Below are 71,468 nucleotides of genomic sequence, written 5' to 3'. Positions count from 1 at the left end.
CCACCACGGGCGAGTTCCGGTTACTGATCCCAGGGGTCAAGTTAAGGGGATCCTGTAAAATTGCTTATCCCTCGGAGAGTGGTGGCAATAAAACAATATTGCCTACCTGGGGGACAGGAAGAAGCAATGGCTACCGTCAAGGAATTAGAGAAGGTGGGAGTTATAAGACTGGCCCAAAGCCCATTCAATAGCCCCACGGGGGGACTTCCCTGGTTGTCAAGTGGTTAAGATTCCGCACTCCCAATGCAGGGGGCCTGGGTTCGATCCCTGGTCAGGGAACTAGATCCCGCATGCCGCAACAAAGATCCTGCATGAGGCAATGAAGATACCGCGTGCCACAACTAAGACCTGGTGCAGCCAGATAAATAAATAAATATTTTAAAAACATAGCCCCATGTGGCCGGAGTAAAAACCAAATGGCACCTGACGCATGGCAGTAGACTATAGAGAATTAAACAAGGTAACACCCCGTATGTATGTGGCAGTTCCAAACACAGCCCAACTCCTCTTCTCTCAAGACATATCATTGTGTCTCAGATTTGTCTAATGCCTTTCTCAGCATACTCTTAGAAGGGGTTCCCAGGACCAGTGTGCCTTCACGTGGGAAGGGAGACAATGGACTTTTACTGTCTTACCCCAAAGTTATCTGCATAGTCCTACTATACGTCATGGGATGGTGGCCCAGGACTTGGAGAAATGGACTCTTTTTCCCTCTTTTGTTCTCTGTCATTACACTGATGATATCATGTTAACCTGTGATGACTTGCTCTCTCTTTCCCAAGATGCTGCGTCTCTTCAGGAACGTTTAAAAGCTCGGGGATGGGAGGTAAACACTGACAAGAAGCAAAGACCAGGACAGTCAGTAAAATTCTTGGGAACTCTCTGGTCTGGTGAGACCACAGTGATGCCCGAGACTGTCATTGATAAAATATAGGCGTATCCGCATCCTGCAATGTAAAAGAACTACAAGCCTTTCTTTGTAGGTGGGCGAGGGTACTGGCAGCCTTTTACTCCCCACGTTGCCCAGATATTAAGACCCCTATAAGCTTTAGTAAAAAAGGGAACAATCTGGGACTGGAATATCCCACAACAAGAAGCTTTTGAAAAGGTCAAGGTGATTGTCAAACAAGTCTAAGGACAGAGGGTGTTAATGCCAGACACAAGTCGTGAATTGGATATAAGTATACATCCAGAAGGGTTTGGATGGGAACTGTGGCAGCAACAAAATGGGAAAAGAATCCTGCTAGGATTCTGGTCTCAATTACAGAAAGAGGGGGAGAACCAGTCTAGTCCAATAGAAAAACAATTGTTAGCAGTTTCCCTAGCCTTACAGCAAACCGAGGATCTGACCACCGACTTACCCGTCAGCTTACGAACTCCCCTGCCTGTGGGTCGATGGATTAAGGACTTTCTTTTAAAGTCTAAGTGTGCCTGTGTGTAGCTGAGTACCTTACACAAGTGCATGCGTACCTTCAACAGAGAAGCACCTCTTACACTGGTCCCCTCTCTCAGGAGTTGCATGTTTTATTAGGGCTGGTGACCACCACAGATGCTCTGACCATCACCTGCTTGCACCCTCTGTAGAGCACAGGTATGAGAAGATACCGGGATGCCTCCTGCTGATACATGGTACACGGATGGCAGCTGTAGGGGCAACTCACCCCTGTACTCGACAGCTCTTTGGATTCTGATGTCATCTGGTTCGAGAAAGGGACTAGACAAAGTAGTCAGTGGGCAGAACTCAGAGTCGCGTGGCTGGCGACTACTCACGGGTCCACGCCCCTCAACCTTGCCACTGACAAGTTGGGCAGTATGGAAAGGCTTGACATGTGGATGTCTCAGTGGCATCAAGATAATTGGAAAATATAGGGAATTCCCTGGCGGTCCAGTGGTTAGGACTTGGTGCTTTCACTGCCAGGGCCCGGGTTCAATCCCTGGTTGGGGAACTAAGATCCCATAAGCCACAGAGTGCGGAAAAAAAAAAGAAAAAAGAACAATTGGAAAATTTTAAATAAACCTCTGCGGGGGTTGAATTATGGGCTGATATTTGGACTGCCTGCATGCTACCAGGTGCCAGTGTGCCCGTGTGGCACGTTTCAGCCCACTCACCCTCTCTCTGGCAATCATGAAGCTGATGCATTAGCCAGGGCAAGAGGTCTGCTGCTGGAGGAATTACATATCCCATCTGACGTGGTGGAATGGCTCCACCGAAGAGAAAAAGGCTCCATTTGCCCCTCAAATATGCGGATCCACGGGCTTCCCTGGTGGCGCAGTGGTTGAGAGTCAGCCTGCCGATGCAGGGGACACGGGTTCGTGCCCTGGTCCGGGAGGATCCCACATGCCGCGGAGCAGCTGGGCCCGTGAGCCATGGCCGCTGAGCCTGTGCGTCCAGAGCCTGTGCTCCGCAGCAGGAGAGGCCACAACAGTGAGAGGCCACGTTGAGAAAAAAAAAAAAATGCGGATCCCCAAGCTGTAGATCATTTGAAGTGCCCCCTGAGACACCCCCCAGGGCACATCAGACACTCTGACCATGCAGTTACTAGATGGCAAGTGGATACATAGGGCCTTTGTGGGTGTCAGAAGAGTATCAGTGTGCTCTAACCTGTGCCCACACAACCACTGGATCAGTGCAAGCCTTTGCCATTAAGAGCCAATCAGGGGCTTCCCTGGTGGCACAGTGGTTAAGAATCTGCCTGCTGCCAAGGCAGGGGACACAGGTTCGAGGCTTGCTCCGGGAAGATCCCACATGCCATGGAGCCCGTGCGCCACAACAACTGAGCCTGCACTCTAGAGTCCGCGAGCCACAACTACTGAGCCCATGTGCCACAACTACTGAAGCCTGCATGCCTAGAACACATGTTCCGCAACAAGAGAAGCCACCGCAATGAGAAGCCCGCGTACCCCAACAAAGAGTAGTCCCTGCTCGCTGCAACTAGAGAAAGCCTGTGCGCAGCAACAAAGACCAACGCAGCCAAAAATAAAATAAATAAATAAATAGATAAATTTATTTTTAAAAAAAAGAGTGAATCAGGCCATTACAATTAAAGGCCTGTCAAAATTGGAAGTTATGTGAGAAACACTGGCCCAAATTGACAGTGATTAAGGAATTCATTTCACTGGACATGAAATACAAGAGCAGGGGCTTCCCTGGTGGTACAGTGGTTGAGAGTCTGCCTGCCGGCGCAGGGGACACGGGTTCGTGCCCTGGTCCGGGAAGATCCCACATGGTGTGGAGCGGCTGGGCCTGTGAGCCGTGGCCGCTGAGCCCGCGCATCCGGAGCCTGTGCTCCGCAACGGGAGAGGCCACAACAGTGAGAGGCCCGTGTACCGTAAAAAAAAAAAAAAAAAAAAAAGAGCGGGCAGAAGCTCGAGAAAGTCTTTGGCCTTTCCATTTTCCATACAACCCCACTGCGGCTGGCCTGGTTAATTGGATGTTAAAAGCCACCTTAACAGCCCTATCCCCCGTCAGCACGTTACAAGGTTGGTCCCCTCGGCTGTCTGAAGCTATCAGACTGTAAAATGCGGGCTGACATTCTGCATATGAACGGCTGCCTGACCGAACACCAGCAAGGGCGTTGAGAAAGCAGGTACAAAAGGGAGGTCTCTGCCTATCCAGTGGGAGGAAGGTCTTGTTTTTGTCTGTTTGTTTTGCAGCTACCACTGGACTTCTCACCTGGTGTTACTGTAATTCATTGGCATTTAAATTGGTTTGCCCCTCCCAGGTGGTATCCTGGATGGGACTCGCCTTGGTATCACCTTCATTCAGGGATTTTATGTGGGAATGGGCCCCAGCAGACCCAGATCACCTCTCCAGAAGCATTAGCACAGGAGCTGAAGTGGATTTAGTCATGTGGGGTCCCACTGAGGTCCCTGTATATAATTTTACTTTACCTACCGAAGATATTAAGGATAAAATGTGTGATATCACCACTGGGAAAAATGCCAAAACCAGGGGTGGTTTTGGCCGGTGGAGATCACACGGCTACAGTGTTACTCATGAATGAGGATTTGCTTTATCTTTGACCCCTAAAACACTTGTCTTATTGCCCATAGTGTCTGCCTCATGAACTTCCTGACTCTGGTTACGGGAAGTGTCTTCCTATGCTGGGCCCCAACATATGCAGAGGTCCACAATCGTTCTGACTACAGGGTATGCAGCCCGTTGCCTGTCTCCAGTGCCCAGGGGATGCCGTGGACAGTTCACCCGTTCAACCACATGGAATGGGAACAATGGCTTGGATTGGTGACCAAAAATCCCCTTGGTGATCTGACTCCTACTGAGGAAAGTTCTATGTTTGATTACAGTGACTCTAAACAATATGTTTTTCCCCTGGTGCAAAACTAGTCAAATGATTCCCAGATTCCAGTGGCTTATCATATTTGGGATGGCTTGGGGGAGTTGGGAGCTGAACATGGAGTCTTGAGGTCAGTAGCCCCCATCTGCATAGAAAGGACCAACCATATGCAAGCAAATCACAGACATATCTGGTGTCTTCCCTATGAAGCCTGCCAAGTAACTCACAAGATATTAAATACTGAATGGACAGGAAAAGAAGCAGCTTCATACAACAGGCTCCTTTATGACTCCCAAACAAGGGAACTGGATATGTGGATCCTATTTGTGCCTCATCTGCCCTGTGGGTGAATGGGCCGATGCACCTTGGGGTTTCCTTCCCTCTCAGGCCATATCCATCTATCTATCTATCTATCTATATATACACACATATGTTCTTACTGGAAATTTCCCATAACCTTCCTGCTATTAAGTCCAGGTGGTGGGTCCATCATAGTTTGTCATGGTGGGAATGGCCAACATCTATGTTCCTTCCCCAGTACATAGGCGTAAGTGCCATATGGGAAATCCAGGCGTTAGCACAGTTCACCATGTCAGCTTTGAATGACCCCCTCAAAAGCATCTCTCTATTAAACCAGGAAACTGCTCAAAAGAGAAAAGTGGTGCTGCAAACCGTACGGCTTTAGACATGTTGACGTCTGTGCAGGGAGGAGCTTGTACCTTTATTGGGCAGGAATGCTGTGCATTTATACACCTTCATCTGAACCCAACATAACTGGTTTACTTTCCCACATGAAAACAGTCATTAATCATATAAAGTTTCCTTTGCTGATGCTTCTACTCGCTGACTTACTTCTCTCCTGGGTAAATGAGGAACCGTAGTTCTTAGTATTCTTCTATGTTTAGTAGTTTGTTCTTGCTGCTGCTGCCAATGAGGAACGCAAGCCACCTCCTGAGATCTGTCACTAGTGTCTCTGTGGAAGAATGATGGATAAGAGTGTATGGCTATCAAGACGTCATCAAGATGTCAGGGGTGGAGTGTACGGCTGTTGGCATAACTGATGCCATCTTGGGCCCATTTAGCTCCTCCTGTCCTTCCACTGACCCTAGCCAGGACTATACTGTGCAGTAAATGACTTCTCTGTCATCGAGGATTTTCTAGTTAATAGATACTGTTTAATAATCCTTAGGACCAGGTAACCTTTATGCTCTGTTAGTCTCCAAACAATGTCAAAGACCTTCGATGACATATTCCCAGTGCCCACCAGACTAGTTGCCCATTCATAAATCTTGATTTGGGAAGGCACTTCCTGTTTCCAAGCACGTACCTCCATACCCTAAGTTAACTAAAAAACTGTCCCAGTGGCCCCTCAGCCATGCAGAGTGCAGGTGCAAATGCTTCTGGATCATTGTCCACCGGATCCCACCCTGTGAGTAAGTTACCTTATAATAAACTGATCTGTTGAGTACATGGAGCTGCCCGCCTCGATTTTCAGTCTCCAGATAGCTTCTCAGTTTGGTGGGCACTTTTCATTATCTCCATCCTCCAACAGTCATCTCTTAATTACTTCTAAGGTTTTCTTCTCTGGAAGAGTAAATCAAAGCAGAAGATAATCTTTGGCAACTCCCTCTCTCCCCATGAAATAAGAACAGGATGAATTAAAAGTAGAATTTTAAAGAACTGTTACCAAACCAAACTTGAGTCCACTCGCCCATGCCCAGTAAAGCCAAGCTGCTGACACTGGGTTATGGTGAAGGAAAGTGCAGTGTTTATTGCAGGGCACCAAGCAAGGAGTCCAGGTGGCTAGGGCTCAAAAAGCCCAAACTCCCTGATGGCTTTCAGGGAAAGGTTTTTAAAGACAGGGTGAGGGACAGGGGTTATGGGGTACACGATTAGCTTGTGGATACTCTTCTGATTGGTCAGTGGTGAGAAAATCAGGAGTCAACGTCATCAACGTCATCAACCTTCCAACCTGTCTGGGGTCTATGTTCTTGTGGGCAGCATAGAGTTAACTTGTTCCGTCTGGTGGGGGCTACAGTATCAGCAAAACATCTCAAAGGACATGGCTCAGCAGATTATCTCTAGCCCTTGAAGAGGAACTAAAGGTCCTTGACTTTGTTTAATGGGTAAACTATTATTATTTCGTCTTTTGTTTTGTTTTAATATTTATTTATTTATTTGGCTGTGCAGGGTCTTAGTTGTGGCATGCAGGATCTTCATTGCAGCATGCGGGATCTTTTTAGTTGTGGCATGCGGGATCTAATTCCCTGACCAGGGATCGAACCCAGGCCCCCTGCATTGGGAGCATGGAGTCTTAACCACTGGACCACCAGGGAAGTCCTAGTATTTTGTCTTGTTTGACTGTTTTACTTTGTTTCTGCATTTTCTCACTTCTTGGATTAGATTTATCCTTTGGAACTAGGGGAAGGCCTAGGAGGCTAAAGTTTTTCCACAAATAAGAGGCAGGTGGAGGACTTGTGTGGGGGGGTGGTCTGTCCCAGGAAGGCACCATAGCATCTTGCTCGGTTACAGAAGGTTTTGGAAATTAAAAATGTAAAAGCAGAAAAAAATTTTAAGAGTTGTAGAACAGTTAGAAGATGAAGGCTATGAAATCTCCTGGAAAGTAGAACAGAAACTCAAGGAGATGAAGAATTGGTCCAGAAGATACAACATACAAGTAAAAGATGCTAACAAAAGAGAGAAAAACGAAAAACAAACAACAACAAAAAACCAAAACAAGAAAGTTTTTAGACCTGAAGATGTGAGTCTCCATATTAAAAAGATTCACAAGTGCCCAGAAGCAAGAATGAAAGACCTGAAGAGGGCTGAGCATGTGAAAAATCAGAGCACCAGGGACAGAGAGAAGACTCCCAACCTTCACACACAAGGAGTCTGGGGTAAAAATGACGCTGGACTCCCAACAGTAAACATGTTACTCCAAGACTATGGAGCCATGTTCCAAGTTTGGGGGAATACTGTTTACAACCTGGATTTCAATACCAGCCAGATCATTGTTGAAGAATAAACAATGCTGTACATTAGATTTAGGCTTAGACACAGTCTGAGAGAACTTGTTTTTTAAAGATCATGATAGGGACTTCTCTGGTGGTCCAGTGGGTAAGACTCTGAGCTCCCAATGCAGGGAGGAACTAGATCTCGCATGCTGCAACTAAGACCTGGTGCAGCCAAAATAAATAAATAAAAATAAATCTTAAAAAAAATAAAGATCACGATAAAACACACATAACATAAAAGTTCACTAGGTATATAGTTCAGGAGTGTTAAGTGTATTCACATTGTTGTACAACCCATCTCCAGAAATTTTTCATCTTACAAAACTGAAACTTGATCCCCATTTTCCCTCCCTCCAGGCCCTGGCAGCCACTCTTTTACTTTCCGTCTCTATGATTTTGACTACTCTAGATACCTTACTCCTTTTGTCAGTGGCTTATTTCACTAGCATAATGTCCTCAAGGTTCATCCATGTTGTAGCATGTGTCAGGATTTCCTTCCTTTTTAAGGCTGAATAATATTCCATTTTATGTAATATATACCACATTCTGTTTATCTATTCATCTGTTGATGAACACTTGGGTTCCTTCCACCTCCTGGGTATTGTCAATAACACTGTGATGAACATGTGGGTGTACGAATACCTGAGTCCCTGCATTCAATTCTTTTGGATATATACCTAGAAGTGGCATTGCTGGGTCACATGATAACTCTATTGTTAATATTTTGAGGAAGAGATAAATTCTTTTAAGCTCTGCTGAAAGGAGACAGCAGACCCCGCTATTCCCCGCAAGCCCAGAAACTACATAGAGGTTTTTGTAGTGTTTGGAACCCAAAGCCTGACACCTGCTCCCAGAACTGAGCCCACGTCCTTCCCTCTGCTCGCCAGCCATGCAGGTGCTGCAGTCCCTGCTGGGAGAGAAGCATCTGATGCAGGGAGCAGGGAGTTTTGGTTCTGTCCAGTCCCAGCTGGGACATGCCGGGGCAAAAAGCTCTTTGGGCTCACACTCACTTCCCCAGGCCCAAGCCCCATGGTTCCACTTTCTGTGTTCCCGCTCTGCTCTGCCCCCAGTTCCCTCCTCGGGACCTCGCTTGTTCCCAGGCCTGAGCAGCTCCTGCCCAGCCCCCCTCAGCTGTCACCCCTACTGACCTGCACCCCTGCAAGATGTCTTGGGACCCTTCACTACCCCCACCCCCAGAGCCAGCATGCCCTAGGCCTTCCCTGAGGTCCTGGGGCTTGAAGAGGACTTGCAGCTAACTTTCCACCACACAGGAGGGAGCAGAGTCAGTCCTTCGGAGATTCACAACCGCACATGGCTCCTCCTTGAGGAGATGCAAGTACTGAATATCTTTTTCCAGAAGGGATGTTCCCCTAGTGAACATCTACCAGGGAGGGGCATCCCTCCCGGATGGTCTCCACAGCTGTCTCAGGGAGGACTTGGCAGAGAGTCATTCATGTATATAAACCAAGCTACAGAAAATCTAGCAAACAGGCAAAGAAGACAGATCACCCCTCAAGTCCCCATGGTTCCCAGCTCCGGGAGCGTTACTGGTTTCCCGTGAGTTTTCTGCACATGATGGGCAACTCGATGTGTGTCTGCTGCTCAGGTGGGGCGCCCTCGACACCCAGAGGTATCATCACGTGGCAGACTGTCGTTCGATTTGTGAAAGGGCACACGTCTCATAGCCATCAGGGCCAGTGCCAGAGGAAGAAGTCCACAGGAGCCCAGGGAAGGCTCCAGGCTGCGGGACAGAAGCCTTGTAACCTAGCAACCAGCATGCAGAGGGCTTCCAGCCTCTGCCAGCTCACTCACCCCTGAGCAGAGGCAGCCTCCTCCTCTCTCCCATACCCTGCCCTTGACCTTCCTGACTGCTGGCCTGTTTTCCACCACCTTGGGCCAACATGCCTCACTGGTGGACATTGAAGTGGACAGCAGAACATTGTAACCACCATGTCCAGCACTGCACCATCATTAGTCCCCTTTTCTTCCTGGAAAGGATCATCCCACCCACTTGGATGTTGTCTGAAAACCCCAGGCCACATGACAACACCTGCAAGAGTGGACGGTGCCAATGCAGCAGCAAGGGCCCCAGTCCCCAAAAGTTCCCCTGACCATCGGCTGCCCACAGCAGGTCCCGAGCCAGTCACCTTCAGACTCCAAAAACGTGACAGAGACTGTGGAGGAAACTCCAGCCCTTGGTCCTGGCAGGCACCCTCCTCTCAGCTCCTTCCCATGGCAGCTCCCTAGCCTCTCTGTGAGCCTGGGATTCCCTCTCCACACCCCACTCGGCTCTTGAGGGACCTGGGGAGGCCCAGACCAGTGTTTTGGGGGTGGAAAGGGCTCGGGTGACGGCCAGCATAGGCCTGGCTTCCAATTCCATTTCCTCCATTTGCATATTGCATAAGAGCAAAGAAGAGTTTCCCACTCAGACTCTTATTTTCCTAAAATAGAAAGCAGGGTGCTGGGAGAAGGAAATAAGAGCTGAGATCTCTAAGAAATGACACAGGCACAGGAGGCCCTAGGGAAATAATAGTGATAACAGATATCGAGCGCTTGGCATGTGCCCAGATGCCTATGTTACACTATCATTTTCACCAACACCCCACTCTCACCAGTTCCCATTGTACAGAGGAGACTGAGATTCAGAGAGGTTAAGGAACTTGCCCAAGGTCACACAGCTAAGTGATGGAGCTAGGATTCAAGCTCAGCTCTATCTCCAAAGCCCACCTTTTTTTTTTTTTTTTTTTGTGGTACACGGGCCTCTCACTGTTGTGGCCTCTCCCGTTGAGGAGCACAGGCTCCGGACGTGCAGGCTCAGCGGCCATGGCTCATGGGCCCAGCCGCTCCGTGGCATGTGGGATCTTCCCGGACCAGGGCACGAACCTGCGTCCCCTGCATCGGCAGGCGGACTCCCAACCACTGCTCCACTGGGGAAGCCCCCCACACTGTATATTTCTTACTGATGACTCATTTATTTTGCAGGTGGAAGTTTGTACTACAGGAGCTTCTTCTTGAAGGTCAGGGCTGGACCTGATTTCAGCTGGGTCATGGGACAGGCAGTGGTGTCTGTAAACGTCTATGCAAGGAAAGAAAAAGACGGAAAGAAAAAGACAAAAAGTACAGGCAACACAGTGGCAAGGAGCGCTCTCAGCGACCAGAGCATGGTTTCTAAACACCATTCTCCAATAAAAGGCACCGAGGCTTCTGGGAGAAATGCCTGATTGTAGGGTGAGGGCAGGGAAAAGACAAGAGGACCCTGGAGCATCTGAGAGCACCAGGCAGTAAGGAGGTGCTCAGAGAAGGGAACAATGGGGGTATGGCAAAGGGTCCCAGGAGCCAGACTGGGGGAACTCCCAAAGCTGGAACAATCTGAGAAACAAAATAAATAATGTAGTATTAGATTATAGTCAAAAGTATAAATTAAATATACATGAGTCCATACTGACATAAATAATTGAATAAATAAATGGGGGAGAAGAGACAAATCTTTCTTACAGAAGAATTCCAAATAATTTATTTGGATGCTGCCCTTTCCAGGAAGCGGGGCGGAGTTCCCCCTGCGTTCCTTCCAAAGAGCAGCTTTACTGTGGTGAAACCTGGAAACACCACCTTAACCAAGTGGTCAAGTTTAACATCACAGAGAGAAGTCACGTGGATATGTCACGTGCCCCCGGGAGGGTGTGATGAGAAGGACACCTTACCTTGGTAGTATCCTCCCCCTAAAATTCATAACCCCAGTCTAGTCATGAGGAAGACATCAGAAAACAACAACAACAACAAATGGAGGGACATTCTGCAAAAATACCTGACCAGTACCCTTTAAGACGGTCAAGGTTATAAGAACAAGGTCAAGGAAAGGTTGAGAAAGTGTCACAGACAGGAGACATTATGACTAAATGCAACATGGAATCCTGGTTGGGATCCTGGGCCAGAAAAAGAACAGCAGTGAAAAAACAGATAAAATCCAAATAAAGTCTGTAGTTCAGTTAACAGCAACGCAGCAATGTTGGTTTCTTAGTTTTGGCAAATGCACCCTGGTAATGTGAGATGCTACCAACAGGGGAATTTGAAACTAGCTGAGGGATATATGGGAAATCTCTACTATTTTTGCAACTTCACTGTAAATCAAAAATTAAAAACAAACAAACAAACCACACACACACCCAGGCAGAATAAAGAGTAGAAAGAAACACAGCAAAATGTTCGTTATATTTGGGAAAAGAATGTCCTCTTTTTATTTCTCAAATGTCTTTAATTAGGGTTTATTCTTTTCATTTTAAACTTTTGTTATTATTTCTGATTAGAAGTCCTCTGTTATTTTATAGTGACAAAAAACGAAATAAAGCATTTTGTACAATATCTATATTATCTCATTTAATACTCACGATCAGTTTAGAAAAGATTCTTTCTTCCATTTTACAGATGAGGAAACTAGAACTCAACACCAAAGTGATTTGCCTAAAGTTATATAACAAGCCAGAGGAGGGGCTGGGACTTGAACCTCTGTCTGACTCCTGAGGCGCAGGGAGATGGAAAATCCTTGTCCTCTCTGGGGTCAGGGGAAGTGGCTGGTCTCTCTCCTAAGCTGATTTCTCTTTAGCCCAAGGAAGAATTTTTAAGTAGAATTGCGTCCTGGAAAGGTAATAAGCGGCAGAGGACCATGGAGTGTCCCGGAGAGGGATTCGGGAGACCTGATGCTCTATCTTCCTCCTCAGACCCAAAGGGCAGGCTGTGTCCCTCCTGTGAGACTCAGAACTACACCAGGAGGGCCGTGTTTCCTCGTTCGGAGAGGACAGGGGGGATAACGAGGGTGAGTGGGAGTCGGGGGGTTCTCCATCTTCATCCTCGTCTTCCCTCCACTATGGGGCACCTCACTGATGACTGGGCACGTAGGGACCAGCTCTTATTTACTCAGAGCCTCCCGGATGTCAGGTCCTGGTCTTGACCTTCTAAATCCTGCCCCCAATGTGAGAGGTGGGTACTGCAACCCCCTTGTAGAGACAAGGGAACTGAGGCCGGGAGAGGGAGGTGGCGCGTCCCAGAACGCGGCGTCGCATCCCCAACGCCCCTGGGCGGGGCGCTCCAGCCACCCCCGCCCCGCTGGGCCGGCCGGGCGGGGCTGCCGCGCTCGGCGGCGGGCGGGCCGTTCAGTGTGCGCCCAGCGAGCCTCGCGGACCATGGAGCCTGTGTCGCTGCAGGACTTCGTGTGCGCCCTGGACCCCGCCTCCCTCCCGCGTGTGCTGCGGGTCTGCTCGGGTGTCTACTTCCAGGGTGAGTGAAGGGCCGAGACCCCTCCGACCTCGGCCCCACGGCGGACCGGTTCTCCCTGCCAGGGCGTTAGAAACCCGGGACACTGCGCCCTGGGTTCGAATCCCGACGCTGCCGCTACCCAAGTTGTGTGATTTGGGGCCACACTCCAACTTCGCCGGGTCACGGCTTTTGCTTGCGTGGAATGCGGGATCACTGATTGCCCCGCAGGGTGGTGATGGGAAGTCCATGAGCTCAGATACTCAAGTGGGTGGAACCGAGCCAAGCTGGGGCGGAACGGCGTTGCGCATTGCATGAGGTCGGACCGTGCAGGGTTGCGGCATTCAGGCGCTCACGACGCCGGGCTATTGCTTGATTCTCAAGAGCCAGGTCAGCCTTCCCCTCCGTATGCCCTCCCACTCCTCCCCTTGGACGTTTATCCACGCGTCCTTCTTTCAGTGCCCCCATCCCGCCTTTGCCCTCTGCTTGGCACTGGGCCGTACTTGATCCGATCAACTCTTCAGTTCTCAGCTAAAATGACTCCTCCTCCGGGAAGCCTTCCTGGCTCCTTGCACACCCGCACATCTGCCCACATGGCCGCAGCCCACCTGGTTCACAGGGATGGTACACAGCTGGGGCTTAGTAGTCATTGCCTGAAAGGGTGAGAGGGGAGGGACTGACAGGCAGTGAGGGGAGAGGCGGTGTCTCTGAGGGTGAGGCAGGACCTGTGGGCGACTGAGTGGGAAAGGTGGAGGGCGAGGAGAGAGGGAAGTGAGAGTCTGGGTGGGGTGCAGGAGGCTACTTCCTTAGAGAGCAAACTACGTCTGAGTGCCCTGCTTCATCCTGTTCCCTCCATCCGCTCCCTTGCTCCGCCACAGCAGCTTCCAGAAAAGTGTTCTGAGGCCCCAAGTGGGGTTCCTAGATCAAGGGTGAGACGCATGGAGGGCCCCACAGGGGGCAGGACGGGCCACCACACCATGGGGTCTCGCCAGGCCCACTTGGGAATCTGAGGGATCTGGGTTCAAATCCCGCTCTCCCTGGGGGCTTCCTGCAGGCATCAGTGCTCTGTTTGCCGTCCCCCTGATACCCCGTCCCACGGTGTGTCACAATACTTGCATTTCCTCATTATGCTCCCTGCCGGGGGGTGGGGGTGGGGGCGGGAGTGGCGGAAGTGAGGGTAAGTGGAGAAGCTGACAGGATGAGAGTGTGGGGGTGGGGTGAAGTGGAGGGGCAGGTGGCTGTGGTCACCACGTGGTTAGGAGCCCCAATTCGGAGGCAGATGACCTCCTATTACCCGATAATCTCGGGCCGCCCATTCACCCTTGCCAAGGCTCGGTTTCCGTACTTAGAAAAGAGAAACTGTCCTTCCCTCCAGGGGCATTCATGAGTCTTAAGTGCTATGACACGTCTGCAGTGCCGAGCACAGCGCCGGGCATATAGTAAGTGCTCAGCACCAGGGCTGCTCTTGTTACCAGCCCCGAGCGTCTGTAGACAGAAGTGTGTGTTTTATGAGCCTGTGTGTATTTTCCTGGGGATAAGGGGTGGGATTTTCATCAGTTTCTCAGGGCTGTTGTAAAGGACCCTGCCGGGGCTGCCCTGGGGGTGCAGTAGAGTCAGGTGGCCTGGAGGCTTGCCCACCTGCACTGTCTGTCCCTCATCAGCAGGATGGGTCGCTGTGTGAGAGATCTTTACTGAGCACCTTCCATGCTCTGGATCCTGCTATAGCCCTTTAAACCTTGTAAGTCAGGGCCCAGACCCGCCTACTGGGCCCACCCTGTCAGCAGCCCGCCACCCGCTCCTGTGCTTCTCTTAACAGCAAGTCATCTGAAGAAGAAAGCGCCAGTGTGGGTGTTTGGCTTTGTGTGATCTCGGGGCAGTCACCGAACCTCCCTGGGCCTGATTTTGTAGCTAATAAGGGAACTGGGATTTACTGGGTTGTTTATTCATTCATGACTTAAACACACACACTTCGAGGCTGGGCCTGTGCCGGCTGAGATGGATCAGTCGTGCCCTGTGAGCTGAGTTCAGGAGGCAAGGGGATGTGACCACAGAGGGGTACAGTCAGTGCTAAAAGAAGGCAGAGCGGCATCAGGGAAGAGCATTCCAGGCACCGGAACAACGTGTGCAAAGGTGTGACCGAGCAGTGCCTGGGGGGAACAGGGCACGGGCGGTGCAGCGCTTGGCCTTTGCTGAATGGGTGAAACTGACTCTGTCTCCGCAGGCTCCATCTACGAGATCTCCGGGAATGAATGCTCCCTCTCCACAGGAGACCTGATCAAGGTCACCTGTGTTCGCCTCCAGAAGGTGGTCTGCGAGAACCTGGGGACGGGCCAGACCATGGAGCTCGCTCCCAACTTCCAGGGTAAGGCAGGCACCTCTATCTCCCTGAGTGCCCTGGAACCCTCCAGGCACACCCTCGGGCACATGTGACCCCAAAACAAACTCCCACCCCTCTGGGTTGGCACACACTGCTCTCACATCCACCACTACCCAGCCCCGAGACCCGAATGTCCTCTGAGTGCTCTGACGGTGTCCTGAGCTGGCGTGGCTGCGTCCTCTCCGTGTCCATCTCTGATTACATCTGCCTCTTGGCTGGGCCTTTTTTGTTTCATGTCTTTGTCCACGTGCCAGTTTTCATGTTCGCTCCCACATTCACTCACCAAACATTTATTGACACTTGCTGTGTGCCAGGCCTCGTGCTGGGGGCTGGGGTGTGGGGTTCAGGATGAAGCAGATGCAGCCCTCTCCGGCGGGGAGTTTCCAGGATGGCAGTGAGGAGGACAACAGCACAAGTAGGCACCAGTTTGGAGAGGGCTCCGGGCAAGAGTGGCCTGCCTCTCCAGAGGTCTGTGCAGGCTTCCTGGAGGAGGTGGCACCTCAGCTGGAGGAAGGATCCCAGCTAGAGGGAGTAGCATGAGCACACTGGTGCTCCAGAAACCCCCTGTAGCGCATTCATTGCAGGAGGTGTGTAGTGTGGTGGACCATGGGCCTGGACGCTGAAGCCAGCAGCCTGGATGGGAATCCCACCTCTGCCGGCTACTAGCTGTGGCCGTGGTTAGTTCCCGTGACCTCTCTGTGCCTCAGCTTCCTCTTCTGTAATGGGGCAGTCAGCCTTGATGTGACGATTAAATGAGTTGCCACGTATGATGCACTTAGAACAGGGCTGGGCTCAGAGCAGGCACCCTCTGTGGGCTTGTTCTCAGTATGGTTTCCTGTGATCGCTGAAGGGGACCAGTGAGGGCATGGGTTCCAGGTGAGGGGCAAGTGGTGGGGAGGTGAGCGGGAGCCAGACTGCAGGGGGGCGGGGGGAGCTTGTGTGGGGCATGGACACATTTCGTTCTTTTTTTTTTTTTTTTGACTTAATTAGGCACATAACCCATTTTTATTATAGAAAGAAATATACATATAAGTAAAAAGATCATGTCACTTAGTCCCACTGTTCAGTTAACCAGTTCACATCTAGTGCATATCTTTCCAGATATTTTTGGTGTACATACATGTGTATAAATATTTTTACAAAAATAGCATACTATGAATACCATCTACAATGGTACCTTGGCATCTTTATCTTACTTGATGTGCATATAAGTCTGTATCATTAAGACTGTGTAGCCTCCTGCTGGACAGATACACAACACCTAAAACAACATCTTTGTGTATCTCTGGTATAATTATTTCCTTAGGATAAAGTCCTAGAAATGGAATTGGAAGGTCTAAGAGATGATGAATATTTTGAGGCTTCACACCGTTGTCTTTAGGCGGTATCTGTTATATCTTGCTTCCAAACAAATTCCTCTGTGTAGCCAGTGCCCAGGCCACAGCTTCCAGCACAGGTGAAGACGGCCAGGACGCCCCAGTCGACACTCCTGCCCAGTCTGTCGGCCTTCAGGTAGTTGAGCAGACGAGGCATGACGTGGAATTCAAATATTCTCTTGGCACCACAGGGGCAATCTGGAATATCCTTTTCTTGAGGGATATTTTCACCAGAGATCCAGATGGGGGCAATCCCTCTGCCGTATCTGAGAATCTGTTCTGGTTCAAGGGATATTTTGGTTTTAAACTTCTGGAAAATTCTGTCTTCCCTAGATTCATGTTTTGCCATGGAATCCAATTCTTCCTCATGCTACCTATGCTACCCATGCTACCTATAATCTCTGATTCATCATCTTTTTTTCACAACTTCAGGCATAATCTCATCTTCTGTTTCTATTACAGTTTCAAATTCTGGAAAAAGGAAGCTGTGGTCTGGAACTGTACTGTCCAAATCACCTTCTTGTGTACAAGCCTGCTTATGTCCCTATCTCCAGTCCAGAGTCTGATGCTCCTTGCTGCAGTACTGTGCCTTGTGACATCGGGAGCATGTTTTGGGGCCTAAACAGCCACAAACTCTGCAGAGATGAGCACCGGACTCGAGCTGGAGGCACACGGATTCTCCTGTCTCCGGCGGAGGATCCTCAGAAGGTGGCTCATAGGCGTAGAAGTCATTTCTCCTAGGCAATTGATTTCTAAAAACGCGTAGGCCGGCGCAGCACGGTGGCGTTCGGCAGCAGAAAAGGAAGAGACCGCGGTGAAGGCGAAGGCGCGGCCCGGAAGCGGTGCGTACAGCTGCAGCAGGAAGGCCAGTGGGCGGCCGCACAGCGCGCAGGCCAGCCCCGCGGGCCCCGGCAGCCCGGCTACGCCGAGCCACGCCGGCCAGCCGCCCACCTTGCTGGGGAACTGCTCGCTGCGCAGCCGCCACGCCGGCGCCGCCTCCACCTTTTTTTTTTTTTTAAAGGCTTTATAAATTTAATTTTATTTTTTTATAAATTCATTTATTTATTTAATTTTTGGCTGTGTCGGGTCTTCGTTGCTGCGCATGGGCTTTTCTCTAGTTGTGGTGAGCAGGGGCTACTCTTGGTTGCAGTGCACGCGCTTCTCACTGCAGTGGCTTCTCTTGCTGTGGAGCACGGGCTCTAGGCGCATGGGTTTCAGTAGTTGCAGCACACAGGCTCAGTAGTTGTGGCTTGTGGGCTCTAGAGCGCAGGCTCAGTAGTTGTGGCGCACGGACTTAGGTGCTCCGTGGCATGTGGGATCTTCCCAGACCAGGAATCGAACCTGTGTCTCCTGCACTGACAGGCAGATTCTTAAGCACTGAACCACCAGGGAAGTCCCCACATTTCAGTCTTTATTTTGAAGGTATTAAGTAGCCAAAGCGCTTTTAAATAGGGAAGTGATGTGTTTTGTTTTGTATTTTGAGGGTTTTTAAAAATTTTGAAATAATTTCAAATTTACAGAAGACTTGCTAGAACTCCTGTATACTGTTTATCCAGATTCACCAGTTAAGCATGTTGTTACATTTGCTTTCCCTCTCTCTGTATATTATATATACATACACACACACATATATACATATGAACATATATTACTATATATGTGTGTGTATATATATCTTTTTTCTGAACCATCTGAGAGTTATAGACATGATGCCCCATTACATCTGAATATTACTCCCAGTATTTAGCATAACTCCTATAAAACAAGGACATTCACTCACAAAACTGTAGTTCAGTGATTAAATTCAGGAAATTTAATATTGATACAATACTACTGTCTAACCCACAGTCTGTATTCAGATTTCACCAGCCGCCCTACTAATGTCCTTGATAGCCCGGTGTTTGCCTTGATCCAGAATCTAGTCCCAGATTGCACATGACATTCAGTTGGCCTCCTTTAGTCTCCTTCAGGCTGGAATAGTTCCTCAGCCTTCCTTTGTCTTGCTATCAACATTTTTGAAGAGTCTAGATCAGTACGTTTGCAGAATGTCCCTCAGACCGACTTTGTGTGGTGCTTCCTTGAATAGATTTGTGTTGAGGGTTTTGGGCAGGAAGACCCTGGAAGTGATATTATGTCCAGACATGGGGTATTTTAGGCCAGTCTGGTGGCAGAAGAATGGACAGGGCAGGGGGAGGGGTAGAGGGGTGGTCAGAGGTCATTTGGCCGGTAGCTCCTGGGTTTCTAGTTTGGGAGGGACTGTGGCACTCACCCACCCAGAATGGGGTGGTAGGTGCTGGTGTGTGGGAATGGAGCAGTGGTGAGGTATCTGGAGACAAAGATGGCAAAGTGAGAGGCAGGTGGGGTCGGCAGGTAGGAAAATGTGGCAGTGTGTCTGTTCTGTTCTGTCTCTGGTGACAATCCCTCTGTGTCCGTGCCTGTGTCAGAAGGAACTGTCCCCACCCCTGCCCTCACTGTCCATTTGCAATGGTCACTTGCTGCCTGCCATCCCTCAGCCCTGCAGCCTGGATATCCAGATGCTGGCCCACCCTTGGCCCCTGTCCTCGGGGGATTCTGGCTGGTTCTTTGCAGCCAGACCTGGGCATGGGATATGAGGCCCTGGGCTCGGCAAAGGTCTGCCCCACCCTGACACCCCCTGCTGTGCCCCACAGGCAACTTCAGCCCCCTCACTGGCCCCCAGAGCTATGGAACCCTGGAGGACCTGGTCTCTGCTACGACCCAGAGCTCCAAGCAGCTGCCCATCTGCTTCATGTCGACCCACAGAATCACCACCAAGGCCAGGGTGGTGCCTCAGGAGCAGCCCCTCAAGCTTGAGGCTGTGGAAATGCACCTCGGGACCTGCTGTGCCCGCTGTGTGCTGGGCACCGGGGCCCAGCAGGTGATTCTGCACCTGCCCCTGTCCCAGAAGGGGCCCTTCTGGGAACTGGAGCCTGGGCCCCCTCGGACTCTGCTCCAGGTGCTGCAGGACCCGGCCCTGAGGGACACCATCCTCACCTGCCCCGTCCTCCCCTGGCACTCCCTGACCCTGATGCCCCAGTATGAGGTCGAAGCCATCATGCACTGTGAGTTCCCCGGGCAGGTGGGTGGGCCGGGGGCGGGAGGGTCAGAGGAGACCCTGGGGAGCTGCTCTGATGGGAAGATGCCCCCTATCCCCGTGGATAGTCCAGGGATTCCAGGTGGTTTACCTGGTATATACAACGTAACAGAATAAAGAATCCCCAATAGTGGAAGTTAGGTGCAAAAGGAGATAGGAAAGCGGGTAACTTGAGTGAGGTCCCACGTACTTTATAAAGTTTGGCAAAAGTTGGGCTGTGAGGTTGCCCGCAGCTAGGACAAAGAAACACAGTGTTAGAAAGTGCAGCTCAGGAGAAATATATTTTCCTGTTGCTGGGGAAAGCAAGATTGTTCGTGAAGGGCCTCCTGTCTGGGAGGGTACTGTCTGGCTGAATCCCCCAGCTGTTTCATAGGTTACTTCTTAGGACAGGCTGGTGGCTGCACACAGAGGGTTGGTGAAACCGGAGGCAGAAGCTGGCCAGGTCTGGCCGGTCGGAGGCCAAGCTGGAGCAGAGGTAGAAGAATGGGTGTATGTGTAGAGGTCTCCAGGGCACCCCCATTCTTCACCCTCCACTCACCCTTGGCCTCTTGACTGGCCAGGTTCTGCCTCTGCCTCACCAACCCTGCTCTGGATGCTGCCAGCAGCCTGACTGAGTCCTGTCCTAAGAAACAACCTAGGCTTTATTTACTAGTTTTTGTAAAAATAACAAGTTGACTGCCTTGGAGAATGAGGCAGCTCAGGTAAGTTATAAAGCATTCTGAATTAAAAAACAACACTATAATGAACCCAGATGTGCCCATCTCCCAGCTTCAGCCGATTATCAGCTCATCTGGCACAGAGCAAAAATCCCAACCATGTGACCTGAGGGAAGTCACCACCACTCCTCGGAGCCTCAATGTTCTCATCCACAAAACAGGGAGAACATTCCGTGTGGTGCGGCTCAAACAACATAGTGGGTGGGCCAGTTTTCCTCAGACTCTTACAGAGCTTACGCACCAGGCGCTATCAATGCCAGGACAGGAGGAGGTTGTCCAAAGTCATGTAGTCAGTGTTTTTCTTGATTTGGTTCTATTTAAATCCAGAAAGGATTTGGAAAGACAGCTTATAAAATTACATTCAAAATTCAATTAAAATTTTAAAAGTGAACTGATTGGATATTCAGTGATATTAAGGAATTATCAAATTATTATTTCAACGTGATCATAGCCTAGTGGTTATTATTTTTGAAATTTTAATTACCCCTTCTTTTAGCAATACACGTTGAAATAGTCACAGATGGCAAGATGTGATTATTCTGATTCCAAATAATCCAGTGGAAGGGGAATGGATAGATAGGGGTATAAAGGAAAGAAAATGGGCCATGGGTTAAATGTTGAAGCTGGGTGACAGGTACATTGGGGTTCACTATACTATTCTACTTTTATAAATATTTTAAAAACTTTTTATAGTAACTTTTCAAAAAGAGGTTGAAGGAAAGAGTGGGCAAGGAATCTGGTACAACAGGAAAACGCTGGTAGGAAAGAAAAGATGAAGACAGGAAAGAGGTTAGCAGGCTCAGACCTCTGAGGGGTGGAGGGTGCGCACCTGAGCTGACCTCTCCCCTCCACAGTGCGCAGGACCATCGTCAAGATCCCCTCCACGCTGGAGGTTGACGTGGAGGATATCACCGCCTCCTCTCAGCACATCCACTTCATACAACCGCTGCTGCTGAGCGAGGCCCTGGCCCGGGGAGGCCCCTTCCCCCTGCCCACAGAGATCCTGGAAGTTCCGGAGGGGCCCCCCATCTTCCTCAGCCCGTGGCTGAGCTCCTTACGGAAGGGCCAGAGGCTCTGCATCTATGGCGTGGCCTCGCCACCCTGGCGGTTCCTGGCCTCAACCAAGGGCCGGAAAGTGCCCAGACACTTCATGATCTCTGGGGCCTACCAGGGCAAGCTGCGGCGGCGGCCGAGAGAGTTCCCCACGGCCTACGACCTCCTGGGTGCTCTCCAGCCAGGCCAGCCACTCCGGGTAGTGGCCACAAAGGACTGTGAAGGAGACGGGTTGGAGAACCCCGGGTTCATGTCCCTGGCCATGGGAGACAGGCTGGAGGTGTTGGGGTCTGGCCAGGCCCTTGGGGTTCAAGAGAGGGACATGAATGTCCTGGTGTGTCAGCGGCTGAGTGACCAGCCTGGGGAGGAAGAGTATGAAGAGGCAGAGGACCAAGAACAGATTCTGCTGCCCCTCCACTTCTCTGGCGGCTTCGTGGAAGAGCTGGGTGATGGCCGGCGCTACAGCCTGCAGGATCTGATTGCCCAGTTCCCACTGCCCTGTGAGGTCAAAGTGGTGGCCAAGGATGCCAGCCACCCTGATGACCCTCTGCCCTCCTTCCTGGGCCTGCGGCTGGAGGAGAAGATCATGGAACCCTTCTTGGTGGTCAGCCTGGACTCCAACCCTGAGATGTGCTTCGAGGTCCCTCCCCGGTGGCTGGACCTGACTGTCGTGGAAGCTGAGGGGCAGCCAAGCCAGCCGGCTGGGCCCCTCCCCGTAGTCCCAGTGGAGGAGCTGACAGAGGCCTTCTATTATCATCTTCGGAAGTCACCGGCCTTTGAGGGTCAAGCTCCCCCGCCCAGGCCTCCGAAAAGTAAGGGCCTCAGTGGGCAGAAGAAGCAGGTCAGCAAGGCGAAAGGCGTCAAGGTACCAACAGAACCCAAGTGGGCAGGGAGGGGCCACCTGTAGGGATCATTAGGGTCCTGCCGTTTCTTCTTTGTCTGTCTGGCATCACGCCTCTTACAGCTGTACAGGACATGCAGTTTGTTTATTTATTTTTGAATTTTATTTTTTTATACAGCAGGTTCTTATTAGTTACCTATTTTATACACATTAGTGTATATATGTCAACCCCGATCTCCCAGTTCATCCCACCGCCGCCACTACCCACCCACCCCCACTTTCCCTCATTGGGGTCCATATGCTTGTTCTCTACATCTGTCTCTATTTCCAGAATGTGCAGTTTATAAACGTGCACGCTTTGTACCTACTATTCGATCCTGACCATCCTGACATTGGTGTGATCGTTCATATTTTACAGTCGAGAAAATGAGGTCTCAGCGACTGTGAGACTCACTCAAAGTCACACAGTTTGTAAATGGGGGGGCCTGAACTGGAGCGGAAGCATTGTGACTCCAAGCTCACGGTGCTTTACCTCTCTCTGCTACCCCTGCTGTCACTCCCTAGCTCAAGCTACAGCATTTTTCACCTAAACTCTTCCAGCAGCCTCTTCAACCCCTCCCCACGGCTGTCAGAATGGCCTCCCACATCCTTCCCTGGTCACTATGGGGCCTCAGCCCCACCTTCTGAAACCTTCCATGGCTCCCCATTGCTGGGGGTAATGCGAACCCCTTAACATGGTATCCAGGGTCCTTCATAGCTGACTTCAGTCTCACCTTCCCAGGCCCACCTTCCACCACTGCTCAGCAGCTCCAACCACAGAGGAACTCCTGATGCTCTCGGTATGCCAGGATTCCTGCCTCAGCACTTCACACGCACCAGTCCTGCCAGGAACATTCTTCCTCCTTTCAGGCTCACGGGCAAGGCTCAGCTCACATTTCCTCCAAGGCGGTGACAGTTCTCCCTCTTCTGTAGTCACACTGCACGCTGTACATAGCTTGGAGGTGGGAGGCCATGTAGTTTTAATTAGTTGTACTTGGTCTCTGGCTAGAACAAGAGTCCTGTGGGGCAGGGACCTCCCACTCCAAGGCAGGCAGAGAAAGTGCCAGTGAGTCCGAACTGAACCAAACTGAATCATGACAAGCGGGCAAAGAACCTCAGAGTCAGAAACACGAAGTTCACGGCCCTGTTTCCTCACTCTGTGGGCTGTACTTCCTCTCTGGGCATGTTTCCTCACCAGTGAGCCTGGGATAACATCACTCTCAGTGCTGTTTTGTTAGCCTCTACTCGTGGGGCGCTTACCCTGGGGTGGCCCCTTATGCATACGTACTGCCCCACCCAGCTCTCACTGCGTCCCTCTGAGGTGGGCGCTGATAGCCATGCTCTGCTGAGAATGGGGGGCGTGGTGGGGTGGGGGGAGTGATCTACATAAAAAGCACTTTGTAAACTGTAACAAGCATACTGTTTTGGGATGTGCAGAGACTTGGATTTCGTACTGTGTGGGGAGGCAGTGGGATGGCAGTGGAAGTTAAAAAGATGAACCCTGAGCGATCTCAGCCCCAGAAGGGGCTCGTATCTGTGGGGCAGGGGGTAGGGTAGTCGTTTTCTGACAGAACCAAAAATAGACTGGGACATCTGAAACACAGGCCTTGTGACAGTGCTGGAAAGAATGTGGTACAAAGAGCTGAGACCTCCGTCCCAGCCTTGGTTCCTGACGGCTCCTCTGGGATGGCTCCTGCTTGTTGCCCTAGAACCAGCAATTTCCCTCCCTGGGAATCAGTATTCTCCGCTGCTCATCAGGGAGCCTTACTGTTTGCTTTTGAAAACATGACGTGGTGGGAAGAGGAGCGGCTTTACAGGTCACAGACATGGTTCTGCGTCTGAAGCCTGGCCCGGCCAGGGATCCCGTGTGAGGCTTGACATGGCACACTCTTTCTGAGCCTGGTTCCTCACGTGTAAACTGGGAACTCAAACAGCTCCTCAGAGAGTCACTTGAGGGTGAATGAACAGATATGCATACAGCTTCTGGCACATGGTAGGATTTCAATAAAAGTCCTCTTCCTTCTGGGACCCCTCTCAGCTCTGTACTCTGTTTGTCCTGAGGCTTTGTGACTACTTTTTTCTCCTTTAGCAAAAGATTTGGAGGACAATGACCAAATCCCTGTGTAAAAACGCAGAGACACCCTGTCTCTAGCCCCCAACCCTATCATGTCTCACCCTGGCCCCTTTCTCCCCTGCCAAAGAACAGTTCAAGTGCTTGTAGCAAAAACACCTGGCGTCCTGAGAAGCCATACACTGAAAAGTTCAGAGAGGAGCAAGGAAGTGAGATGTGAAGGAAATTGCATTTCAGGTACTCTCTTACCCCATTTCTTGGGACCCTGCTAACTTCTGCTTTTTTTCCCACTTAGTCTTCTGAAGCCTTCGAATTGCAGGAACCATCTCTGATGCCTAAACCCAAGAGGAAGACCTTGCGAAAGGTCATCAAGGACAGCTGCAATTTATACAGTGAGATTCCTGGTCGCAAGAAAGGTCTCAGGCCCACTAAGCCCATCACTCAGGATACAAGTGAGTCTGTCAGCCCCTGTTCACCCCTGTCTTTCCTTCTCCCCTCCCCCATGCCATTCTGCTGCTGCTTTTGCCTCTGATGGTGCTGGCCATACCCTCAGCAGGGCTCTGCTCATGAGCGACCCTTCCACAGTCCCAGTTGGATGGACAGGCCTATATGAGATGGGCGTAGGCTGAAGGGTCCCTACTGTCCTTCTCCCAGTGGCTCCAGGGCCCTGGCAAGGAAAATGAGTTCATCCCCCAACTACCCTCCCCAAGGCACACAGGAGAATGTTTGCAAAGTGTTCAGACACAACCAAGTGTGGTTTCTGGGCTAGCAAGGACCTTAGAGCATCCAGACCAAGCCCTCCCCTGTTCAAGGGACGAAAGTACCCTGAAGCGGGGAAGGAACCTAAGGCCAAAGGTCCTCACTACTTGGGTTCTTTTGCAGATGACGAACACGATTACGAAGAAATACTTGAGCAGTTTCCGAAAACCCTCTAGGTGCTGGAGAAACCTTACTTCCTAACTGCTGCTTCTCAGGGAACCCGAGATATCAGCCAACTATTACAAGCCTTTAGAGGACCCTGGACAAGGTCTCTCAGAAATCAGACTGTGGACAAGGAGTGGCCGGGTGGGGACTGACTGGAAATAGGATAGACCCTGCACCAGCTTCCCTCTGGCCCCTCTGGGCCCAGCACCTTGCATTTGGCTCCTTCAGGTTCAGAGCTTTGGTATCAAGTAGCCAGCTGGGTTCTACTCAATCCTGCACCCCAACACCAGTTGTCCCACTTGTTAGTGCAGAAAGGAATCCAAGACACCGCCCACCTCGGTGACAGCAGCACAGTGCCTCCTGCCTCTTGGTAAAGGGGACTCAATCCTGATGACACACTGCACTGAGAGCCTTCTGTAATGCTGGCCGCCCCTGCTCCACTCTCTCCTCTCTCTCGCCGTCCCCCACCCAGGCTCCGAGCCCCTGAGGGACCAGGACTGTCTTCCTCAACTCTGCAGCACCCAGCAAATGACCGTTGTAGGTGACTATCCAAGATTATTTCACTTTAAAAGCACAGAATAAAAATGACATCTGAGCTTCGGGAAAAATGATTAAGAGATTATCACTTATTAAGTTCTGTCTGTGTACCAGACCCTTTACAAACCCGATCTAAATCAACTCTCTGAGGTAGACAAGGCCTGGTTTTAAAAATCAGGAAACAAACTAGTCTAGTGTGCTTCAGCGGGCAGGCTAGTCATGGGCCTGGGTCAGGATCCTTGCTCACCACCTACAAGTGATTTTAACCTCTCTAAGCTTCAGTTTCTTCACATGCAAAATGAAACTAAGTTATCTACCTCAAAAGATTGTTTTAAGGATCGACTGAGATAATATCTGTAGAGCATTTATCACAGTGCCTGGCTCATAATAAATATTCAGTAAACATGTTAGTATCATTACTGTTGGCCAAGATCTGAAAGCTGTACCTGTCTCTAAAACCAACACCCCTTTCACATGCTTACACTGTCTCCTAGTCATGGAATTCATCCCAGTGTTTATACTGTGTTCCTGGGCTGTGGAGACAGAGCCAGTATAACGAGATAAGAGAAGAAATACAAGCCTGTGCCTATGCAGAGAATAACTCAGTTTCCAGGGTCAGTTAAGGCCTGTTCAGTAAGGTAAGACCACAGGCCTCACTTCCTAGAAGTAGTGGGACTTTGGTTTCTTGGGCTAATGCAGTCACGGAATTAAGCACCATGGTCAGCGGAGGACCGGAGAGAGACAAAAAGATGGAAGGAGTGTCCAGTGGAGGCGGGAGCCGAAAGAGGGTCAAATTCCCACTCCTGGATTCGAGGCACTACACCTGAGTGTGTCCTTCCTTTGCCTCCTAACATCCCTCTGGCTCTCTGGACCCATGTACTTCCCAGGCCGCCACACTCCAGCAGGGCATTCTCCAGGTGACCACTGAGCGGTGACTACGTGCTGCTGGGCCAGTCCCCAGTATCTAGCACCCATGCTCATCTCCACACCAGTTCCCACGCCCTCCTCCACAGATGCAATCACTACCACACAGGAGGACCCTGAGGAAGAGAGTACTCTGGGAAAAGCAATAAGCAAGAGACAGAAAGTTCCTCCTTGGCACCGAACCCCTAGGGATCAGGACCCCATGCAAATGTCCACAGTTTCACGTTCACGTTTGCAGTTAATCTTGGCGCCAAATTGAGCAAGATCACAAAAGGGGGGCAGAGGAGAGGGGCCACCAGTTCCCACAAAAGGGGGTTTCTGAGTGGCCAAATGCTGCCATGAGGAGAAAGCCACCAATTTCATAGCAGGGAAAGCTGGGCTTAAAAGGAAAACATGTTTGAAAACCACAACTGTGACTGTCTTACTAGAGCAGTAAGGGTAGGAAGGGAATGGACCAAAGGCAGATACCACCCTCAGGGTGCTTTTGTCTTCTTTACCTCTGGAATAAACCGCTGGGCGGTGGGGAGGGAATTATAATGGGGCTAGAGATTCCCCCAAGCAGTGGTCTCCAAAGTGAGGACACAACATGATTGACTGGGAAACAGAGAAGAATTACAGTTGACCCCCAACACGGTCAAAAAATCCACATACAACTTTACAGTTGACCCTCCGCACCTGCAGATTCAACCAACTGCAGATCGTGTAGTATGTGTTTATTGGAAAAAATCTGCGTATGAGTGGACCTGCACAGCTCAAACCGTGATGTTCAAGCGTCAACTGTATTGGTACATCCTTTCATATTTATTTTTAATATCCTTTTCCATTTCTAATTTTGAGTGTTTTGTAATATATATAACAAACTAATATAGTAACTGATATAGTAAATAACTGCTAAGTAAATGAATATAACCTGGGGATGCATGCTCAAAAATTTATCGAGTTTTGAATTTCCCTCAACAACATTTTAAAAAACAAATCTATTAATTCACATAGGACACTAATTCTTACTGGCTTTTCTCTAGTTAAATCCAATAAAGTACCACTATTTCCCAAGGAGCCTCATCTCCCACTGTACACCTAAAGAGATCTTCCTGAGACTAAGCTAGACTCATGGCTTGGCTGTGACACTGGGGATTTCTGAGAACTTGAGTCATAGTGCTGTTCCTGCTGTCTCAACAATGTACTAAGAGAACACTGTATACCTGACATCTCAGGTGACGACAAATATACAAAATGCAAGTTCCCCTGGCTTGAGCAGGTAGAAGCTCTACAGAGGCTGGCGTTTCACTCTGCTGAGCAGTGGCCTACCTCTGCTCAGCCCCACGGGCCTCCATAGTGCTCAGAATCCACAGAGCTCCTGTGATACCGTGTCAATGCCAAGGTGGCAGGGAATTCAGTATCCCTGAGTAGCTACTCTGTGTTATTGGGAATGCTGAATCAGCAAGTCCTGGGACACCAATCTCTTATTTTGCTTTATATTCCTAGTAGCTGACCAATAGGTTGACATAGTAGGTATTCAATAAACACTCGCTGAGGGCTTCCCTGGTGGCGCAGTGGTTGAGAGTCCGCCTGCCGATGCAGGGGACATGGGTTCGTGCCGCGGTCCGGGAAGATCCCACATGCCGCGGAGCGGCTGGGCCCGTGAGCCATGGCCGCTGAGCCTGCGCGTCCGGAGCCTGTGCTCCGCAACGGGAGAGGCCGCAACAGTGAGAGGCCTGCGTACCGCAAAAAAAAAAAACAAAAAAAAAAAACTCGCTGAATTAATGAGTAAGTAGTTTTTGATTGCTAAATCACAGAATTCAAAATCAAAAGAAAAAGTGACTTCCACCCAGAACCACTGCTATTGCCCCCTTGCCCATATGAGGGCATTAGCATGGTAACTAGAAAGAGAAGTCCACCACCCATAGAAGTATCCTATCATGCATTCCATATTCAAATGTATATGCTTTTTTAAACCTGTTTTTAGCCACTGTCCTTTCTTTTAGGCAACTATCAAGAATGGACATACTTGCAAATGAACATACTGGTTGACTGACTTTTAAGCGTCTGCACAGCTCCCCAGATGGGAACTATCCTGCATGTACAGAAAATAACAACCACATTGTTGTTCACTGTCAGAAACCAAGGGAGTGGAGCCTTCTCCACACAGCTGCTGGTAGATCTCATTTAGAAACACGGTTAAAGCAGTTACAGAACTTTTATTTGCATGTTACACCTCATTAACTTATCTCTGAATTAGCTGAGATGATAAAGTATTAATTATTACAGTGTAAGAAAATAAGAACATTTTTACAAGTTACTGCAATAATAGAACTATTTTATTAAACATATGAATGTACTTATTTTGTACAAAACACATATCTTTCTCTCTGCCCCATGAAGCCACCATTCTAGAACCCCATGCTTATAAAAACACACTTTGGGCAGCAATTATGACAAGGTGAAAGAAAGTGCAATTCTGAAAGTAACAACACATAACCACATAACCACATAACCAAAGTGGGCAACAAAAATAGGCAGAGGTTAGTGGGCTTCGTGGCTAGCTCTCTGCTGACAGGCCCTAGTCCTGCTCTCAACAGGAAACAATTTAGGCATAAAAACTCCTGAGTATTATTTAAGTAATACCGCCCAACCCTCTTGGTAGCATCCCTCTTCCAATTCCATTTATCCTGATATTGTAACTAATTTGTAAGTTCTTTAAGAAATTCCGTCCTGGTTTACATCCCTGTCAGTTGCCCATATCCCTCTGAGCTTCAAAAACACAAAAGAGTAGTAAGTTTCAAAAGGATGTCAATTGAAACCTTTTATAGATGAAACCTACTTCCTAGAAGTCAACCTGCCAAATATATGCACAGCTGGAGACGAGAGACTGCGTAAAAAGTCCAGCTGGAAAATATTTCGGGTACCCAATTAGATCCAGTTATTCTGCATCTGTGGATTTAAAATGATCATCATCCACAGTGGAATAGATGTGTCCCTCGTTGCTTAGAAAATCCACAGCTTCCCTAGAAAGAAAGAAAAAACCAAATGCAGAAGAAAGGAAACTGCCTTTTGGATATGGCCGAATATGTAAACTTTACTCATTTCCCTACTTTCTATCTTAGCTGACAAGAATTCATGGCATTTGCTCATGGAAGGCTCTTGCAGGGAGAAACACCAGTAAAATTACAAAACTGAGGTAATCCTTGGAGACAAAGGCTTTAGGGCTGCCTTGGATGCCTCTCCCAAGTTGTGTAAAGCAAAGAAAATAGGACCTCACTTAAATACCAGTGTAAGCAAACTGAAACCAGGATCTAAAGCTATAGTTCCGGTTGCATATAATGTCTCCCAATATAAACAGCTATATAAAAAAAATAGCTCCTCACTCATCCACCGACCCTCTCATTCCCCTCTGGGAAATCAAGTTGCAAGAAGGAAAGGAAAGGTCTTTCTAGAAATGGTATGACACCTTCAAATCCTTAAAGGCCCTCAGGGTCAGTGTCAGTAACATATTTAATAAGAGTAACAATTTATAGAGCACCTACTATTGTGACAGACATTCTGCACCTCATCATCACAGTAACTCTAAGATAGGAATTATTATCCTCATCTCATAGGACAGGAAATGGAATTAGACCTGAGTATTCTTTTCTATCGAGACCTAGAATATCAACTGATTTATAGTAACAACTATCACAAACACCATAATACTCAGTTTGTTTGATTAGTTCATTAGAATCAGGAAGCTGCTTGTCTAACAGGTTATCAGGACAAGGATGTTGGAAGGACTGTCTAATGGCTTCAGGTCCAGATAGCCTGAGGAACACTGCACAGTGGGGACAGCAATGCCAGTGCAAATGTACACCTGAGGACTAGGAGCTTAGGATCTCATTCCTCCAGACTAAATTCCACGAGAGGTATCTGGTCAATTTTTGCTCAAAATTACATCCCTTGCACATAATGGTACTTAGTATTTGCTGAATGAAAAATGAATGAGTGAAGTGACAGGCAGCACCATCTTTGTGAGTCCTTTTTCTACTTTTTCATGACTGAACAACTTCGCTTTTGTTAGTCAACAGTTTTTTTTTTTTTTTTAATTTTTTAAACTTACTTCTCATTACCGGGAAATCCTGGTGAGGGGAAACGGGTACAATTCTGGAGCCCTAGTTCACAGAAACCAAATACTCACTTGATGGAGGGTATGGTCATGTGTTGGAGCTGATTCTTGAGATCCTGAAAGTTCAATCCTTCAGGTCTTGGGCAAGCCTTAATCAAATTCAGTACCTGAAGATTCAAATCAGAAAGATTTTAGCAACTACTCTGAATCAGCTCCCCTGTGTAAGCCAGAATCCCTTTATAGGAAAGAAATGAGTAAGGTACTTAGCACCATTAAGGAAGTAACATAATTTAAAACTAACTGTCTGTGTCTTGCATGTCTGGAGCCACTCAGCTGTTTACCTGGTTCTGGGCCACAGTGAGGCCATTTGCTGGCATGAAGATATTCCCACCGAAGTTCCCAGCTTCACCCATTCCTGGATTGCTGACAGGTGCTCTCCCTGCTGAGGGCTGAATTAAGAAATAAGTTTACAACATTAGTAAATTCACCAATTTAAACACAGTCCTTGCTCTTTTAAACAGCTTAATAAGTAGTTTACAAAAAAACAATTTAAGCAGTTTTTTTTTTTTTTGGCTGCGCCACACGGCTTGTGGGATATTAGTTCCCTGACTGGGGGTTGAACCCAGGCCACGTGAAAGTGTGGTTAGAGTCCTAACCACTGGACTGCCAGGGAACCCTAAGCAGAGTTTTCCCAATAACAACTGCTTCCCTTGGAAAGGACAGCTATTATCTAATGAGTATTTCATAGGAAGATAAAGTCATTCTCTGAAGCATATCGTATCAAACAGAGAGAAAGGTACTTCCTGGATCCTCCTTTTCTTTTGTGATGTGACAGGAACCAGAGGAAAAATAGCACTGAGAAGAAAATTACTGAGATCTGCTATAGTGGTATCTACCTCTGGTGCTTCAATCATGCAAGCATTTACTGAGTGTCAACTAGGCATGAAGCATTACAAGGAGAGAAAAGGAGACATAGTTCTCATTACCCTCTCTTTTCTTCTTTTTTACCACCAAACTTTTAAAAAATAATAGATTATAGTCACTGTTTACATTTCCCAGCACTATTTGGATTCTCTCCAAATATACCTCTGAAACTGTTCTCACCAAACTTACCAATGCTTATCAACCAACACAGCCAGTAATCCCTTTCAGTTCTCATAACACTTGACCTCCCAGAAGCAGACACTGCTGACCACACCCCTCTTGAAATGTAGCCCTCCTTAGGCTTCCTGACACCATATTCTTCTGGTTCTCCACTTAATTTTCAAACTATACCTTCTCAGTATCCCTTCTCAGCCTCTTTGTCTACCTGTCTTCCAAAAAGCTGATAGTTCTCTCAGGATTTCATCCCAGACCTCCTCCGAGGCCACAAATCCTCGTTACCAACCATCTACTGAAGACCTCCACTTAGCTATCTCACGCACTTCAAAATAAAGTTTACTTTCCTCCCCAAACCTGCTTGCCCTGGTATATTCCATTTCTATTAGTAAGTCCAAGCCCAGTCCTGTAGATCTTGGCCATCTTTGAGTCTCCACTCGCTCACCTCCCACAGCCCGTCACCACAGCCCATCACCACAGCCCATTAATACAACGTTCAGTGGCTCGAATTGATCCTCATCACCCCTGATCTCCTGACTGGTGTCTCAGCTGCAAGTCTCTCCTATTCCAATCAACCCTCCTCACTGCTCCAAGTAATAACTTCTGATCATGTCTCTCCTCCACCTAAAAGCTTTCAGCTGGCTCCCCCTGCCTGTGGAAATAATATAAAACTCCTGGATATTAAGACCTACCACAACTAGACATCAAAGTCTGTATTTTATTCTTGACCACCCCCTTTCAACACAGGGAATTCTTGCCAGTCACACAAATGCCTCTGACACGTTATTCCATGTCTGGAATGCTCCTCCCCTCATCTGCTTGGGAAACACTCTTCTCATCCTTCAAAGCCCAACTTAATTGTCACTGCCTTTGTGAAGACTTCCCTGACATCCCCCCAGGCCAAAGTTAGTTGTGTTCTTCCTTCTTGGCTCTCACAGCATTTGGCCCATTCCCTCTCATAGTAGCCATCACACTGTTTACCTGTCACTTTCCCCCATAAGCCCCTTCAGCTTTGCACAGTGCCTGGTGGGCAGCAGGTGCTCAGTCAATGTTTAATTTATTGAACTGAATAAAGATGACAAAAGATTAAATATGTTAAGTACTCATTACAAGTAAAAGAGCATTGTGGAAGGTCATCAGTGAATCCCATGTAGTCAAGAGACTCATTCATTCAACAAACGTTCATTAGGGCTTCCCTGGTGGCGCAGTGGTTAAGAATCCACCTGCCAGTGCAGGGGACACGGGTTCGAGCCCCGGTCTGGGAAGATCCCACATGCCGTGGAGCAACTAAGCCCGCATGCCACAGCTACTGAGCCTGTGCTCTAGTGCCCCTGTGCCACAACTACTGAGCCCACATGCCACAACTACTGAAGCCCGCACGCGTAGAGCCCATGCTCTGCAACAAGAGAAGTCACCACTATGAGAAGCCTGTGCACTGCAATGAAGAGTAGCCCCCGCTCACCGCAACTAGAGAAAGCCTGCGCACACGTGCACAGCAAGGAAGACCCAACGCAAAAAAAAAAAAAAAAAAAAAAAAAAATTCATTAAATGCCAATGCTTCAAGGTCATTAAAAAAAAAACCCAAAATTCAGTCATGGTCTCCTGTTTTCAAGCTAGATGGCTTCACGTTGCTTGCTGGTGAGACAGAAGTCCTATTTTATGATCCAGTAATACTGAACTGAACGCTATTTCTTCCCTGGATACCTCTGCTGAAATGACCTCATGTTCTGCTTCAGGTGCGCCCCTGCTCCCATATGTGTATTTTAAGACTTGGTTTAGGCATCACCTCCTCCAGCAGGCCCTTTTTGATGTCCAGGTCAGGACAGGAAACTCTTCTCTGTGGTTCGACAGCACCCTGCACTTGCCACTCCTCACTGCTTAAGTGATCTGAATCCTCAATGCTTAAGGCAAACTCTTTGAGGGAAAGGATTATTTTATTTACTCCTCAATATAACTGTCTATACTCACAGCTTCCACCCATCCTCACTTTAAAACCATTTTTATCACAGAACATTTGATATATATGTATAGGTTATGAAGTATAGTCATAAAATAAACACCCTAAACTTTCTACCCAGTCCCATTCTTTTTAACCCACATTTCCCCTAACCATTGAAGCCTCTCTTCTGAAGATCCATGTTTCCAAATCCAACGGACCTCTCTCATCACCTTACTTGACTTCTAGGCAGCATTCTACTGTTGAACTCCACTCCCTCCTTAAAGTACTCTTTTCAGAATATTCTATAGAATCACATTTCCTGATTTTCCTCCTGCCCAACTGGCAACTTCTCTGACTTTCTCTGGCTCCTGCTGTGCCTCCAGACTCCTAGCTCTGTGTCTCAGAGCTTAGGTCTCTTACCTCTTAACTCACTAGTTATCTCGTCTCATCCGAGGCTTTAAATACCATCCACACAATGACTCCCAATGCTCTCTCTCTACCCCTGACCTCTCCTTTGAGCCCCAGCTTTATACAGTCAACCGTCCATTCTGGTCTCCATTTGGGTGTCTGACACGTTGCATTTGCTAAGTCCAGAACAGAACTCTGGAGTTTGCCCTTCAAACCTGCTAGCTTCATCTAGTTACTCAAGCCCCAAACCTAGGAGTTATTTTTGAACCCTCTCTTTTCTTTATATCCTGTATCTAAACCATTAAGTCCTGTCAGCTCTACCTTCGAAATGTATTAGAATCCAACCACTTCTTACCCAGCTGCTGCTACCATTCCCCAGAATTACTTCTATTGCTATTGTTGGTGCCTCATAGTCTACTCTCCACACAGCAGCTCAAGTGAGCTTTTAAAAAGGTAAATCACACCACATCACTTCCCTAGTCAAAACCTTCTAAAGGTTTAGTGTCAATTAGAAAAAAGTAATCCTTACTATGGCCTACAAAGCCCTACATGATCGGGGTCTCGCTCCCTTGCCTACATCCCTGTACCACCTCCCATGTCATTAGCTTCACTCCAGACAGTCTGGCCTTCTTGCTGGTCTCAAGTATGCCAAGCTTGTTCCAGTCTCATGGCTTCTGACACCGCTTGGAATGTTCTTCTCTCATTTAAAATTATACCATTCTTATTCCCTCCATCACTGTCTTCTCCTACTCTGCTTAATTTCAGAGTACCTATAACTACCTAAAATTATATATTTGTTTTCTTGTTGATGGTCCATTTCTCTCAAGAATATAAATTTGAGGGCAGACACTTTACCCATCTTGTTCACTGCTTTATTCCCAGGGCCTAGAATAATGATTGGCATATACTAGGCTCAATAAATTGAATGAATTTATCTTTGTATCCCCAGGGTTTAGCAAAGTGCTTGGCACAAAACAAGAGGCAACAGCTCCAGTCCCTCCTACTGTAACCAGTCTTCCACCTTGCCACCAGAATCATCTAAGGGCACTCTAATACTCAGATCAGCAAACCCATTATGTGGTCCTAGATGGACTTGCCAAACTGAATTTGTACCACAGAAAATGTTGAGAAATTTCGATATGAAGCAAGAAATATAATTGCAGGGACAAAATAATGGTGCATAAATAATCCTGTTTAGCCAACAGGTTGGAAGGAAAGCAGCAAAATGCTATCTTAATTGGGGTTTTTCTCTGAATATGGACTGAAAATCCTGAAGCTAAGAGCTCAGCTGAATTATGTGTCTACACTTGAAGCTTGTCTTGGCCTCAGCCATCCAAGCCACCGGGGTTAGAGGAACTTGTAATTTTGAGAGGAAAGTGTTTCATCAGGAATAAAATAACACAGCAAAGCTCAAGGAGAAAATTTTTTTTGAGGACTGAATGATGACTTTCTTGTGGCTCAATCTTCAAAATGTCAAGGAAATCAAAGCCGGAGCACAGAAGTGGTTTAGGTTTTTTCAGGGAAGAGAAAAAACGACGAGAATGAAGCTGCTCACCTGGCTGTTACACTTGCTGAGCATCATGTGTGCATTGACTACTTCCAGAATATGTGTGGTGAACTCATTCATATCCTCCAGGGGCATGATCTTAAAGGCTACCAGGCTTTTCTTGTTCTATTAAAATAAAGAGAGAAATGTGAACAAATAATGAGCACATTCAAGTCAATTTCAGGTCAAAACATTGTGGCTCCTTTCTTGGTTATAGTATTTTACTAACTGAGGAAAATGTGTTATATACTGAAAATTTTTAACTCAGAGTTAATCCAAAAACAGTCAATGAAATATAGTCAAAAGAACAAAACTAGCACAGAGATGTTCAATGACTTCCCCAAAGTTATACAACCAGAGTCTAGTCTCCAAATCCAGTGTCCGCCTTCTACACCTAATGAATGCCATAGATGGCAACTGTAGGCTGAGATCTTGTTCTTTCTCTACCTTTCTGTTTGTTTTATATTGAGGAAACCCATTATTTCCTTTTGAAGAAGAAAATAATGAAATAACTTCAATATAACTCCCATTAAACATAGAGACTTACTAAGTCTTAAGTATCCTAAACTTAGGCATGACCCCAGAAACTGCTTCATGCAGATACATTTTAACTGTCGTTTTTTCCTGACTTTACCTGAAAAGATCTCAGATGACCAGCCACTTTCACATATGTTTCTGGAGGAACCACAGTGTTTTCACTGCTGGCATCCTAACAGAAAAAATACAAACACACCACTTAGGTTTTAGTGATGCTGGTGAAAGCTTCATCAAAATTTCTAAATTATGTACAGAAAGAGAAAGTTACAAAGTAAGAGCTAAAGGATCCTAATGTAGCACTACCTAGTTTGCCCTGCCTTTTAGAATTTAATTTTTTAAAAATAAAACCAGGAATTAGAATAAAAATATCCAAGTTCTATGTTATGCACATCAAAAAACAAGCAAACGATTATGGCACTCTCATTCAGTGTTCTTAGGCACACAACTTTCTGGTGGACATACTTATTGGCATAGCAACTGTACTTTTAGAAATTTAAGAAAATAAAGAACATGTATTAAGATTTAGCTTTAATATGGTCAACTAATCTATGACAAAGGAGACAAGGATATACAATGGAGGAAACACAGTTGCTTCAATAAGTGGTGCTGGGAAAACTGGACAGCTACATGTAAAAGAATGAAATTAGAACACTCCCTAACACCATACACAAAAATAAACTCAAAATGGATTAAAGACCTAAATGTAAGGCCAGACACTATAAAACTCTTAGAGGAAAACATAGGAAGAACACTCTTTGACATAAATCACAGCAAGTTCTTTTTTGATCTGCCTTCTAGAGTAATGGAAATAAAAACAAAAATAAACAAATGGGACCTAATGAAACGTAAAAGCTTTTGCAAAGCAAAGGAAACTACAAACAAGATGAAAAGACAACCCTCAGAATGGGAGAAAATATTTGCAGACGAAAGATTAATCTCCAAAATATATAAACAGCTCATGCAGCTCAATATTAAAAAAACAAACAACCCAATCCAAAAATGGGCAGAAGACCTAAATAGACATTTCTCCAAAGACATACAGATGGCCAAGAAGCACATGAAAAGCTGCTCAACATCACTAATTATTAAGAGAAATGCAAATCAAAACTACAATGAGGTATCACCTCACACCAGTTAGAATGGGTATCATCAGAAAATCTACAAACAACAAATGCTGGAGAGGGTGTGGAGAAAAGGGAACCCTCTTGCACTATTGGTGGGAATGTAAATGGATACAGCCACTATGGAGAACAGTACAGAGGTTCCTTCAAAACCTAAAAATAGAATTACCATATGACCCAGCAATCCCACCACTGGGCATATACCCAGAGAAAACCATAATTCAAAAAGACACATGCACCCCAGTGTTCATTGCAACACTATTTATAAGAGCCAGGTCATAGAAGCAACCTAAATGCCCATCGACAGATGAATGGGTAAAGAAGATGTGGTACACATATACAATGGAATATTACTCAGCCATAAAAAATGAACGAAATTGGGTCACGTGTAGAGATATGGATGGATCTAGAGACTGTCATACAGAGTGAAGTAAGTCAGAAAGAGAAAAACAAATATCGTATATTAACGCATGTATGTGGAACCTAGAAAAATGGTACAGATGAACCGGTTTGCAGGGCAGAAATTGAGACACAGATGTAGAGAGCAAACGTATGGACACCAAGGGGGGAAAGTGGCTGGGGGGTGGTGGTGGTGGTGTGCTGAATTGGGCGATTGGGATTGACATGTATACACTGATGTGAATAAAATGGATGACTAATAAGAACATGCTGTATAAAAAAATAAATAAAATAAAATTCAAAAAAAGAAGATTTAGCTTTAGGAGTATTCATCACAGCATAGTTTTGAATACTAAAACATTTAAAACAACCTACATATGCAACAAAAGGTGCACATTTGTATAATGGATTAGTTTATACTGCTGCAAATGATAATGCAGAATTCTATTCATTGTCTGTGAAGACCTGCTGTGACTCATGGAAAAAAGCTTATTTCCCACAAGGGGAAACATATACATCAAAACGTTAACAAAAGTTAACTTGGATAATTATAAATGATTTTAATATTTCTTTTTGGGTTTTCTAGACTATGTACCTATTATTAATAAGAAAAATACATAAGTTGACTCAAAGCTCTTTTTGATTATAAAATACACGACTATAAAAAAACTAGAATATAGAATGCATGTGTTTAAAACTAAAAAACACCCCAATTCCCATTACCTGGAGATTATCAACTATTTGCATTTCACTCTACCTATTATTTTACATAGCTGTATATATACCACAGATAAAAGTTTGTATTCTCTCAAAGAACATTTTAAAACAAGTTGGAACTAACACAACATTATAAATCAACTATACTGCAATAAAAATTAAAAACAAACTCTTGCAAAAAGTAAAGCTGGATCTATACTTCTCTCCTTTTACCAAAATACATCATTTAATTATAAAAAGACTTAATCATATATAGAGATATAAAAAGAAACCACAGAAATTATAGAAGGAAACATGAATTGAAAAATAATCTGAAACAAGGAAAAGCTTTTCAAAGTCAAAAGACAAACTAGAGAAGTCATATAATTATGATAAGAGGTTAATATTTTTCAGGCTCTTGCAAACAAAAATAAATATCCAAACACTCCTGGGGAATCAAAGGACTTTAGACAACTAAAAATCCCCCCACAAATTAACACTGAATAAAGTTAAAAAAAAAAATCCAATCTCACTAAAACCAAAGAATTACGCATAAAAAATGAGAAAATTCTCAATGACAAGACTATTTTTAAACTATGATACAAAAATTTAAGACTCATAAAACCTACTGTTAGGGTGTGGAGAACTAATGGGGAACTCTCATGCACTAAGTAAATTGGTACCTTTATGGAAGGCAATAAAAAATGTAAAAACGTAAATGTAAGATTAACCAAAAAAGAAAGTAGAAACATGTAAAATGTGTATTTCCTCCAGAAAACCTAGTTTAAATTGATCTTAAGGAGATTATCTCAATCATGAAGAGATGTACACAAAGATACTCACCGCTGCATTGTCTATAATAACAAATGATGGAAATAAGCTAAATGTTTCCTGACTGGGTCTATAAGTAAGGGATGATATATCCTTATGATGGAATAGGCAGTCACCAAAATTGATGGTGTAAATTTGTATTTATTGACATTAAGAAATCAGTTCCACTACATAGTTTTGAGCAAAAAGAGCAGATTACAGAGCAGTTGCATATCATATTATCCTTTATGTAAAACTGTAAGCATACATCTCATATATGTACAGATATGCAGAGAGAAATGTCTGAAAGGGTATTTCCCAAAATGTGTTGTAACAGTAGTCATCTTTGGGATGTGGGATTCCAGGGGATCTTTAAATGTTTATAAGTGAGCACCATACATTTTGTATGAGCATGCAGTATTAGGCATCTCTAGTAACTACCTTCCCCCTTGATGGCAGGGACTGGGTCTTTTGCATTCTTTGTCTACCTGGAACCAAGCAGTCTGGTTCAGAATCAGTACTCCAATAACAACTGTTGAATGAATTCTGTATTTTTCTGAGGTCCAAAAAATAAAGAATGAATAACTATCAAGTTAATTCTTCACAGACGACTTGTGGTTTTTGAAGCGAAAATAGCATACAAAGTATGCATTATCCAAATGTTCTATAATGAATGTATTTTAAAAACAACATAAAAAACCAAGAGGCCTCTGCCCAATTAAAAAATAAAAAGGAGGCTTCCCTGGTGGCACAGTGGTTAAGAATCTGCCTGCCAACGCAGGGGACACAGGTTCGATCCCTGGCCCAGGAAGATCCCACATGCTGCGGAGCAACTAAGCCCATGTACCACAACTACTGAGCCTGTGCTCTAGAGCCCGTGAGCCACAACTACTGAGCCCACATGCCACAGTTACTGAATCCCATGTGCCTAGAGCCCGTGCTCGCAACAAGAGAAGCCACGACATGAGAAACCCGCGCATCACAACAGAGTAGCTCCTGCTCGCCGCAACTAGAGAAAGCCCGCGCACTGCAACAAAGACCTAACACAGCTAAATAAATAAATAAATTTTTTAAAATAAATAAACTAATTAAAAAAAATAAAAAGGGTAAAAGGAATATATTTTCTTTAAGTCTATTTTCTCCATGTTTATACATACACTTATATATATGTTGCTTTGCAAAAATGGGGCCACACCATGCATACTACCTTTTTTTTTTTTTTTTTTTTTTTTGCGGTACGCAGGCCTCTCACTGTTGTGGCCTCTCCCGCTGCGGAGCACAGGCTCCGGACGCACAGGCTCAGTGGCCATGGCTCACGGGCCCAGCTGCTCCGCAGCGTGTGGGAACTTCCCGGACTGGGGCACAAACCCGTGTCCCTTGCATCGGCAGGCAGACTCTCAACCACTGTGCCACCAGGGAAGCACCATACTACCTTTAACATGCTCTTTTCCTCTCAGCAATTTATGGTAAACACTTCTTTGTGACAATACATACATTTCTACATCATTTGCAGTATTTTAAAAAATATACCAGGATTTAATTAATAATATCCTACTGCTAACATTGAGATTCCTTTTAGTTTTCCATTATTATAAATAATGATGATCAACAATCTTACAACTGAATCTTTGCATGTATCTTTAATTACTCCTTAATGCAAATTTCTGGCAGTGGAGTGGTCAACATTTCTGAGATGATTTTGATCATCGGCTGTTTTTTGAGAAAGGTGATGCTCATAACATCAAGGTAGGGCGGTATCCACTTCCCCAGACAAACAGTGACAATTCACTCCATAAATTAAGCGCTTACTGCTCTCAATAGAAGTGGACATTGCCATTCTCTTTTCTCCTTTGCCAATTTAATAAGCTAAAAATGGTATCTTAATGTTAAGTAAACTTGCTTTTCTTATTGTTGTTGCAATTTGTATTTCATCTATTATGAATTACTTGTGCATTTCTTTGCCCGTTTTCCTAAGGTGTGGTTGCTTTTTCCTTTTTGCTTTGTAAGAACTTTCAATAATTGAAAATTTTAAATGTTCGTAATATTTTGCAAAAAATTTTCCCACTAATTTAAATAATATTTACTCAGGGCCCACTATGTAACTGGCACTGTTCTAGGTGCTAGGGATACAGTGCCAACATAAAAATCCTTGTTCTCACAGAGTTTACATTCTAGTGTGTCCCGTCACTTGCCCTTTAACTTCGTTTATAGTATTTTGGGAAGTTTAAAAGATTTTAAATTTTTTATGACATCAAACGTATTGGCCTTTAATGTTAGGGTTTCTGCCTTTGATGTCTTGCTTATGTTTTATTTTTATAAGATCCACCTTTAAAAAGTAAGACTAAAAAAGTTCAACATCTCCAAAGTCCCAAAGTAACCCCACCCTGATTCAAAAACAGCTACTTACATCTGTGTCAACCCACTGGCGAACATCCATGGGTGCAGCCGTCATGTCATCTATTTTGTAAACAATGTTGGTTGCAGCCTTCTCTGCATTTCTGATTATCCCCACAATAGTGACCTAGACCAGAAGAAAAAAAAATTTGGTTTTCTTAGAAACCAAAGCAACACTTATGTATTTTCTTAAAAATATTAATTTATTTATTTATTTGGCTGCACTGGGTCTTAGCTGTGGCACGTGGTATCTTCATTGCAGCATGCGGGATCTTTAGTTGTGGCACGTAGGCTCTTAGTTACGGCATGCAGGATCTAGTTCCCTGACCAGGGATTGAACTTGGGCCCCCTGCATTGGGAGCATGGAATCTTAACCACTGGACCACCAGTAGTCCCTATGTTTTTTTTTCATAAATTTATTTATTTTAGGCTGCATTGGGTCTTCATTGCTGCACGCAGGCTTTCTCTAGTTGCAGTGAGTGGGGGGGGGCTACTTTTTGTTGCAGTGCGCGGGCTTCTCATTGCGGTGGCTTCTCTCGCTGCGGAGCATGGGCTCTAGGCGCATGGGCTTCAGTAGTTGTGGCTCGCGGGCTCTAGACCACAGGCTCAGTAGTTGTGGCGCACAGGCTTCGCTGCTCCACAGCATGTGGGATCTTCCCGGACCGGGGCACGAACCCGTATCCCCTGCATCGGCAGGTGGACTCTCAACCACTGCGCCACCAGGGAGGCCCACCCCTATGTATTTTCACCCCTATGTATTTTGTTGAGATGTTAGTTTTATCTCATTCTTCATTCCTATGATTAAGTGACTCTTCCACAAATTATTTTTACTTACCTGTGAAATCTCAACATTTCCAATTCTGAACACTTCATCAACCAGAGTAGCAGAAAGCAGCTGAGATATGGTACAGGGTACAATATGCTGAGCTCGGGCTCTCTGAAAAAAAAGTATGCATACATCCAATTAAGAAAATAATAACTACTGTTCATTTAGCACCTGCTATGTGCCAAGCACTTTACATATATTATAACATTGAATCTTCAAAATGCACCTCATTATCCCTGCTTCACAGAGATGAAAACCAAGGTTATATAGCTAACAAATGCCACACTTTAGATTTCAAACCCAGGCTTGTCTGACTCCAAAGCTCCTGATGAATGGGTAAGTTTGTGCGGTACCAGGGATCACCAAAATGAGTAGGCCAGAGTGCAAACAGCATAAGGAAGATGACCTGCTTCTGGAACAGACTTTTAAAGGAAACCCCACCTTTAGGAGCTGGCTTTTTATCACAGATGAGATGGTACTCAGAAGGGGTTTGAGAGATGGCCAGCAGAGACAGAACATTGGAGTTGTTCTAACTCTCATGATAAAATATAACAGAACGTTAGAGGTATAGCTTTAGGATAGATGTTCTGACAATCAAATGTGAGTATGGGGAAAATGGGATAAGGGCTTGGCCACACTGGACATCTTAAAGGAAAGGGACAGGAGGTGATGGGCAGAAGAGGACACCCAAATCACATCCAGAAGCAGCCTAACACCAGCATAAATTCTTATTTTTGCCTACCACTGGGCAGAGGTTGTTTGGGGGACATAAAGATGAGTAAAATGGAATAGGATTTGCCTTCAACATACTCCTAACTTAGGGGAGGTAAAAATGTAAATAACAAGCCTGATCTTGATACACTATAGAATGAGATGCTCTATGTAGGATCTCGGAAATATTTTTGGCAATTTCAAGAAGAGGGCGCATTTAGGCTGGACCTTGAAGCACAAGAATTTCGACAGTGAAAAAATAGTGGGTAGGGAATATGCATTATAGGCTGAGGGCAAACATGCACTCTCATAGACTCTTAGAGGGACCATGTACAAGATGGAAAAAGCATGGTGGATTAAAGATTACGGTTCTTCCTGTTGGAGATCAATAGGATGTAACCCAGTAACTGTTCCACATGTAAGACTGAACATAGTAGACTCTTGGTCTTCATGGATTTAGCAGTTGAAGCTTATCCCTGAAGGTCCATGATACTCGCAACATTTCACTTTGCTGAAGCCTAATTTTGAATGGTGAGTACTGCCAGGATGGTAGAAAGTAAGCCTAGCCAACTACCAGCACACATGTCACAACAGGCAGCAGCCAAGCTTGAGTGTAAAGATTATGGCTCTACCACTCAGGAGCAGTGTGTTCTTGGTCACATTTCTCTATTCATCTGTACCTCAGTTTCCTCATCTATAAAACTAGGAATAATAAAATCATTAAAAATCATTATGAAAATTAAATATATGGTGAAGTACCTAGAATAACTGGCACACTGTAAGCACTCAATAAACATTAGGAATTATTAGGTCAGCTATTGTTCCTCACTCTTTATATCTCAATAGCTTTTAACAAGGATATAAAGGAATCAACTGTTTTTCAATTTTACTTTATAGTATTTTATAAGTGAAGTTATATGCTATATTAGTATTTATATATTTAAAATTTGCTGAGGTCCCAGGATTTAGCTCTCATAATCTACTATACAGTTTTCACCTATCACACCTGAGATTTTCATTGTATCTTCAGCATAAGAAAACTAAGAGCCACTGTGGTAACAGCAGCAAGAATATGGGCTTTGGAGCCAGAAAGTCCTACAGACCTGTGTTCAAATCCCAGCTCCACAGCCCTGGACACACCACCACCTATTCTATAAAATGAGGATATCTACCTTTTGAGTCGTAAACGAAATATATAATGTATATGAAAATGCTAATCCCAAGTGCCACATGTAGTAGGTATTCAATAAATATTATTACTCCTCAGGGAAAAAAGTTACAGATGGGTAATTATTGAGGTGTTAGTAAATACCTTCAATTTCATCTCAAATCACAGCAAGTTCTTATTTTTTAATGGGCACCTATTACGTGCCAAGAACTGATCACAAAGAGTTTCCAGTTTGTTCCAAAGAGATTCACAGAGAGGGTGTCACCACAAGTACTGATATGTTTAATTCTGAAAAAAATTCTTTTCTAGCTGACTATGAACCACTGGCTACTCTGACAGTACTATAAAAAACCCACCATTTTTAAAGGCAAAACATGATATTAGAAATTTCACATGATTCAATCAAATATAACAGGTTTATAGTCGACAGGAAACATTTTAGATAGAGTGTTTATCTAATTTACTGTGGAAAAGGCACTAGATTTAAACATAAAAAGACCTGGGTTTGAAATTCCAGTTTATAACCATCATTGTTCTCCGAAAAGCAGTCTTAATACACAGCCCCAGGGAGAGATACTGAGATTAAGAATTCTAACAACCAGAATGAAGAAAAATAGTTAAGATAAAGGAGAAAAGATGAGAACCAATGATCTATCTTTTGTTTTTTCCTTTACAGCCTCAAGGAAGACAAAGTCAGAGGACTTGGAGTCCCCTCTGGTCTTCCTGGGAAAAAGAAAATTACAATAGACAGAAGTTGCTCATCAGATTTTGGATTTGTGCAGCATCAATGTGTGGACTGTCTAACTAGCTATGCAAGCTCAGGTGTCCCTTAATCTCCCTGAGCCTCTGTTGTGCAATGCAGTAAATAATAATTAACTCCCAGGATTATATAAAATAATCATATGAAAAATATAAAGCAATGCCCAAATGTATGGGGATTATCAATGGATTTTTTTCCCACTGACACACCCTTGTGAATTACCAGTTTAGGTAAAAGCTTATCAACCTGGACATAAAACACAGAAGCTACTAATACTGAATCTTAACACCAAATCCTATATTTTTTAAAGGATGAAATCAACAGCAGCTATTAAATTGAAACTCATTTCTGAAAGAATAACAAGCATTTGGACAGCTTCTTACAGATCACTTTCCTATACATTACCTCATTTATCAATTCTCAGAACCACCCTGGGACATGAGTAGTACTAGTACTATTATCAGATGAGAAAAATCAAGGGCCACCAAAACCAGCAGTGGAAGCTGCTTCGCTAAACTCACACCACCAGTTAAAAGGCAAAGTTGATTCTGGACACCACGTATTCTGGCTCCAATGCTCAGGTTCTTTTTAATAATACTCTCTGGGACCATTTACTGAAAGCAACTCTGGGGCAGGTGTAATTATATATATATCATAATATTAAGTCTCACAACAACCTTGTAAGGTATCTATTATTAATCCCATTTAGTAGGTGCCAAACAGATTTCCAAGAAGGTATCATTTGTCCAATGATACCCTGCAAGGAGTGTCAGAGCAATGGTGGATCATAGATCCACTAGACTTCAAAGACCATGTTCTTTCCACCGCATTAGAGCACCTCATTACATTTCATTTAAAAACGACTTCCAATACATGAAGAATGTAAACTAGGCTATACAAACAAGTTCACTTTTCCCACAAGGTTGATTTCATCAATTCTATTGGTAAATTTCAAAATAAAGGCAAGGAAACAATGGATGCAAAATTAGGGGAATTTCATTTTTCAAAATTACAGCACTCAATTATAAGATTCGATAAGATAATAATTGACAATTATCGTATCAGCTCAAGTTTAACACCCTTCCTTCATCGCATAAATTTTCTCTCACAGATGAGTCAGTAGCTTCCGGACAGTATAAGATAAAACGAAGTACGCTCTCAACCTACAGATTTCTTTTCGGCCTGGGAAGGTGTCGGTGATCCAAAGCCCCCAGGGGACTGTGTGTAGCTTCCGGTTCCCCCAAAAGAGGAACTGCTATAGCTTTCAAATCCACCTGGTTTTAAACAACAACGGTATTAATACCTGTTCCGCCCTCCAAGCCTCTGAAAAATCCACAGAACCCCCAGACTTCACCCTAGCCACTTCCAGCGTCTCCTTAACCTCCCCCCGACCCCGCACGCCCCCGCCCCTCCCCCACCCCCGCCGCCACAGGCCTCTCCCACCCAGCCCCTTGCTAAATCCTTCTTGCGGGTCTCATAATCCGCCCCACTCATCATTACTGGTCCACATCTTCGTCACGATTCCCTCAGGAAAGAGTTCCAGAACGTTCCGGCCTGGTGGGTTCCCCTAACCGCCTCCGAGCCCTGAGGCGTCCGCTCCGCTATATCTACTTTTCGCAGGAGCCACAAACTCCTTCCCGCGGAAGACGGAGCCAGTCAGCAGCCAGAACTCTTCTCGCTTCAGCCAATCAGTGCTCACGAATCTTACGCCTTTTCCCGTCTTCTCCAGCCGCGCTCCTGAAAACGCGCACTCTGCTCCCGGGAGGGTAGGAAGCCTCTGCGGCCATCGTTACTAAGGGCAAAATAGGCTGCGCAAGCGGAAGTAAGGCTGAGGGACGTTGTGATAGGACGGTGTCTCAAAAAAATAACCAATCAAGACGATATGTCCGCACCTCAGGCCGTGTAATCCCACCCCCCGTGACACCTTACATCACTTCCTTTGTACGGCTCCTCCTGTTCCCGCCAAATTCTTCCCAAGCGACGCCTTAATCTAAAGGGTTGTAGTAGAATTCCTGCTTCCGCATCTGGGCCTGGCGATCACGCAGCATTTGCGCACCCGGGGAAGTCACAGTACTGGCTTCACGGCACCTCGTGGAGTTGCATGTTCTTTTCCTTAAAAAGCCAAGTTCAGTTCTTTTATTGCCACCTTCTCGTCCTGATTTTCCCCAGTGAGGCTATGAGAAACCTACACTGTCTTTCCCAGAATGGCAGAAGATCTGAGAATGACATCCCCTGAACCTGTTCCTCACCCCGCTCTAATCCAGTTTCGCATCCTCGGTTGCTTCAAGTATTCTTCATATAACACAGTTGTGTCCCTACTATAGAGAGTGGAACACGTCTGTCAGTTCTTTGCTCTAAATACTACTATACTGTTAGGACTCCTCCTCCCTCCCCCAATTAATTTATTAAAAAATATTTATTGGGCTTCCCTGGTGGCGCAGTGTTTGAGAGTCCGCCTGCCGATGCCGGGGACATGGGTTCGTGCCCCGGTCCCACATGCCGCGGAGCGGCTGGGCCTGTGGGCCATGGCCGCTGAGCCTGCACGTCCGGAGCCTGTGCTCCGCCCACAACGGTAGAGACCGCAACGGTGAGAGGCCCGCGTACTGCAAAAAAAAAGAAAAAAAAAAAATTTATTGATGTCTCTTTTGTTCCCAGCTCAGTGCTGGCCACTAGAATTCAATGGTAAATAAGATAGACATGGTCCCGGGCTTTTGGGCCATTGTATTTCCTTTGCTAAAACTGCAGGCACTGGTTTTTTTGTTTGTTTTTGTTTTTTTGGCTACGTTGGGTCTTTGTTGCTGCTGCACGGGCTTTCTCTAGTTGCGGCGAGTAGGGGCTACTATTCGTTGTGGTGCTCGGGCTTCTCGCTGCGGTGGCTTCTCTTGCTGCGGAGCATGGGCTCTAGGCGCGCAGGCTCAGTAGCTCCACGACATCCGGGACCTTCCTGGACCAGGGATGGAACCCGTGTTCCCTGAATTGGTAGGCGGATTCTTAACCACTGCGCCACCAGGGCAGTCCCACAGGCACTGTCTTAAATATTTTACATTAATTAACTCAGTCCTGTGAGGTAGGTAAATACTGCTGTTGTCCCCACTTTACAGATGAGAAAACTGAAGCTAAGTTGTGGGCGTCTATACTGAAGCCCAGGAAGGCTGATTCTATCAACCAGTGTAGTTAGTATACCTTCTTGAACATCCTAGCCCTGGGGCACAAACTCACATGACAACTGGGCTCAGGCAGGAAAACTGTAAATATAGTGGATTGAATAATAGAGGGGAATTTTTTTTTAATTGAAGTATAGTTGACTCACATTGTGTTAGTTTCTGGTGTACAGCAACATATATACAGAACATACAACATATGTACAGAACATATATATATACATACACATATATATATGTTCTTTTTCCTTGTAAGTTGTTGTTTTTTTAAATTTTATTTTTTTATACAGCAGGTTCTTGTTAGTTATCCATTTTATACATATTAGTGTATACATGTCAATCCCAATCGCCCAATTCATCCCACCACCACCACCACCCCCCTCACCGCTTTCCCCCCTTGGTGCCCATACGTTTGTTCTCTACACCTGTGTCTCAATTTCTGCCCTGCAAACTGGTTCATCTGTACCATTTTTCTAGGTTCCACATATACACGTTAATATATGATATTTGTTTTTCTCTTTCTGACTTACTTCACTCTGTATGACAGTCTCTAGATCCATCACATCTCTACACATGACCCAATTTCGTTCCTTTTTTATGGCTGAGTAATATTCCATTGTCTATGTGTACCACATCTTCTTTATCCATTCGTCTATATATGGGCATTTAGGTTGCTTCCATGACCCGGCTATTGTAAATAGTGCTGCACTGAACACTAGGGTGCATGTGTCTTTTTGAGTTATGGTTTTCTCTGGGTATATGCCCAGTAGTGGGATTGCTGGGTCATATGGTAATTCTATTTTTAGTTTTTGAAGGAACCTGCATACTGTTCTCCATAGTGGCTGTATCCATTTACATTCCCACCAACAGTGCAAGAGGGTTCCCTTTTCTCCACACCCTCTCCAGCATTTGTTGTTTGTAGATTTTCTGATGATACCCATTCTAACTGGTGTGAGGTGATACCTCATTGTGGTTTTGATTTGCATTTCTCTAATAATTAGTGATGTTGAGCAGCTTTGCATGTTCTTCTTGGCCATCTGTATATCTTCTTTGGAGAAATGTCTATTTAGGTCTTCTGCCCATTTTTGGATTGGGTTGTTTGTTTTTTTAATATTGAGCTGCATGAGCTGTTTATATATTTTTGAGATTAATCTTTCGTTTGCAAATATTTTCTCCCATTCTGAGGGTTGTCTTTTCATCTTGTTTGTAGTTTCCTTTGCTTTGCAAAAGCTTTTACGTTTCATTAGGTCCCATTTGTTTATTTTTGACTGGGGTCAGTCAGGAAAACTGTAAATATAGTGGATTGGATAATGGAGGGGAATTTTTAAAACTTTTTTCTCCACAGTAAGAAAAGCAACCACACAAGCATAATGGTAAATAGCAACTGACATAAAGAATATGGGGTCAGTGTTGCCAGGTCATCTTAAGTTTTTTTAGCAGGTACCAGAAGCCTGCATTTTTATGTAAAAATTTCAGAATTTTGTTTATAAGTAAATTTAAAAATTAAAAGGGACTTCCCTGGTGGCGCAGTGGTTAAGAATCTGCCTGCCAATGCAGGGGACATGGGTTCGAGCCCTGGTCCAGGAAGATCCCACATGCTACGGAGCAACTAAGCCCGTGCACCACAACTACTGAGGCCGTGTGCCACAGCTACTGAAGCCCGTGCACCTAGAGCCCGTGCTCCACAACAAGAGAAGCCACTGCAATGAGAAGCCCAAGCACCACAATGAAGAGTAGCCCCGCTTGCTGCAACTAGAGGAAGCCCATGTGCAGCAACAAAGAAACAAGGCAGCCAAACAAACAAACAAACAAAAAATAAAAAATGCTATGTAGGCCAAAGAAAAGGTATCTGTGGGCCAGATGTTGCTTGTGTGCCATTTCTTTCCTATGTAAATTCTGTTAGCGTCCAAATCATTGCTGAGAAATAAACAAGATACAGCCAAGAAGAAAAGTCATATCAAGATAACATTATTATATTAAGCCTAAGGTGATTGAAACTTTCATAGTCTGACAAGTAAGAGCATATTTATGATGTGTAGGATTAAATGTTAGCAATTAAGAGTAATTGGGAAATTTAAGATGTGGGTTCACTTGGAGTAGTCAGCCTCATTTGTGGTTCAACTAGTTATAAATTCAGCTGAGAGGATCATACTTTTAAAAATAAATAAAATGAAATATGAATATCTTAAAATATAACAATGCAAAACGTCAAACTAAGGTTTTTGCAAATCTTTTCAAGAGCTTGATGATCTGATAAATTGAGCAGAGGGCTCAGTTTTCAATTAGCGCTAAAATGATTAGTATTTACCTTTTGTTTGGGGAGGGGCAGTGAATTCTCTCAAGGTTTAGTTTTATCAAGTTGAAGTCTTCCTGTCACATAGAAGGGATTTCTGAGAAGTCTTCCGTTTCCCTCTCCAGGTAGACTGCTATCAGGGAAACCCACAGCAAGACTGAGAAAAGGAGAAATCACCCTTTAAAAGCAATCTGGTGACACATCCATTAGGATGGCTACTATTTTAAAAATAGAAAACAAGTGTTGGTGAGGACATGGAGAAATTGGAAACTTTGTGCACTGTTAGTGGGAATGCAAAATAGTGCAGCCACTATGAAATACGGTATGGCAGTTCCTCAAAAAATTGAAAATAGAATCATCATATGATCCAGCGGTTCCATTTCTGGGTATATACACCAAAGAACTGAAAGCAGGGACTCAGTTACTTGGACACCCATGTTCATAGCAGCGTTATTCACAAAAGCCAAAATGTGGAAGCAAACCAAGTATCTATTGACAGATGAATCAATAAACAAAACGTATGGGACGTACAATGGAATATTATTCAGCTTTTTAAAAAGGAAAGAAATTCTGATACATGCTAAAATATGGGTGAACCTTGAAGACATTATTCTAAGTGAAATAAGCCAGTCACAAAGGACAAATATTGTATGATTCCACTTATATGAGGTATATAGAATAGTCAAATTCATAGGGACAGGAAATAGAATAGTGGCTACCAGGGGCTGGAGAAAAGGAAGAATGGGGAGTTATCATTTAATGGGTATGGTTTCCACTCGGGAAGATTAAAAGTTTCCCTACTTCCCTGGTAGCAGAGTGGTTAAGAATCTGCCTGCCAACGCAGGGGACATGGGTTCGAGCCCCGGTCTAGGAAGATCCCACATGCTGCAGAGCAACTAAGCCTGTGCACCACAACTACTGAGCCTGCGCTCTAGAGCCTGTGAACCACAACTACTGAAGCCCGTGGACCTAGAGCCCATGCTCCGCAACAGAAGAAGCCACCGCAATGAAAAGAACGCGCACCGCAAGGAAGAGTAGCCCCCGCTCGCCAAAAAGCCCACACGCAGCAACGAAGACCCAACGCAGCCAAAAATAAATAAATAAATTAATTAATTAAAAAAGAAAAGTTTGGGCGATAGATAGTGGTGATGGTTGCACAACAGGAATGTAGCTAATGCCACAGAACGGTACTTGAAAATGGTAAAAAGGTAAATTTTATGTCGTTTGTATTTTAACACAATTAAAATTTTTTTAAAATCCACCCTGGTATTTATTGAGTATATGCCACAGGCCAGAAACGTGCATTATCTCTGCTAAATTCTTCATATGCATTATCTCCCAAAGTTTTTGACCTGCCATTTAAACCTCCAAGTTCATTTTGCCTCCACATTATAAATACACATATTTTAATCAGAATGTTCTCAACATTGATGAATTTTCATTTAGACTTAATTTCCTGTTCAATTTTTTGTATAGTGAGATTTAGCCATTTCTAATTTTTCCATTTTCAATTTTGCAGAAATTATTGTGAATCCATTCTTCCCTGGGCAAACTTTACAATGAGTGTTAAATTCATCATTCAAATTTGATTCATACCAAATTTTACTGGTTTTTCACATCTGCCATTATAGTTTCATGGGTGCTCATTTCTATCAAGTACAGTTTGATTCAGGGGATTTCTGGTAGTTTTCAATGTTCACAAGATGTGATTCTCCTTTTTTTTTTCCTAAGACAATTTTACTGGATGGAGTAGCTATTTTCAGTTTTATATTGTACTGCTTATTTCCACCAGTAATAATCATTATGAATTGGATAATACTGATAGAATTCTTTTAATATCAAAGAGGTTTTTAGAAGTGGTGCAGAACACTATTTGTTTAATGCTCAACTTTTTAACTCTTATAGGTAATAATCCTTGAAATCAATCTTTTGGGTATTTAAACATTGTTTACAAACTTAAATATCCTTAAATTTTTTTTTTCGGTACGCGGGCCTCTCACTGCTGTGGCCTCTCCCACTGCGGAGCACAGGCCCCGGACGCGCAGGCTCAGCGGCCATGGCCCACGGGCCCAGCCGCTCCGCGGCACGTGGGATCCTCCCGGACCGGGGCACGAACCCGCGCCCCCTGCATCGGCAGGCGGACTCCCAACCACTGCGCCACCCGGGAAGCCCATCCTTAAATTTTTAAACGGCAATTAAAGTGCTAGTATGGCTGGCTGATTCTTATGAATACTTCAAATATCTTAAAGAGCAGACAAAATACAAAAATGATAATTGTGAAGTTAATGAAGTTGAAGTTTCCAGGGCTCTTTGCTTGCACAGCCTCTTCCAAAGCCCTTCTTTTGTTTAGATACCTCTTTAATATCTTACTTTGCATTCTTTTCCTTAAATAGGGCTACACAAATTGTTTAAGCCTCAGGCCCAACAAAATCTGGTGCCTCCTTTCTCCTGCTTCCTTGGATCATTGCTTTATTTATCATCCTATGGTTTCTGTAGTATTATCCTTGGCTTTCAAACATTCAATCAGACTGAAAAGAAAAAGATATGTCATCTTAATCCAGTTGAGGTTATTGGATCTGGGTCTTCAATCAATTTATTCTTAGTCAGGTCTCATGACTTGCTTGTGTGGTCCAAGGGGACTGTCACCAGGCCACAGACGACTAGGCTGAGCTTCCTTTTTGTAATACCTGTTAGACTTTTAAAGTCATACCTTTCTCTTAGGTTTTCATTGTTTGCAACCTAATGTCTTTTCTCAAAATCATGGGCTTTCAGTCTCACTTGGGCAGCATTATATAAACTGCTGTCCTGTTATTTTCTTTTAATTAGTTTATTTATTTATTTATTTATTTTTGGCTGCATTGGGTCTTCGTTGCTGGGTGCAGGCTTTCTCTAGTTGTGGAGAGCAGTGGCTACTCTTCTTTGTGGTTCGTGGGCTTCTCATTGCGGTGGCTTCTCTAGTTGCAGAGCACAGGCTCTAGGCGCTCAGGCTTCAGTAGCTGTGGCATGCAGGCTCAGTAGTTGTGGCTCGCGGGCTTATTTGCTCTGTGGCATGTGGGATCATTCCCGGACCAGGGCTCGAATCCATGTCCCCTGCATTGGCAGGCGGATTCTTAACCACTGCGCCACCAGGGAAGTCCCCTGATGTCCTGTTTGATACATTGATGGGGACTTTTGCAAGTTTGAAAATTCATGTATTCTTATTGATATACTATTTTGTTATATTCATAGGGCCACCTGAAGGCTTCACTTCCTAGAAGAGGAGGAGTAGTCTTTGGTGTTAGCAGGACTCTAGGATGGTTGGCTAATTAGCTCTTGGAGCCCCTTCTTTTTGGTTATTGTGTGTGAGCAGTCCAGCGTGTCAGCCCATCTTGTTCTGCACACAATTCCCATTGTCTGGGACTATTTGACTTCTCACAGGTCCGTGAATTTCTTCTTTATGCAAGTGGGAACTGTACATATGTATACTTTATAAATAGGCATCTAATTAATAAAAGAAGCAAAGTGTCCATGTGTGTATACTTATGAAAATAAACAAGTTAAACATATCCTGTACTAGTCACAGTCTTGTGTGTTTCAACTACCTTTTCGTGTTCTTTTTCTATGTGGACTGTTATCCTGAACTCATGGCCTTTCACAGATGCAACTTCTTCCAAAAATTGTGACAATAACAATAAGAAAATAAAAATAAGAAAATTATTAATGCTGCAGTTGTCACATCTTGGCCAGCGATGGGTTGGATCCTTGGACCTATCAGCGCTAAGGAACCTCATGTTCCTTAAAGCCTTCTGGCTTTCTGGCAGCAGGAGCTCATCCCACCCCATCCAGCCTAAACTTTTTCTTTCCCTAGACACGGCCTCAGTGCTCCTCCTTTGAATGGAGAACGGTACAGGGGACCGCTGCTGTTAGAGCCCTCTTAGTAGTCACTCAGGAAGGGAAACATTTATCTTTTAAGGTTAGGAGTTTACATGTATTTTTCCAATTTAACATAGCATGTTGCTATACCTTCCATTTGTTAAGCTGACAGATAAATTGTGGATAGTTTTTTTAATGTCTTGGAGGAAAGGGCATTAGATTGGCAAAGACATAGGATCTGGGTGTGTCTCTGGATTGGGAGGGCAGGATCTAATGTCCTGCTTTATTCACTTCATCTTCACAACAACCAAACGAGGTAAGCACTATCATCATCCCCATTTTACAGATGAGGAAACTGAGCTTCCCAACTTTTTTAATGTTATATGTGCATGTAGAAAATAGTGCTTGTGTGGCACACTGGACTAAACACATGAGGCTGGCAGGGGCCAGAGGTGCAGGGGCTAAAGGGGCACTCATCCCAATTTGCCCAGGACTTTTCCATTTTTAAAACTAAAGGTCGGGACTTCGCTGGTGGCCCAGTGGTTAAGAATCTGCCTGCTGGGGCTTCCCTGGTGGCGCAGTGGTTAAGAATCCACCTGCAATGCAGGGAACACAGGTTCAAGCCCTGGTCCGGGAAGATCCCACATGCCGCGGAGCAACTAAGCCTGTGCGCCACAACTACTGAGCCTGCGCTCTAGAGCCGGCGAGCCACAACTACTGAAGCCCGTGTGCCATAACTACTGAAGCCTGCACGCCTAGAGCCTGTGCTCTGCAACAAGAGAAGCCACCGCAATGAGAAGCCCACGCACTGCAACAAAGAGTAACCCCTGCTCGACGCAACTAGAGAGAGCCCGCGCACAGCAACAGAAGACCCAATGCAGCCAAAAAATAAACAAACAAATAAATAAATAAAATTAATCTATTAAAAAAAAGAAAAAGAATCCTCTTGCCGGTGCAGGGGACACAGGTTTGAGCCCTGGTCTGGGAAGATCCCACATGCCACGGAGCAACTAAGCCTGTGCGCCACTACTACTGAGCTTGTGCTCCAGAGCCCATGAGCCACAACTACTGAGCCCACGTGCCACAACTACTGAAGCCCGTGCACCTAGAACCCGTGCTCTGCAACAAGAGAAGCCACCGCAATGAGAAGCCTGTGCACCGCAACAGAGTAACCCTGAGAAGCCTGTGCACTGCAACAGAGTAACCCCCGCTCGCTGCAACTAGAGAAAGCCCCGGTGCAGCAAGACAGACCCCACGCAGCCAAAAATAAATAAATAAAAAAAAAGACACACACACACACACACATACACACACACACACAAGACACACACTCAAAAAAACCAAAGGTCTCTTGTCCTGGAAACCCCTCCAGTCCCATTCAAACCAAGATGGTTAATCACCCTTCAGAGGTGTTTTGTTAGCGTCTCCAGCTTCACCAAGCCCAGCCTGCCTGGCTGACCTATGGATGAATATCTCCTTGCTCCTGTGAACTTTTAGTGATGCACTGGTGTGCCTGGGTATTCCATGTGAGACTCAGTAATCAGCCTGAGGTCACAGAGCTAGCAAAAAGACCAACCAGATTGAATGCAGCTCTACGTGACTCCTGAGCCCAATTCTTTTAAAAAAAATAATTAATTAATTAATTAATTTATGGCTGCATTAGGTCTTCCTTGCTGCGTGCGGGCTTTCTTTGGTTGTGCTGAGGGCTACTCTTCGTTGTGGTGCGCGGGCGTCTCATTGTGGTAGCTTCTCTTGCTGTGGAGCACAGGTTCTAGGCACGCGGGCTTCAGTAGTTGCAGCACGTGGGCTCAGGAGTTGTGGCTCATGGGCTCTAGGGCACAGGTTCAGTAGTTGTGGTGCTTGGGCTTAGTTGCTCCGCGGTGTGTGGGATCTCCCAGACCAGGGTTTGAACCCGAGTCCCCTGCATTGGCAGGCGGATTCTTAACCACTGTGCCACCAGGGAAGCCCCCTGAGCCCAACTCTTAATCATGATGTTTTTTTTTCCTGTGCCTCCTTTTTGTCCATCCCCTCACCCTTGTCAGCTCTTCTTTACCTTCAAATGCTTAGTACTTTGATGCTGTTGTCACATTAAACAAACAGAGGTGAAAGGAGCTTATTCTTGTTTTTCTCAAACATATTTGCAATTTTAAAGAGTGCCCGGGGTTCACTGCAGCACTATTTACAATAGCCAAGACATGGAAGCAACCTGAATGTCCATCAACAGACGAATGGATAAAGAAGACGTGGTAGTATATACAATGGAATATTACTCAGACATAGAATAGAATGAAATAATGCCATTTGCAGCAACATGGATGGACCTAGAGATTATCATACTAAGTGAAGTAAGTCAGAAAGAGAAAGACAAGTATCATATGATACCCCTTATATATGGAATCTAAAAAAAAAAGATACAAATGAACTTATTTATAGAACACAAACAGACTCACATACATAGAAAACAAACTTACAGTTACCAAAGGGGAAAAGGCAGGGAAGGGATAAATTAGGAGTTTGCGATGAACATATATACAGTTCTATATATAAAATAGATAATCAACAAGGACCTACTGTATAGCACAGGGAACTATACTCAGTATTTTGTAATAAGCTATAAGGGGAAGAAATCTGAATAAGAATATATGTATGTATATATGTATATGTATATGTATATGTATAACTGAATCACTGTGCTGTACACGTGAAACGAATACAACATTGTAAGTCAACTATACTTCAATTTAAAAAAAGACATTTAAGAAGACCTAAATACGTAAAGAAATAAACCAAGTTCATGGGCAGAAAAATTCAATATCATAAAAATATCAGGTTGAGAAGAATTGGCCTATAGATTCTATGCAATTCTAATAGAGATTCTCAACAAGGTTAAAAAAAAAAAAAAAAAGGGTGCCCTGGAAGAGGACACATGCCCAGGAGGACTGATAGAACAGAGATACCTACAAAAGGGTGACAGTGCCTGGTCTGGATGCCTTTTATGAACTTTGGACCTTCCCCCACAGTCATGGGGAGCCACCGAAGGTTTTGAAGCAGAGCAATTACATGATCTTGCTGGCAGATTGAGGGAGTACTGACAGATTGAGGGACTGCCCAAGACTGGAGACAGGGTGATCTGTTAGGAGGCTGGAGAAGCAACCAAGGTAGTAATGATGTGGGCCTGAATCAAGGCAGAGGGAGTGAGAAAGAGAGGGACAGATAAAACAGAAGTCATAGGAAAGGGGAAGGTTTAAAATGTCTTTAATTTATTAATTTTTTATTCATCCAATCAGTCTTATTTAGTCCACTATTTATTTATTCAACAAATATATATTTAGTGCCTATTAAGTGCCAAGAACTATGCTTCCCCTGAACTGACTCTAGTTTTTTTTTTTTTTGCGGTACGCAGGCCTCTCACTGTTGTGGCCTCTCCCGTTGCAGAGCACAGGCTCCGGAGGTGCAGACTCAGCGGCCATGGCTCACGGGCCTAGCCGCTCTGCGGCATGTGGGATCTTCCCGGACCGGGGCACGAACCCGTGTCCCCTGCATCGGCAGGCGGACTCTCAACCACTGCGCCACCAGGGAAGCCCCCTGACTCTAGTTTTGAAGCTGGGTCACAATGAGAAATAGATCAGGAACTCAAGAGCAGAAGCAGGCTTCTTCAGTTCATATTCAGCCATGTGAGTTCGTCAGTTGTGGCCAACTTCAGAATTTCTCTCTGGGACCTTTAAGGATCAACCATTACAAAAAAACCCAGCTTAGAGAAGACACAAATTATATAGTATAATTTGAGGCCCCTCAGCTTTCCTCGTTAGATATTCATTCTTTTGTATCAGTCACTGCAGCTGCAAAGGGAAAATTCAATTAATTATTTTAAGATCTTTTCACTTCCCTGCTCCAAAATCTTCAGTGGTTCCCCATGACCTATAGGATAATGTTCAAGGTCCTTGGAATGGAATCCAAACTGGGCACCATCACAGTTATAGTTTTAGGTTTATCTGTATGAATCTTACTGAAGCCTATTTGTCTCACAAAACTATAAATTAGTTTTGTTCATCATTGTATCGCCAGCACCTGGCACTGTTCTTGACCTTCTTGGACTAAGCCCTCTGTGGACTTGGACCTCAAGCCAACCACAGCTTCCCAGGAGCTCAGAGGCCAGGAATGGACAAAGGTCCTGGGCACTGAAGGACTGGCCCCCTCATTCCCTGGGTATTTGTTTTATCTGCATCACTGAGGTTAGAGAACTAAAAGGCTACAGCAAAAACGTGAAGAATGCTTGCTTTTATCAGCTTTCATACCACATGTTTTTCTCCTAAGAGTGATGTGTATTTTCTGGAGATGACAGTTGCCAAGAATCAAATAAGTGCTTTGGGGCAATTTGAAGAAGAGCGGCTGTTTTGTACTTAAGAAGGAATGGTCCCAACCCTTCGGATTTCTCTGCCTCGTTTACCTTTTCCAGCAAACCCAGGTCCAGCAGGCCAGGCTGAACCCAGGGAGAAGCCATTATCATTTAGGTAACCGGCTCCTGGCAGAGGGCTGAGTAAGGCCTGAAATACTCCCTGGCTGCACTCTGACCCCTGCTGGGGTACCTTTTTCTTTCTTTCTTTTCTGGCCACACCACGCAGCTTGTGAGGTCCCAGTTCCCCGACCAGGGATCAAACCCGGGGCCCCTGCAGTGGAAGCACGGAGTCCTAACCACTGGACCGCCAGGGAATTCCCGGGGTACCTTTTTCTATTTGTGAAAAGTTACCTTATGGGTTAGTGGTGGTGACAGTGACCAAAAAGCTGTGGTATTTAAAAGAAGTCCCTGCATCCAGCCAAAAGCTGAGTAAGACTCTAGCACCCCTCAGAGGGGTTTACAAGGAGCACCTAGGCTCTCTCAGAGGTCTCCCCCTTGTTCCAATTTCAAGCCTAGTCATTGCCAGCTCCCTGCTCCGCCCTCAGGGAGCTGCCTGCCCTAGACTCCTTGCCTGCCCTCCTTCCCTACGGGTCCCACGGGTTACCTTCTAAGCTAACCTCGATGTGCCCTAGATACTGTCGAGCAGGTATGAATCAGGCCATAAGCTAAGAAAAGCACACTGACTTATTTTCATTAAATCAAAAGCAGTTGGTCCCTGAGCCCTCTTCTCTCTGCACTGGCAGAAAATTCATCTTGGTGGTTATTTTGATGCCCTCCTCCTCCTTGGGGTGACCCAGGTTCTGAGCACAGATGGCGCTTTAGTCTTTTTTTTTTTAATTGAAGTATAGTTGATTTACAATATTGTGTTAGTTTCAGAAGTACCACATAGTGATTTGATTTTTTTTTTGCAGATTATATTCCATTATAAGTTATTATAAGATATCGGGTATAATTCTCTATGCTAAACAGTAAATCCTTGTTGCTTATCTATTTTATGTATAGTAGTTTGTATCTGTTAATCCCATACTCCTAATTTGTCCCTCTCTCCCCCCTCCCCCCTTTGGTAACCATAAGTGTGTTTTCTCTGTCTATGCGTCTGTTTCTGTTTTACATATAGATTCATTTGTATTGTTTTTTAGATTCCACATATAAGTGATATCATATAGTATTTGTCTTTTTCTGTCTGACTTATTTCACTAAGCATAATATTCTCTAGGCCTATCCATGTTGCTGCAAATGGCAATATTTCATTCTTCTTTATGGCTAATATTCCATTGTAATAGTCCATATATACACCACATCTTCTCAAGCCAGTCATCTGTTCATGGGCACTTGGGTTGCTTCCATGTCTTGGCTATTGTAAATAGTGCTGCTATGAACATTGGGGTGCATGTGTCTTTCCAAATTAGAGTTTTTGTTTTTTTCCAGATATATACCTAGGAGTGGAATTGCTGGATCATACTGTAGTTCTAAGTTTAGTTTTTTAAGAAACGTCCACACAGTTTTCCATAGTGGCTGCACTAATTTACATTCCTATCAACAGTGTAGGAGGGTTCCCTTTTCCCCACATCCTTTCCAGCATTTAGTTTTATTTTTTATTTTTATTTATTTATTTTTGTCTTCATTGCATAGGGTCTTCATTGCTGCATGCAGGCTTTTCTCTAGTTAAAGCGAGCAGGGGCTACTCTTCCTCGTGGTGCACAGGCTTCTCATTGCGGTAGCTTCTCTTGTTGCAGAGCATGGGCTCTAGGCTCACGGGCTTCAGTAGTTGTGGCACGAGGGCTCAGTAGTAGTGGCTCGCGGGCTGTAGGGCGCAGGCTCAGTAGTTGTAGTGCACAAGCTTAGTTGCTCCGTGGCGTGTGGGATCTTCCCAGACCAGGGCTCGAACCCGTGCCCCTGCATTGGCAGGTGGATTCTTAACCACTGCGCCACCAGGGAAGTCCCTATTTGTAGACTTTTTTGTTGATAACCATTCTGACCAGTGTGAGATGATACCTCATTGAGCTTTAGATTTGCATTTCTCTAATAATTAGTGATGTTGAGCATCTTTTCATGTGCCTGTTAGCCACCTGTGTGTCTTCTTGGAGCTGTAGTCTTTAGTTGTCTATGGATCCTGCTGATATAGTCAGCGACTAGCCTTGTATGGTTCTGAGGGGCCAGAGGTTCTGCTGTGACTCTGACCCCAGGGCTTTGCCAGGCTGGGAGCCTTGTTGATTAGTTTGTATAATGTCCTTCTTTTTTGCTGAATGTAAGCTCCATGAGAGCAGAGGCTTTGTTTTTCTCACCTCTGTGTCCCTAAGACCTAGAAGCTAATAGAGTTTGGATATATATTGAACCCAAGTGAATGTCTCAGACTTCATGTCTGAAGACCGGCTTCCTCCTGGACACCTTGACACTTTTGGAACCCAGCAACTTCCCTCTGCTTCAATGGTTGGGCCAGTCTCCCTTCTCTTATAGGTTCTTCCCTTCCCCTTTCTAGAGGACAAAATCTGGAGGTGGCTGTCTTCAAGAAGTTGTGGCCTTCTACCTGGCCACAGCCTCCCCCAAGGGAGGGGATCCTTACTACCTGCTTAGATCAGGTTTTCAAAAAAGATACAGGGAGAACATAAATTAACACAACAACTCCCCTGCTACAGTCTATTAATTCCACTCTACTACGAGTTACTCACTCCCTCGTGTAGACCCTCATTGCTTTTCTCTAGGACTACTCTGTCTCAGCCTCCTTGCTGGTCGCCTAGAACAACCATCTTCTACAGAGCCAGTGCGTCTTTCTAAGATGCTAATTTGGTTGCGTCTCTCCCCTAGTTAAGACTCTTCCATGGCTCCCCACAGCTCTCAGCTCAAACCACTGAGCACGGATTGGCTCCTGCTTGCTGCCCCAGTTCAGGACCCCAAGCCCCAATATCACCCAACACAGCTCCCTGGGATGTTCCAGCATCTCTTAGCAGGAGTTGTTTCTTCTTCCTGGAATACCCTCTTCCCCATTTTCTCCTTCTTCTGGCTAACTCTTACTTGTACAGGCAGGCCTCCTGTTTTGAAAATTTTTATTTTATATTGGAGTATAGTTGATTAACAATGATGTGTTAGTCACAGTTTTACAGCAAAGTGATTCAGTTATACCCATACAAGTTCCCATTCTTTTTCAAATTCTTTTCCCATTTAGGTTATTACAGAATGTTGAGATGAGTTTCCTGTGCTAAACCATAGGTTCTTGTCTGTTATCTATATTAAATGTATTAGTGTGTACATGTCAATCCCAAACTCCCAATCTATAGTTCTCCCCACGCCCTTTCCCCCTAGTAACCATAAATTCGTTCTCTAACTCTGTGAGTGTTTCTGTTTTGTAAATAAGTTCATCTGTATCATTTTTTTAGATTCTGCATATAAGTGATATCACATGATAATCTGTCTTTGTATGATAATCTCCAGGTCCATTCCTGTTGCTGCAAATGGCATTATTTCATTCTTTTTAATGGCTGAGCAATATTCCATTGTATATATGTACCACATCTTTATCCATTCCTCTGTTGATGAACCTTTAGGTTGCTTCCATGTCTTGGCTATTGTAAACAGTGCTGCAGTGAACATTGGGGGTACATGTATCCTTTTGAACCACTGTTTTCTCCGGATATATACCCAGGAGTGGATTGCTGAATCATATGGTAGCTCTATTCTTAGTTCTTTAAGGAACCTCCATATTGTTCTCCATAGTGGCTGTATCAACTTACATTCTCACCAACAGTGCAGGAGGGTTCTCTCCTCTCCACACCCTCTCCAGCATTTACTGTTTGTAAACTTTTTGATGATGGCCATTCTGACAGGTGTGAGGCGATACCTCACTGGAGTTTTGATTTGCTTTTCTCTAATACTTAGTGATGTTGAGCATCTTTTCATGTGCCTCTTGGCCATCTGTATGTCTTCTTTGGAGAAATGCAAGCAGACCTCATTTTCTTGTGCTTCACTTTATTGAACTTTGTAGATGATGAGTTTTTTACAAATTGGTGTTTGGCAGCCCTGCATCAAGCAAGTCTGTTGGTGCTATTTGTCCAACAGCATTTGTCAGTTCGTGTCTCTGTGTCATATTTCGATAATTTTCACAATATTTCAAACATTTACATTATCATTATATTTGTTACAGTGATCTGTGATAATAAGTGATCTTTGATGATGTTACTATTGTAATTGTTTTGGGGTGGCACGAAACGTGCCCCTGTAAGTCAGAGAACTTAATCCATAAATGCTGTGTGTGTTCTGACTGCTCCACTGACCAGCTGTTTCCCCATCTCTTTCCCTCTCCTTTAGCCTCCCTATTCTCTGAGACACCACAATATTGAAATCAGGCCAATTAATAACCCTACAATGGCCTCTAAGTATTCAAGTGAAAGGAAGAGTCAATTGATGAGACAAAGTTTATTGTTGTCTTATTTTAAGAAATTGCCACAGGGACTTCCCTGGTGGCGCAGTGGTTAAGAATCCGCCTGTCAATGCAGGGGACACGGGTTCGAGCCCTCGTCCAGGAAGATCCCACATGCCACAGAGCAATTAAGCCCGTGTGCCACAACTACTGAGCCCACGTGCCACGACTACTGAAGCCCGTGCGCCTAGAGCCAGTGCTCCGCAACAAGAGAGGCCACTGCAATAAGTCCGCTCAGGGCAACGAAGAGTAGTCCCCACTCGCCGCAACTAGAGAAAGTCTGCATGCAGCAACGAAGACCCAACACAGCCAACAATAAATAAATAAATAAATAAAAAGAAATGTCCACAGCTACCCAAGCCTTCAGCACCCACCACCCTGATCAGTCAGCAGCCATCATCATGGAGGCAAGATCCTCCTCCAGCAAAGAGATTACAACTCACTGAAGGCTCAAATGATGGTCAGCATTTTTTAGCAATAAAATATTTTTAAATTAAGGCATGTACATTTTTTAAACATATTGCACACTTAATAGACTACAATAAAGTGTAAACATAACTTTTACATGCACTGGGAAACCAAAAAGTTCATGTGACTTGGTTTATTTATTTTTTATTTATTTACTTTTTAATAAATTTATTTATTTATTTTTGGCTGCGTTGGGTCTTCGCTGCTGCGCATGGGCTTTCTCTAGTTGCGGCGAGTGGGGACTACTCTTCGTTGCGGTGCACGGGCTTCTCATTGCGGTGGCTTCTCTTGTTGCGGAGCACTGGCTCTAGGCACGTGGGCTTCAGTAGTTGCGGCGCGTAGACTCAGTAGTTGTGGCTTGAGGGCTGTAGAGTGCAGGCTCAGTAGTTGTGGCGCACGGGCTTAGTTGCTCCACGGCATGTGAGATCTTCCCAGACCAGGGCTCGAACCCGTGCCCCCTGCATTGGCAGGTGGATCCTTAACCACTGCACCACCAGGGAAGTCCGTGACTTGCTTTCTTTGATATTCACTTTATTGTGGTGGTCTGAAACTGAACCTGCGATATCTCTGAGGTATACCTGTATGTTAAGATTAAGCTGGTGGGACAAGCATACAATTACATGCCTTGCGCTACAATGCAGCAGGAAGGACACAAGGCAACATGAGACGTCATCTTGCCAAAAAAAATCAAATCTAAATGTCATCAAACCTCTAGATCTAACTACCAGTTTATAGGAAATATGGGGGACAGAAGAATAACTTAAATGATACCACGAAGAAACAATCAGACAAATACTCCAGAATGGGGGAAATTTCATAGGACAGATGACCTGGTTCCACTGACAAAGAACAAGCAAAAGTGGAGGAGGGAGAGAGGCCTAACATTAAAGAGAGACTTAAGAGACACATCAACCGCATGCAATGTGTGGACCTGGTTTGTATCCTGATTTGAACAAACCAGTTGTAAAAAAAGTACTATGAGACAATCAGGGAAGTTTAAACACTGACCAAGTATCTACCTGGTGGTAGTAAGGAATTACTATTGAGATAGGCTGGGACCTGGGACCCTCTATGGGAGTGCTTTCAATTGCACCTGGGCAAATGTCTCCTTGAGCAACAGAAGACAAAGAACCTATAAGGGGCTAAAAATAACTGCACACATGAGCAGTTGGGACAATTATGAACAATAAGATACAAAAAGGCCACAAACCAACTGCCACTTCTGAGGTGCTGGGAGCAAAAGCAGGGTACTACGCATGATCCTCACACACAGCACCAGCAAGGGATGGGCAGACCATCTAAGTCACCCCTCCAGCCCGACCCACTGATCCACGCCTACCCTCATCCCATTTAAAGAGCCAGCCCTCCTCCTTGGAGCGCAAGCAAGGGTACCTGTTTCTTGTTTTCCTCCCTCGTGCTGCAGCACAAGCCCCAGTAAAGTCTTGCCTGAATTTCTCATCTGGTCTCTTATGAATCTCTGTTGATTGAAGAGTCCAGGGATCCCAGGTTGGCAACATTATTATTTTTTTAGATCTGCTATGGTATTATCATTGGGTTAGCAAAAGAGAACCCTTATCTTTTAGAGATATATACTAAAGTGTTTATGGGCAAAATGATATGATCTCTGGACTTGACTTTAAAATAATCCATCGGGGTTGGGGTGGGGGTACAGTAGAAGTAAGATTGGCCGTGAGTTCATAACTGCTGTTGCTGGAGGATGGGTACTGGGGGTTCCTTACACTATTCTCTCTACTTTTATTTATGTTTGTCAATTTCCATAATGAAAGAAGAGATGAAGCCTGCGTCACCTCCTCCCACCTTCCTCTCACTTTCCTCAGAGGGTTAGATCCCTCCTCTGGGCTTGTCAAGCCACCTAACACAATGAACGGCAGTCCAGTGGCTTACTTCTCCCTCTTGAGGGCAGGGTGGCCTGGGTTCCCCTCTATCTCCATGGGACATGGTTTCCGGCATAAATGAGCAGATGACTCTTAGTCTTGATTCATTTGTGGTCAAGCATCTCGATCTCCAACAAGCAGTTATGTTCCTTTGATGGCAAATGCCTGACATTTTATACGGTATGTTTGTTCTGCTGGGGTGGGGCAACATGAAAGCTTCAAAAGTAGTTATTTGCCTGTCATTGACTGGGGTTGAGTGAGTCTCTTGGAGAATCCAGTTGCTGGCTGTACCAACATTCTTTGAGGAACTGGCAGGACTGGTGCTGCTTCCTACTTGAGAGTCCAAAGTCCTGGCAGGTACAGCTCCTTGGGCAAACCCTGCTCACACCCTGACGGGCAAAGGAAGAAAAGCTAGAGGAGTCAAAGCCCTCCAGTGTCTGGGACACTCAGCGACAGGACAGGAATTCTGCTCTGGCACGTGGCCACCAACACCTAGTTGGGAAGCCTGTGGCTTGAACACTTGCTCCGGGAGAACCTGATGGCTCCCATGAGGCGAGCCCCCAGGATGAGGCTGCCCAAGCTGCTGATTTTCCTGGCCCACTGGGGAGTCACCAAGGCTGGACAAGGTAGGCACTGAGAATGCCTGTGATCTCTCTGTTTGGTACTATGAACTCAGGGTCTAGGGCTGCTGGAAAGTGCTCACAGAAAGCTGAAAATGCTGATAAAACTAGCAAGGCAGGGAGCTAGGCTGGGGAGGCTGGGTGAGAGAGTTAGTGGGTGGTGGAGGTGCTGTTTGAGCCTGAGATTTTAAGTGGAGGTGACAGCTGGCCACAGGAGGGACATTGACATTGTTCAGAGGTGTGGGTATGTAAAAGCCAGCCAGCTGGTAGAGGTAGAAGGTGGCAGGAAGATTCAAGAATTCATTCAAAAAATATTGGTTGAGTAGCTCTCAAATCTAGTATTTTATTCAAACTCTGTTGAGGCATTTTACTAACCTCATTCCCTTTTTTTAAAAAAAAATCATTTATTTATTTATTTATGCTGGGTCTTAGTTGTGGCAGGTGGGCTCCTTAGTTGCAGCTCGCAGGCTTCCTTAGTTGCAGCATGCTGGCTCCTTAGTTGTGGCATGTGAACTCTTAGTTGCAGCATGCATGTGGGATCTAGTTCTCTGACCAGGGGTCGAACCCCAGGCCCGCTGCATTGGGAATGCAGAGTCTTAACCACTGCACCACCAGGGAAGTCCCCTCATTCCCTTTTTGACCTGTAAAACACTTTAGAATTTCCTAACAGAGTTTACTCTTGTTTAGAAATTTGCAAGGGCTTCTTTTCTGCAAATGCCACCGGCAGATTATAAGTTTGGCAACAATGTAGGTCTTAGTACCACCAGACTTTGACCTACATCATTCATGGTATAAAGTTAACCCTTGCAAGATAACTCCTATCTCTCTCTTAAAACAAAATCAGTTAGCCAGACTCATCAAGGAAAAAAGGAGAAGACTCAAATCAATAGAAATAGAAATGAAAAAGGAGAAGTAACAACTGACACTGCAGAAATACAAAGGATCATGAGAGATTACCACAAGCAACTATATGTCAATAAAATGGACAACCTGGAAGAAATGGACAAATTCTTAGAAAAACACAACCTTCCAAGACTGAACCAGGAAGAAATAGAAAATATAAAAAGACCAATCACAAGCACTGAAATTGAAACTGTGATTAAAAATCTTCCAACAAACAAAAGCCCAGGACCAGATGGCTTCACAGGCGAATCCCATCAAACATTTAGAGAAGAGCTAACACCTATCCTTCTCAAACTCTTCCAAAATATAGCAGAGGGAGAAACACTCCCAAACTCATTCTATGAGGCCACCATCACCCTGATACCAAAAACAGACAAAGATGCCACACAAAAAAGAAAACTACAGGGCAGTATCACTGATGAACATAGATGCAAAAATCTGCAACAAAATACTAGCAAACAGAATCCAACAGCACATTAAAAGGATCATATACCATGATCAAGTGGGATTTATCCCAGGGATGCAAGGTTTCTTCAATATATGCAAAACAGTCAATGTGATACACCATATTAACAAACTGAAGGAGAAAAAACCATATGATCATCTGAATAGATGCAGAAAAAGCTTTCGACAAAATTCAACACCTATTTATGATAAAAACCCTCCAGAAGGTAGGATAGAGGGAACTTACCTCAACATAATAAAGGTCATATATGACAAACCCACATCCAACATCCTTCTCAATGGTGAAAAACTGAAACCATTTCCTCTAAAATCAGGAACAAGACAAGGTTGCCCACTCTCACCACTATTATTCAACATAGTTTGGAATTTTTAGCCACAGCAATCAGAGAATAAAAAGAAATAAAAGGAATCCAAATCCGAAAAGAAGAAGTAAAACTGTCAGTGTTTGCAGATGACATGATACTATACATAGAGAATCCTAAATATGCTACAAGAAAACTATTAGAGCTAATCAATGAATTTGGTAAAGTAGCAGGATACAAAATTAATGCACAATCTCTTGCATTCCTATATACTAATGATGAAAAATCTGGAAGAGAAATTAAGGAAACACTCCCATTTACCATTGCAACAAAGAGAATAAAATACCTAGGAATAAACTTACTCAAGGAGACAAAAGACCTGTATGCAGAAAACTATAAGATACCGATGAAAGAAATTAAAGATGATACAAACAGATGGAGAGATATACCATGTTCTTGGATTGGAAGAATCAACATTGTGAAAATGACTCTACTACCCAAAGCAATCTACAGATTCAATGCAATCACTATCAAACTACCACTGGCATTTTTCACAGAACTAGAACAAAAAATTTCACAATTTGTATGGAGACACAAAAGATCCCAAATAGCCAAAGCAATCTTGAGAAAGAAAAACGGAGCTGGAGGAATCAGACTCCCTGACTTGAGACCATACTACAAAGCTACAGTGATCAAGACAGTATGGTACTGGCACAAAAACAGAAATATAGATCAATGGAACAGGATAGAAAGCCCAGAGATAAACCCGCACACATATGGTCACCTTATCTTTGACAAAAGAGGCAAGAATATATGATGGAGAAAAGACAGCCTCTTCAATAAGTGGTGCTGGGAAAAGTGGACTGCTTCATGTAAAAGTGAAATTAGAACACTCCCTAACACCATACACAAAAATAAACTGAAAATGGATTAAAGACCTAAATGTAAGGCCAGACACTATAAAACTCTTCGAGGAAAACATAGGCAGAACACTCTATGGCATAAATCACAGCAAGATCCTTTTTGACCCCCCTCCTTGAGAAATGAAAATAAAAACAAAAATAAACAAATGGGACCTAATGAAATTAAAAGCTTTTGCACAGCATAGGAAACCATGAACAAGCCGAAAAGACAACCCTCAGAATGGGAGAAAATATTTGCAAATGAAGCAACTGACTAAGGATTAATCTCCAAAATATACAAGCAGCTCATGCAGCTCAATATTCAAAGAACAAACAACCCAATCCAAAAATGGGCAGAAGACCTAAATAGACATTTCTCCAAAGAAGATATACAGGTTGCCAACAAACACATGAAAGTATGCTCAACATCACTAATCATTAGAGAAATGCAAGTCAAAACCACAGTGACGTATCAACTCACACTGGCCAGAATGGGCATCATCAAAAAATCTACAAACAACAAATGCTGGAGAAGGTGTGGAGAAAAGGGAACCCTCTTGCACTGTTGGTGGGAAAGTAAATTAATACAGCCACTATGGAGAACAGTATGGAGGTTCCTCAAAAAACTAAAAATAGAACTACCATATGACCCAGCAATCCCACTACTGGGCATATATCCTGAGAAAACCATAATTCAAAAAGAGATTGGGGCTTCCCTGGTGGCGCAGTGGTTGGGGTTCCACCTGCCGATGCAGGGGATGCAGGTTCGTGCCCCGATCCGGGAGGATCCCACGTGCCGCGGAGCGGCTGGGCCCGTGGGCCATGGCCGCTGGGCCTGCGCGTCCGGAACCTGTGCTCCACAAAGGGAGAGGCCACAATAGTGAGAGGGCCGCGTACTGCAAAAAAAAAAAGAAGAGAGAGAGACAGGTACCACAATGTTCATTGCAGCACTACTTACAATAGCCAGGATGTGGAAGCAACCTAAGAATCCATCGACAGATGAATGGATAAAGAAGATGTGGCACATATATACAATGGAATATTACTCAGCCATGAAAAGAAACAAAATTGAGTTATTTGTGGTGAGGTGGATGGACCTAGAGACTATCATACAGAGTGAAGTAAGTCAGAAGGAGAAAAACAAATACCATATGCTAACACATATATATGGAATCTAAAAAAAAAAAAAGGTTCTGAAGAACCTAGGAGCAGGACTGGAATAAGGACGCAGATGTAGAGAATGGACTTGTGGACGTGGGGAGGGGGAAAGGTAAGCTGGGATGAAGTGACAGAGTGGCATGGACATATATACACTACCAAATGTAAAATAGATAGCTAGTGGGAAGCAGCCGCATAGCACAGGGAGATCAGCTCTGTGCTTTGTGACCACCTAGTGGGGTGGGATAGGGAGGATGGGAGGGAGACACAAGAGGGAGGGGGTATGGGGATACATGTACACATATAGCTGATTCACTTTGTTATACAGCAGCAACTAACACAACATTGTAAAGCAATTATATGCCAATAAAGATGTTAAAAACAAAAAATAACGAGATCAGGTTAGCAAATGATATAAAAACTTCATTGTTTGGGACTTCCCTGGTGGTCCAGTGGTAAAGAATCTGCCTTCCAATGCAGGGAATGCAGGTTTGATCCCTGGTCAGGGAACTAAGATCCCACATGTTGCAGGGCAACTAAACCCGTGCGCCACAACTACTGAGCTCCCGCACCTCAACTACAGAAGCCCGTGTGCCGCAAACTACAGAGCCCATGTGCCCTGGAGCCTGCCTGCCACACCTAGAGAAAGAAAAAACTGCATGCCACAACTAGAGAGAAGCCTGTGCGCCGCAACCAAAGATCCCGCATGCCTCAACTAAGACCTGACGCAGCCAATAAATAAATAATAAATTTAAAAAAAAAACAAAAAATTTGTTGTTTTTCAAGACAAAGACAAGCTTTCCTAAGCTTGAATTTATAGTTATTAAAAAAGAAAACAAAACAAAGAGGCAAACAAACAACAACAATAAATCAAGACACAAGAAAAAGAATGTCCTGGGCAATAAAAGAATGATTTTAAACAAAAAATATGTCATGCACTATTCTAGGAACCAGGGACGTGGCAGAAATAAACAAAAGTCCCAGACCTGGTGAAGCATTCCCTCACCTCCAGAGAAACCTCTGAAAGACACATGAACAAAGAAATACATATTCCAGGAAATAACAAGTGTTATGGAGAATAATAAAGCAGAATAAAGGAGTGGAGGGGATGGCGGGGGGAGATACTTAAGGGATAGCCAGAGAAGAGCTGTCGAATAAAGTGACATTTGATCAGAGATTTAAGGCAGCAAAGGAGAGAGCCATGTGGACGTCCAGGAGAACATTCCAGCAGGATAGGACGGAAAGTGCACAGGCCCTGAGCAGGACGCACAGGCGATGTGTGTAAGAGAGAGCCTGAGGCCAGCTGGCTGGAGCAGAGAGGATGGGGAGGGTGTGGGGAGGGATGTCAGGGGTTACAGGGGTGGGGGTGGGGCTGCTGGCAGCTCATGTACAAACCTGTAGACAATTTTAAGAACTCAGAGTGAAATGGGACATCCTTAGAGGGTTTGGGACAGAGCTGTGGTGTGATCTGACTTGTGTGAGTTTAAAAGGACACTTGGGCTGTTGTACGGAGAAGCGCCTGTGATGGGGTAAAGGTGGGGTGAGCAAGTGATCTCAGTTTGCCTGAGACTTTCCTGGTTTTAGCACTTAAAGTTGGGCGGCCT

The 71,468-nt window shown here is 45.1% G+C and overlaps 3 protein-coding genes and 1 pseudogene across 4 annotated transcripts in view; 2 read left to right on the top strand and 2 right to left on the bottom strand.

Moving 5' to 3' along the window:
- The first annotated feature begins 12,477 nt into the window (after positions 1-12,477).
- On the top strand, positions 12,478-25,676 carry THEMIS2 (thymocyte selection associated family member 2). The gene is made up of 6 exons (XM_029231086.1): positions 12,478-12,580; positions 14,778-14,918; positions 18,979-19,389; positions 20,992-22,055; positions 24,437-24,593; positions 25,024-25,676. Exons 1-6 carry the CDS (start codon positions 12,487-12,489, stop codon positions 25,074-25,076), a joined length of 1,920 nt encoding a protein of 639 aa, XP_029086919.1. The 5' UTR covers positions 12,478-12,486; the 3' UTR covers positions 25,077-25,676.
- Positions 16,295-18,912, bottom strand: LOC114898905 (annotated as a pseudogene).
- A 3,150-nt stretch (positions 25,677-28,826) lies between the features above and the next one.
- RPA2 (replication protein A2) lies at positions 28,827-46,811 on the bottom strand. 2 transcript variants are annotated; one of them, XM_029230135.1, is made up of 9 exons: positions 46,536-46,811; positions 46,203-46,309; positions 42,406-42,507; positions 41,584-41,697; positions 36,248-36,322; positions 35,623-35,739; positions 30,964-31,071; positions 30,695-30,789; positions 28,827-29,531 (listed from the first exon to the last, which is right to left on the bottom strand). In XM_029230135.1, exons 1-9 carry the CDS (start codon positions 46,543-46,545, stop codon positions 29,447-29,449), a joined length of 813 nt encoding a protein of 270 aa, XP_029085968.1. In that variant the 5' UTR covers positions 46,546-46,811; the 3' UTR covers positions 28,827-29,446. The 2 variants fall into 2 exon arrangements, with proteins under 2 accessions (XP_029085968.1, XP_029085969.1); XM_029230136.1 differs by lacking the exon at positions 36,248-36,322.
- Positions 46,812-66,052: 19,241 nt separating this feature from the next.
- The window catches only part of SMPDL3B (sphingomyelin phosphodiesterase acid like 3B), a 27,101-nt gene continuing 21,685 nt past the window's right edge, over positions 66,053-71,468 (top strand). The window contains exon 1 of the mRNA XM_029227029.1: positions 66,053-66,140. Within this exon, the coding sequence (XP_029082862.1) occupies positions 66,053-66,140 (88 nt within the window). The remainder of the gene's footprint in view (positions 66,141-71,468) is intronic.

The sequence above is a fragment of the Monodon monoceros genome, unplaced genomic scaffold (genome assembly GCF_005190385.1).
Source record: "Monodon monoceros isolate NGI ecotype Baffin Bay Population unplaced genomic scaffold, NGI_Narwhal_1 Super_Scaffold_18, whole genome shotgun sequence".
Lineage (NCBI taxonomy): Eukaryota > Metazoa > Chordata > Mammalia > Artiodactyla > Monodontidae > Monodon > Monodon monoceros.
Note: the sequence above shows the minus strand (reverse complement) of the source record. Positions and strands in the feature narration are given on the sequence as shown.

What these genes read in the sequence shown, in the direction of transcription:
- THEMIS2 (XM_029231086.1), top strand. Translation starts at nt 12,487, where the DNA reads ATGGAGCCTGTGTCGCTGCAGGACTTCGTGTGCGCCCTGGACCCCGCC. An exon ending in CTCGGGTGTCTACTTCCAGG is followed by an intron (nt 12,581 to 14,777) that starts GTGAGTGAAGGG and finishes CTGTCTCCGCAG; the next exon opens with GCTCCATCTACGAGATCTCC. An exon ending in GCAAGGCGAAAGGCGTCAAG is followed by an intron (nt 22,056 to 24,436) that starts GTACCAACAGAA and finishes TTTCCCACTTAG; the next exon opens with TCTTCTGAAGCCTTCGAATT.
- RPA2 (XM_029230135.1), bottom strand. An exon ending in CCCAGGCCGAAAAGAAATCT is followed by an intron (nt 42,508 to 46,202) that starts GTAGGTTGAGAG and finishes CTTTTTTTTCAG; the next exon opens with AGAGCCCGAGCTCAGCATAT. An exon ending in ATGACCATACCCTCCATCAA is followed by an intron (nt 29,532 to 30,694) that starts GTGAGTATTTGG and finishes CTTTCTTTCTAG; the next exon opens with GGAAGCTGTGGATTTTCTAA.